Genomic DNA, 54,469 nt, shown 5'->3' on the forward strand with positions numbered 1-54,469 from the left:
ATCCTGTGAGTAATGGGACGCCTATGAAGAAGGGAGTTCTCGAAGTTGATACTCTGAATGCCATATTGGCTCAGAATAAAATATTGACTCAGCAAGTCAATATGATCTCTCAGAGTCTGCATGGAATGCAAGCTGCATCCAACAGTACTCAAGAGGCTTCTCATGAAGAAGAAGCTTATGATCCTGAGAACCCTGCAATAGCAGAGGTGAATTACTTAGGTGAACCTTATGGAAACACCTATAACTCATCATGGAGAAATCATCCAGATTTCTCATGGAAGGATCAAAAGCCTCAACAAGGCTTTAATAATGGTGGAAGAAACAGGTTTAGCAATAGCAAGCCTTTTCCATCATCCACTCAGCAACAGACAGAGAACTCTGAACAGAATACTTCTAATTTAACAAACTTAGTCTCTGATCTATCTAAGGCCACTGTAAGTTTCATGAATGAAACAAGATCTTCCATTAGAAATCTGGAAGCACAAGTGGGCCAGCTGAGTAAAAGGATCACTGAAATCCCTCCTAGTACTCTCCCAAGCAATACAGAAGAGAATCCAAAAGGAGAGTGCAAGGCCATTGACATAAGCACCATGGCCGAACCCAAAGAAGGAGTGGAGGACGTGAATCCCAAAGAGGAGGACCTCCTGGGACATCCAGTGATCAATAAGGAGCTTCCCTCTGAGGAACCAAAGGACTCTGAGGCTCATCTGGAGACCATAGAGATTCCATTGAACCTCCTTATGCCCTTCATGAGCTCTGATGAGTATTCCTCTTCTGAAGAGAATGAGGATGTTACTGAAGAGCAAACTGCCAAGTTTCTTGGTGCAATCATGAAGCTGAATGCCAAATTATTTGGCATTGATATTTGGGAAGTTGAACCTCCCTTGTTCATCAATGAACTAAGTGATCTGGATCAACTGACATTGCCTCAGAAGAGACAGGATCCTGGAAAGTTCATAATACCCCGTACCATAGGCACCATGATCTTTAAGGCTCTATGTGACCTTGGTTCAGGGATAAACCTCATGCCCCTCTCTGTAATAGAAAAACTGGGAATCTATGGGGTGCAAGCTGCTAAAATCTCATTAGAGATGGCAGACAGTTCAAGAAAACAGGCTTATGGACAAGTAGAGGACGTGTTAGTAAAGGTTGAAGGCCTTTACATCCCTGCTGATTTCATAGTCCTGGATACTGGAAAGGAAGAGGATGAATCCATCATCCTAGGAAGACCTTTCTTGGCCACAGCAAGAGCTGTGATTGATGTTGACAGAGGTGAAATAGTCCTCCAATGGAATAAGGACAACCTTGTGTTTACAACTCAAGGATCTCTCTCTGCATCCATGGAGAGGAAGCAGAAAAAGCTTCTCTCAAAGCAGAGTCAACCAGAGCCCCCACAGTCAAACTCTAAGTTTGGTGTTGGGAGGCCACAACCAAACTCTAAGTTTGGTGTTGAACTCCCATATCCAAACTCTAAGTTTGGTGTTGGAGAGTCTCAACAAAGCTCTGCACATCTGTAAGGCTCCATGAGAGCCCACTGTCAAGCTATTGACATTAAAGAAGTGCGTGTTGGGAGGCAACCCAATGTTTATTTATCTAACTCTATTATTATTGTTTTTCATGTTTTCTTAGGTTCATGATCATGTGGAGTCACAAAATAAATATAAAAATTGAAAACGGAGTCAAAAACAGCAGAAGAAAAATCACACCCTGGAGGAGCATCTGTCTGGCGTTCAGCGCCAGAACAGAGCATGGTTCTGGCACTGAACGCCCAAAATGGGCAGCTTCTGGGCGCTGAACGCCAGAACAGGCATGGTTCTGGCGTTCAACGCCAGAAATGGCACACAAATGGGCGTTGAACGCCCAAAATGGCCACCAACCTGGCGCTGAACGCCCAGAGTTGTATGCAAAGGCATTTTTACATGCCTAATGGGTGCAGGGATGTAAATCTTTGAACACCTCAGGATCTGTGGACCCCACAGGATCCACTCAGGATCTGTGGACCCCACAGGATCCACTCAGGATCTGTGGACCCCACAGAATCCCCATCTACCTCCACTCACTTCTTCTCACCACTTTCTTTCACACAACCCCACAAACTCTCTTCCCCATCACCTCGTCACCACTCACATCCATCCACTCTTTCCCATAAACCTACCTCATAAACTCCACCTACCTTCAAAAATTCAAAACCAATTTCCCACCCAAACCCACCCATATGGCCGAAACCTTTCACCCCATCCCTTCCCTATATAAAGCCCTCCATTCTTCATCAAATTCACACAACACACCCCTCTACACTCCTCTTGGCCGAAACCACATCTCCCTCTCCCTCTCTATATTTCTTCTTCTTCTTCTTCTATTCTTTTGTTTATTGCTCGAGGGCGAGCAATATTCTAAGTTTGGTGTGGTAAAAGCATAAGCTTTTTGTTTTTCCATTACCATTGATGGCACCTAAGACCAGAGAATCCTCTAGAAAGGGGAAGGGGAAGACAAAAGCTTCCACATCCGAGTCATGGGAGATGGAAAGGTTCATCTCCAAAGCCCATCAAGACCACTTCTATGATGTTGTGGCCAAGAAGAAGGTGATCCCCGAGGTCCCTTTCAAACTCAAAAGAAATGAGTATCCGGAGATCCGACATGAAATTCAAAGAAGAGGTTGGGAAGTTCTAACAAATCCCATCCAACAAGTCGGCATCCTAATGGTTCAAGAGTTCTATGCCAATGCATGGATCACCAAGAACCATGATCAAAGTAAGAACCCGGATCCAAAGAACTATGTTACAATGGTTCGGGGGAGATACTTAGATTTTAGTCCGGAGAATGTAAGGTTGGCGTTCAACTTGCCAAACATGGAAGAGAACGCACGCCCCTACACTAGAAGAGTCAACTTTGATCAAAGGTTGGACCAAGTCCTTATGTAGAAGGAGCTCAATGGAAGATTGACTCCAAAGGCAAGCCGGTTCAACTAAGAAGATTGGACCTCAAGCCTGTAGCTAGAGGATGGTTGGAGTTCATTCAATGCTCAATCATTCCCACTAGTAACCGGTCTGAAGTTACTATAGACCGGGCCATCATGATCCATAGCATCATGATTAGAGAAGAGGTGGAAGTTTATGAGATCATACCTCAAGAACTCTACAAGGTGGCTGACAAGTCCTCCACCACGGCAAGGTTAGCCTTTCCTCACCTCATTTGCCACCTATGCAATTCGGCTGGGATTGACATAGAGGGAGATATCCTCATTAAAGAGGACAAGCCCATCACTAAGAAAAAGATGGAGCAAGCAAGAGAGCCCACTCATGGAGCTCAAGAGGCGTATGAAGCTCATCACCATGAGATTCCGGAAATGCCTCAAATGCACTTTCCTCCACAAAACTATTGGGAGAAAATCAACACCTCCCTAGGAGAATTGAGTTCCAATATGGGACAACTAAGGGTGGAACATCAAGAGCACTCCATCATGCTTCATGAAATAAGAGAAGATCAAAAAGCAATGAGGGAGGAGCAACAAAGACAAGGAAGAGACATAGAAGAGCTCAAGGACATCATTGGTTCCTCAAGAAGGAAACGCCACCATCACTAAGGTGGATTCATTCCTTGTTCTTATTTCTTCTGTTTTTCGTTTTCTATGTTATGTGCTTATCTATGTTTGTGTCTTCATTACATGATCATTAGTAGTAGTAACTATGTCTTAAAGTTATGAATGTCCTATGAATCCACCACCTCTCTTAAATGAAAAATGTTTTAATTCAAAAGAACAAGAAGTACATGAGTTTCGAATTTATCCTTGAACTTAGCTTAATTATATTGATGTGGTGACAATGCTTCTTGTTTTCTAAATGTATGCTTGAACAGTGCATATGTCTTTTGAAGTTGTTGTTTAAGAATGTTAAATATGTTGGCTCTTGAAAGAATGATGACTAGGAGACATGTTATTTGATAATCTGAAAAATCATAAAAATGATTCTTGAAGCAAGAAAAAGAAGCAAAGAACAAAGCTTGCAGAAAAAAAAAATAGGCGGAAAAAAAATATAGAAAGAAAAGCAAGCAGAAAAAGCCAAAAGCTCTTAAAACCAAGAGGTAAGAGCAAAAAGCTAATAACCCTTAAAACCAAAAGGCAAGGGCAAATAAAAAGGATCCCAAGGCTTTGAGCATCAGTGGATAGGAGGGCCTAAAGGAATAAAATCCTGGTCTAAGCGGCTAACCCTGGACACCTCTAATTGGGGACTTTAGCAAAGCTGAGTCACAATCTGAAAAGGTTCACCCAATTATGTGTCTGTGGCATTTACGTATCCGGTGGTAATATTGGAAAACAAAGTGCTTAGGGCCACGGCCAAGACTCATAAAGAAGTTGTGTTCAAGAATCATCATACTGAACTAGGAGAGTCAATAACACTATCTGAACTCTGAGTTCCTATAGATGCCAATCATTCTGAACCTCAATGGATAAAGTGAGATGCCAAAACTATTCAAGAGGCAAAAAGCTATAAGTCCCGCTCATATGATTGAAGCTCTGTTTCATTGATAGTTTGGAATTTATAGTATATTCTCTTCTTTTTATCCTATTTGATTTTCAGTTGCTTGGGGACAAGCAACAATTTAAGTTTGGTGTTGTGATGAGCGGATAATTTATACGCTTTTTGACATTATTTTTAGTATGTTTTTAGTAGGATCTAGTTACTTTTAGGGGTGTTTTCATTAGTTTTTATGTTAAATTCACATTTCTGGACTTTACTATGAGTTTGTGTGTTTTTCTGTGATTTCAGGTATTTTCTGGCTGAAATTGAGGGACTTGAGCAGAAATCAGATTCAGAGGTTGAAGAAGGACTGCTGATGCTGTTGGATTCTGACCTCCCTACACTCAAAGTGGATTTTCTGGAGCTACAGAACTCAAAATGGTGCGCTTCCAATTGCGTTGGAAAGTAGACATCCAGGGCTTTCCAGCAATATATAATAGTCCATACTTTGGCCAAGAATAGACGACGTAAACTGGTGTTCAACGCCAGCTCTCTGCCCAAATCTGGCGTCCAGCGCCAGAAAAGGAGCCAAAACCAGAGTTGAACGCCCAAACTGGCACAAAAGCTGGCGTTCAACTCCACAATTGGCCTCTGCACGTGTAACACTCAAGCTCAGCCCAAACACACACCAAGTGGGCCCCGGAAGTGGATTTATGCATCAATTACTTACTCATGTAAACCCTAGTAGCTAGTTTATTATAAATAGGACCTCTTACTATTGTATTAGGTATCTTTTGATCAGCTTTTAATCTTGGAACGCATTGTTCTTAGACCATAGGGGCTGGCCATCTCGGCCATGCCTGGACTTTCACTTATGTATTTTTAACGGTAGAGTTTCTACACTCCATAGATTAAGGTGTGGAGCTCTGCTGTTCCTCAAAGATTAATGCAAAGTACTATTGTTTTTCTATTCAATTCATCTTGTTTCGCTTCTAAGATATTCATTCGTACTTCAATCTGAATGTGATGAACGTGGCAATCATCATCATTCCCTATGAATGCGTGCCTGACAACCACTTCCGTTCTACCTTCGACTGAATGAATATCTCTTAGATCTCCTAACCAGAATCTTCATGGCGTAAGCTAGAATGATGGCGGCATTCAAGAGAATCCGGAAGGTCTAAACCTTGTCTGTGGTATTCCGAGTAGGATTCAATGATTGAATGACTGTGACGAGCTCCAAACTCGCGATTGCAGGGCGTTAGTGACAGACGCAAAAGGATAGTAAATCCTATTCCAGCATGATCAAGAACCGACAGATGAATAGCCGTGCCGTGACAGGGTGCGTGAGCATATTATTCACTGAGAGAATAAGATGAAGCCATTGATAAGGGTGATGCCTCCAGACGATTAGCCGTGCCGTGACAGGGCATTGGATCATTTTCCCGAGAGATGACCGAAAGTAGCCATTGACAGTGGTGATGTATCACATAAAGCCAGCCATGGAAAGGAGTAAGACTGACTGGATGAAGATAGCAGGAAAGCAGAGGTTCAGAGGAACGAAAAGCATCTCCATTCGCTTATCTGAAATTCTCACCAATGATTTACATAAGTACCTCTATCCCTATTTTATTAATTATTATTCGAAAACTCCATTATCAATTTATATCTGCCTAACTGAGATTTACAAGGTGACCATAGCTTGCTTCATACCAACAATCTCCGTGGGATTCGACCCTTACTCACGTAAGGTATTACTTGAACGACCCAGTGCACTTGCTGGTTAGTTGTATCGAAGTTGTGAACCATGGTATTGGCACCATGTTCTTGGCGCTATTTCCAGGGAAAGAAAGAGCCATGAATTTTACATAATTAAAGTGTAATCACGATTACGCGTACCAAGTTGCTCACGTTGCCAGGGATTGTTTGAGCCTGGACATCATAATTTCGTGCACCAGCCATCTTTGTCACAATGCATCAAGTAGTGAGGAGGAATAATCCTTTTCACTCTCTGCAAGAACCATCTACATACATAGTAAAATGAACATCTACTTTAGTTGATAATAAACATCTAATAAATTAAGAACTTTTGTTCAATTATTACATTCTTGATTAAAATCCATATATAAGAGGCCAGAACCTGCTTCAACCAATGTCAAGCAGACCAGAACCCCATCTTGTTCCTTGAATTAGCAATTCATTCAAGTTAGTTGTACTGTTTCGAAGGAACTGTGGCTTAGCTGAATCACAAAAAACTGAATTTCGACCATTGCAATTCAGCATGAATCCAGTGTGAACATCTTCACATACAGTACCATACAAGAATCCAATCTGCAATAAGGAATAACCACACTGAAAGGTACTGTGTTAATGAAAAAAAAAACATAGATATTCTTAATCTTTATTACCTCTTGACCCTATTTAGTGTTAGTTTCATAGTTACATGAAGCCAAAAGTAGAGTCTCTTCATCAGGTAAAGCTTTCCCGCCATTCACCAAATCAGGAGTGAAATTATGTTGTTTTAAGGATTTGATTAACTTGTTGGATGTGTCAAATTGTTGTTGGGGTTCAAGTTCAGTGCCTAACATTATTGAAAACATAGAATTATAATATGGGTATGCAGTTATGATACTCGTATCTAAAGCAAAAACAACTGAATAATTTCAATAGAAACCAAACATCCAGGAACATACTAAATTCATTGCAACCATCTATAATAACAATTTATTCTACAAGTTCCAACACAATGACATTGCAACAACAGAGTTCTTCACTATGAACAATCAAACACCTCAGCTAGATTCAGTGCATGTACAGCTAGTAGCAAGAGAAACAGATATCATCACAGCAATAAATCAACCCACTAACCTCCAGTAACTCATCGACCACGGAATGGGTTTGGCCGCTGTAACAGCAACGAGGTCTACCCGTTCGATTTTCACGGCTTCAAGGGGATGACACAGGACGAACGATGCAGGAAGCAAGAGGCGCCCACAATGGTCTCGGTATTTGCGCTGAGGCAAGCCGGGAACCAGGCTCTGCGACGTTCAACTATGGCGACGATGAGTCTCTCCGGCGAAGCCCACGCGAGACCTGCGACGGAAAGCGGAGGGCGAGCGAACTGGCTGTGACCGGCGACGTAGGAGGCGCGCGCTGGAGGGTGAGCAGTAGGGGTCTGGTCGGCGCTGATGGAGGTGCGGGGTCACTCGGCGCCACTGCTATGGGATGGTCAAGAGAGGTCTCAAGGGTTGGGTAAGAGGGTTGTCGTCGGTGCTAAAAAAAGAAAGGGATTGGGAAAAAATTGAATTAGGGACTAGATGGTTATAATTAAAATAAAACTAAGAATAAGTATAGGGAGCCAATGGCCTAAGCGTACAATGTGTACAATGGAGATTTAGGAAGTATTAGAGATATGACCATTAGTGTTACATTGTCCTGTCAGGTTATGCTTTTGGGATGAGTGGTTTCATGATATGATATTAGAGTTCTAGATCCAAAAGGTCAAGAGTTCGATTCTTGGTGAACTCCAAAATCAGCTTAAGGTTTTGGGATGAGTGGTTTTATGACATGAGATGTTTATTATCCCTAGTATCTGGATGGTTATTCTGGATAGTATGGGTGATGTTCATTTTATTCATAGACCAAAGATTTTTAAAATTAAGGTGAAAGATGAGTTGGTTTTCATTTTTTATTGATATTAGGCCAAATAAACAGTCCATTATAGCCATTGTATATATACTTCATTGTCTCCCTAAGAGGACTCTTTTTACTTCAACAAAATCAACACTTATTATTATTGGCTTATTTTTATCCAATAGGGGATGCTTGTAGTTCAATAAATATAAAATAATCAAATCACTGGTCCTCTTAACCAAGGATCAATGTCGATTTCCCTCAGATCGGCACTCCTTGGACAGTAGGACGATGCAGCTGCCATGTTCGATAGAGGGGCGAGAGTGAAGGCTCTGTTAGACATTGATGAGGATTAGGTGACGTGAATCTAAGTTAAGAGAGGCAGGGAGTTGGTGCTTGTCATCACTGTTTGAATCATGTGAATTGGTATGGTTGTATTTGGGTCGGGTCAACTCTGTCCGGATCTACTCAAGTCCAATAAAAAAAACGGATGAGATACTTAAATAAAATATTCAATTCATGTAAAAAGTAAAAAATAAAAAATAAAAACTAAAAAATAAAATATTCAATTTGGCTTCTGCTTAATTTAAATATCAAAATATAAAGTGGTTGGGGCTGTGTACTAATGGCAAAGGTGTTTGTTTTCTAATATGTCACACCAGGCTCGAACCTAGCTGGGGTCTGGGGATGATTGAAGAGCCATATATTATATGTGTGTGTAAGTGACTGAGTGTATTAGTGTGTGACCAAAAATATATATATAAATATATATAAAATAAAGAAAAATATTCAATTCAATAGATAAAGATTATTCTCTTTTATTAATAAAATAAGTAGGCTCCAAAAAAATGTAAGATAAATCTATAGGTTTACGAGAAAAATAAAAGCATCAAATAAGTTTATGAAAAATTTAAATATAAAAAATATAATTTACATATTAAAAGTAGTCACTAAAATAAATTATTATAGATAAATATAAATGTAATTTAATTTATTTTTTATATATATTTTATATTTTAATATATATTTTATACTAATAATTAATTTTAATAGTTAATTTTAATATGCACCTAACATTATTGTTGAAAATTTTATAAAATTTTAAAAAATTGTAATTTGTTATTTTGTCATAGACCTATAAATCTAATACTACAAATTTTCAAGGTCTTCTTTAATATATTTTTCCTTCTAGAAACATATAAATCAACTGCAAAATTTTCTCAAAAAATTATTTAGTATTTTTTATTCTTTACAAATTGATAAAAAAAAAAGTATAAAAAGACAATGAGAATATTAAATAATGTGAACAATGAAGTAAAAAAATTAAAATTAAAATAATAAATCAGATTATTAATTAATTATTTTTAATTTCAGATTTTGCAAAATAGAGATTTTCAATTAAATCGAATCACAATTGACACGATTATTTCCAATACCTCCTAATCTTCCATTCTCCATTTGCGATCTCCGGTCCGCAGAGTTATCCCGGCCCGCTGCACTTCCCTGTTGTTCGATCCAATGCCGCCCAGTCTCCCGCCGACGCCGCCCACCAGCCTCTCCTATCTCATTTTGCGCTCTGTTGTGATGTGAGATTGCGCCGCAGCAGCCCGTGCATCCTCCTTCCCATTGTTCATCCGACGCCGGCCGTGCAGCCCCATCGCAGCCTCACATTGTGTGCGGTAGTGTCGTCAACGTCCAGTGCCATACGTTGCTACATTTTCATACGTGCATAACCATCATATGCACGTAAATGGAGTTCAACTTCGATGAACCGTTTTGTGATGCCCATTGTCATTCACAAACGACAATTCCTCACATTCACACGTAGTCATCAATGAATAATAAGTCAGATGTTCAGTTTACTAAGTATGCGGATAGTTAGTCTAATACTTATGCAGCTGGTTTGATTAAGTAGTTACTAGTAACATATACCGGATGTTCAATTCAATAGGTATGCATATGGTTATGTTGATTCTTAATTAAATGATTATTTCTTTTGATTCGATTTATTCATGCACAATTAACAATGACTGAATGTTCAATTCACTAGGTGTGCGGATGGTTATCCTAATATTAGGGATTAGGGGATAATTTGGAGTAGAGTGTTTTTTTACTTTTATTAGACCAATTCTAAAATTCATTGTTCATATTATTTACAAAGATCATTATCTACCTAACAAAATCGATCTATAAATTCATAAAAAAAAAATTCAAATCCGTTTTATTATTTAATTTTTTGGCCAATTCTATAATAAAAACACCTTTAATTTGTGTATAAATAGAAAAGAGTGTATAATCTATCTTAAAAATTAATAAAAACAAAATAATATATTTAACTAAATAACTATCTAACTATCTATATATCAAAAGAGAATTTTTATTTTCTTCACTACTAGACACAACAAAAACTTTATTTAAAAAGAAGTGTGAAGAATATTTTTGTCCAAATAAAAAAGTAAATCTCTAACATTTATTTAAATGGACAAACGTCACTGTTTTCACTGTTTCCACATATATATATATATATATATATATATATATATATATATATATATGTGTGTGTGTGTGTGTGACTGGTGTGTCCAGTAATCTTGATTTTATATTTTAGGTCTGTTATACATACAAGTCTTTTTGGCTTACAAGGTATACAAGTTGTTCTAAGTCTAAGAAAAAAACACACGCGCCACTCTTTTAGAATCAAGCGTCCAACGCATGCGCCTTAATCACCCTTCCACAACACGTTCACTCTTCCTCTTCTTCCTCAATCAAAACGCAAACCGTCAAGATTCAAGGGACATTCGAAACAAACTACGATTCTGCAGAAACGTTCCAACTCCTCGCGAAGAGTAAAAGAAATCAAGAAGAAAAGATACAAATCTCCATCAAAAATCACCAGAAAAAACGAAGAAACATTATTCAAAGTACTGTTTTACTGTTCTTCTAGGTTTTTCTTCTAGATTGTCTCTGTCATATGCCTCATCCTTAACCAGCAAAACATTAAAAGATTTCAAGAAGAAATATACTGTCTCCCTCTGTTTTGGGTGTATTTCTTAAATCCTTTGGGTGTATTTCTATAACTGTTTGGGTGTATTTCTGTAATCCTTTCTGTAACCGTTTGGGTGTATTTCTGTAATCGTTTGAGTGTATTTATGTAATCGTTTGAGTATATTTCTGAAGTTCCATTATCTTCAAAACGATTTTAAAGCTTGATTTCAGAAACCATGAAAATCGAAAAAAAAAAAAACAAAACAAAGAGAAAACGCACGAAGGAGATCCAACAAATTTGACAAGCAACTCGAAAAAAAGAAACGAAATCTTTTGAAAAATGGAAGTTATATATTTACGCGTTAATTGATTTAAATTAATTTAAAAGTCTGTTAAAAAAGCACGTAACACAAACAACGCGTTTAGTGGATTTTGTTCTCTTCAAACTTGTAAAGCTTATAAACGTAAAACATTTGTATGTAGAGATTTTCTCTTTATATTTTCTCATACAATAATACACCTTTTATAATAATGAGTTGATTCAAGATCTTAGTCCTGATAAACCTTTACAACCGGGAATATTACGCCACTCAATTTCACATTCTATTTCACCGCACTCAACATTTTTCAGTCTTAAAATCATAGGTTGGACTATACTCCCATTGCGCCAAAAGCATGTGCTCTCTTCAGCTAGACAGTTAGTCCTATTTGGTTGAATTTTCTTCACCACACATCCATCTGGCAAACTCTTTAATCCCATCAAATGGCACCCAATATACGGCCTTATGTCTATAAATGCATCGCCCATTTCATCGTCTGCAGTGAATATGTCTTTGTCGAAAACTTGCTGCATAGTCAAACATATATGACAATCATCATAAATGTAAATCACAAAAATGAAAAAGCTTCTGCACTAATTTTCTTGAATGTATAACACGTACCATAGTTATTGGAGTTGCAACATCCTTAACATAAAGAGTCAATTCTTCATTCCATACTGGATTAATATTTTTCCGTATGTACGCGGTTTTCAACTTCTGCATATGTATCAAATTAAATAATCAATTTATCGCATTGCTACAATATTGTATTATTTAAGCATGTATATAAGTATATTCAATGAGAAAAAAAAATAGATTTTTGACCTGTTCTTCCATTTTGACAACAACATAAGGGTCACTAGAATAAGTATCGCGTATTGCGAGATTAATGCCTCTTTTAATCCTAAGTTTGATAGCACCAAGTATATGTTCCACTGACATATTCCTTGTCGTAGACACCAACACTTAAAATCACCAGAGGGATAATAATTACGTTCTTGATGATGATGCTATTGTTTATCTACCAAGAGATAATTTGAATTTGACGTATAGCTATCTTTAATATATATTAACATTAACTAAAATCAAGAAGAAAGTGATAACCACAGACTAAACAAGAATATGTTGCACAGTTACACTAATCTTTTAAATAGAATTGACAGTTCAGCAAAAGAATCTCAAAATACAAACGTTAACAACTGAACCCAACTAAAAGAATATGTAGTTACTAATTAGTGTCATGTATGTGCATACAATGTTTTTGCTTGTCCGATTTTTACTGATCTAAAATATTAACTTTAAAAGTTCCGTTATAGACTGAGCCAAAATGGGTCCGTCGTTCCACAAATGGTTATTCTGGTCGTGCCTTTCCCACAATGGAATACTGTCCATAGTTAGCTTATGCGACAATGTGCATTCTTTTTTACTATTTAATTTGTACTGTATATTGTTGAACACTCATTTAGTTGGTGACCGCAAGAATATTCCTAAATAAATTAAAAAAAGTGCTAATAGATAATTAGGATCTATATTATGAAAAAAAATCATCATCTATTTTAACCTCTTTAATTAATGAGAAAGTGGACCGTGGACGTGGACTCCACTGACCTCACAATGAATTAGATGGAGCCATGGCAATACTACGACGTGAAGAAAGATAATATTCAATAATGTCTGGTGTAATCGGCGACTTGTTTATTAGCTATTTTTTTATATAAATAATGAGTAATACTTTAAGTCATTACTTAACAAATTTAGTGAGAAATTTTAGTTTTTAATAAATTTAATCACTAAATTAATTTATAAATTTTATTTTATTAAATAAATAAATTTTATTATAAAATTATTCGTTTATATTAAGAGATTAATTTTTTTAAAAACAAATTATTATATCTTCTATTAAATAATAATGACAAAATTGATTGTCTAACATTTTATTAAAATTGGATACAAAAAGTAATATATTTAACAAAATAAAGAAAAAAAAATTAATTTGTTAATTAAAATTTATTAAAAATTAAATTAGTCAACATAATTTTTTTTAAAAACATTTGAAAAATTACCCTTTTAATACGAGCAGTCCAACCACCCAAAAAGAAATAGAGCCCTATGAACTGGTGCGCATGTTATCATAGTTTATTGTTTTGGCCTTTGAATAATTAAGTTTAATATAATAACAAATACAACAAATAATCAATTCATTTTTCTGCTGCCATGGATGGAGCTTCTTCTCTGCACATAGTAATGTATCCATGGCTTGCCATGGGGCACCTCACCCCATTTCTTCACCTCTCCAACAAGCTTGCAAACAGAGGCCACAGAATCTCCTTCTTCATACCCAAAAGAACAATATCAAAGCTTCAACATCTAAACCTCCACCCACAACTCATCACCTTCATTCCCATCATTGTTCCTCAATGCCCTGGCCTCCCCCATGAAGCTGAAACCACTTCAGATGTCCCCTTCTCCTCAATCAAACACATCGCTACTGCCATGGACCTCACATACAATGTCATAGAGCTTCTCCTCAAGGATCTAAACCCACAAATCGTTATCTTTGATTTCCAACACTGGCTTCCAAACATTGCAAGAAGTCATGGCATAAAATGTGTCCAATACTTCGTAGTTAACCCTGCAACTATAGCTTACCTTGCATCCCCAGCTAGAATGCGCCAAGGAAGAAACATAACCGAATCAGATCTCAATAACCCACCATCTCCAGATTTCCCTGAAGCTTCAATAATCGATCTTCGTGCCCACGAGCTTCGAAACATGGTTGCATTTAGAAAACGGGAATTCGGAAGCGGTGTTCTCTTCTTTGATAGGCTCAGCACCGGTGCGGATTTATCAGATGCAGTTGCATTCAAAAGTTGCAGAGAAATTGAAGGTCCATACGTGGATTATCTTGAATCCCAATACAAAAAACCCGTTATTCTATCGGGTCCTCTTTTACCTGAACAACCAAACACTGCCTTAGATGAAAAATGGGAATCATGGCTTAGTAAATTTAAATCCGGTTCAGTTATTTACTGTGCACTTGGAACTGAAAGCCCTATGGAGAAAAACCAAGTGCAGGAATTGTTACTTGGACTTGAACTAACAGGTTTTCCGTTCCTTGCGGTAATTAAACCCCCTATGGGATATGATTCCATTGAAGAAGTGTTACCAGAAGGATTCAAAGAAAGGACAAAAGAAAGAAGTGTTGTACACGGAGGATGGGTGCCGCAACAATTGATATTGGGGCACTCTAGTGTTGGATGCTTCATAACACACTGCGGGGCGGGTTCTGTGACGGAGGCACTTGTGAATAAGTGCCAGCTTGTGTTGTTGCCAGGGCCGTACGGAGATCATGTGATAAATGCAAGAATTCTGGGAAGGAAGTTGAGGGTTGGGGTTGAAGTCGAAAAAGGACAAGAAGATGGCTTGTTTAGCAAAGAAAGTGTGTGCAAAGCTGTTAAAACTGTTATGGATGATGAGAATCAAGTTGGAAGAGATGTGAGAGAAAATCATAGCAAAATTAGGAATCTCTTCTTAGCTCCACATTTTGAATCTTCTTGTGTTGATGGTTTCATTCGTCAGCTTCAGGATGTGCTTTAACAGGCTAATGTTTAGCTATTAAAAAATGCATGTGTAAATATATTTATTGTTTAATTTATTTTTAATATATATATTTTATAATTTAATATTTATTTTATATTAATAATTAATTTTAGTGTATATGTAATTTAATATTTATAAAAAAAGTGTTTAAATTTATGTGTGTACTTATTTATACTTTTTTTTATATATATAAATTTTTGTATGTACTATGTAGAGTTTGCATAATTTATATAAAGAGGAGCGCTAGTTAACCAAAAAATAATTACAATATAAAAATATTATATAAAAATTTTTATTCTCTTGATAAGTAAGTGATATACATCTCTTTATTACTTATTCTTTTTATCACCTATCATTTTGCTGCATGTTTGAAGTCATTAATTTTCTTTCCAAAATCAATTTCAGTTTTTTCTAATTCAAATCACTAACATCTCTCAATCACATTATTATCCATTAAAATGCAATAATTCTTTACAAAAATTATAGAAGTTAAATTAAAAATTTTTAACAACTTCTACTATATAATTTATATTTTACATATAGACTATTAAAAAATATAAACAAAAAAAATAAATTTTTAAAAACAATTATGATCTCGTCGTATTAAAATCAATAAATAAGTATACATACAAATATTAAATAAAAATATTAAAATAATTAAAATCATGACATATTAGTACACATATGAGATAATTTGAAGAATACAATAAGACGTATAGTTTAAAATTTAATAATATTGATTATAAAAATTTATTAATTATAGATATCATATGTATGAAATTATGAAAATTATGAGTACAAAATTATGAATGTTATTAATATGAAATTATGGGTGTTACATGTATGAATTTATGGATGTTATGAGTAAATTTATGAATTGAATAAATTAATTTAAGAATTTGACGTTTTTTAAATTCAATTATGATAAAATTTAAAAATAAATATGTTAATTTTATAGTTACTTAAGCAATAACTAAAAAATGATATGTGTATGGATGTAATATCTAATAAACATAAATTTAATTTTTAGATGTTAGTTGTATATAATTATGGATGTTATGTATATAAACGTATGAATGTTATGTGTATGAACTTAGTTAGTACAATATAATTATAAATGCACATAAAAACACACAAAAAAAATTAATCAGTTTATTACCATACCTCATCAAAACTAGTTGAGTTTTTCATATTCTCGAAAATTGATTGACTGACAACAACCTGGTCGAGTGAGTCCATCTGTTGTATGTTCAAATTCTTCAGCACTTTCTACCATAGGTACCGTATTAAGATAGAATTCAAATGACATACTATTTGTAATGACAAATATGATTTCTTGTAAAATTCCTTAACCTATTCTAATTGTGTTTGCAATGGTATTAGAGTTGTGAATTTTGAATGAAAATAATTGAATTAACGGAAACAAAATCATATTAGGGTAGCTTTCAGATTTTGTATCTCTCCATTAAATGATGATAAATGACTTAACAAACACAGAAAATTAATTACAATAATAATAATAATAATAATAATAATAATAATAATAATAATAATAATAATAATAATAATAAAACAAAAAAGTGTTTATGATAATAATCAATTACAATTATTGAATTTATGTGATATTATCGTATCTCCATTAGGCGAAGGAGCAGAGCAAAAATCAATTACAATGATAAATTATAACCGTTATTAATTATTATTATTAATCTTTATTATATTTTTAAATATAAAAATTAAATTATAAAAAGAAATATTAAGTATTGATTACAAAAATGTCTAATAGTAAGAAATATGATATTATAATTAATATCATTAACAAATGGAGTTGATAAGAATATGATAAGTGAAATGATAAGAGAGTGGGCTAAAAAATAAAACTGTTATTAAATGATGTAAATGAAGTATATTATAGAAAATTTTAGCTAATTATGGCTAAAACTTTTTGGTTACCCAACTTTTTCCTTATATAAATTTCAGGCTCAATAATCATAAAAAACCTCTAACTCACATCAAACTGTAACTTTTTTTTACAGCAGTCTCCCAATTTACAAATGCCCACTCATTTTTTTCTGACGCGCTATTACATCATCGCTAACTCTTCTTTTCTGTTGCGCCGTCATCTTCACCGTCAGAGATGCACGTCAACATCGCCTTGTGTCGTTCCCGTCGTGCAGCCATTGTTGCTGTGCCGGACCTTAGCACCGCCACCCTTCATCTAGTCCATATCACCATTTTCCTGAGCTACTGCCCTTCCCATCTGCAGCGCCACCAACTGCATCCCTACCATCGATGGTGCCACCATCGTCGGCCCTTGGAAGGAACCCATCTAGCGTTGTCGCACCGTGAGCCCTAAGCCGTCCCCGACACTTCTGATAATGGTAAGCAAATCATCTGCATGAAAAATAAACATCCGAAACGGTCCTGGGGTCGTGAACCACAACGAAGGCAGGAATACAAGATCGTGAAACAACTACGGTTATGGCTGCACAGAGTGCGGAAGACAACGACACTCTTGGAAGGAGAGGCACCTCGCTACAAAGCTGCCTCCAATGATGACATCGAATTATGGATGTGGACCGGAGAGATTCTGTGTAAGTTGCGCAGCGAACGTCAGAAATTCTGTTACAGTAAAATTGGGAGTAACCGTACATATATATACTGCGAATGTGAATGTATTTATGAATGTTAATCTTAAATTTTTAAACTATAAAATCTGATAAAAATTAATTAATTTTGAATTTGTTAAAATTTAAAATTAATTTAATTTTTTTAATTCGTTGTTTATGTTATTTATTATATATATTGTTCACCTATATTTTTTATTTACATATAAATTTATAAATTTATTTCGGTACTTAGTCTAAACGAGAGACCAATTCAACTACTTAACAGATCTTGAATATCATGCAAAAGAGATTTTGAAGAGAGTAAATCAAAGCAATTATGATGCAAAATTCAAGTGGTACTTCTCTTATTAGATTCTGACTTGTTTTATAAAGTTAATTAATTCCAATAAAAACATAAAGTCGTTAACTTGAAAATTAATTTTATAAAATAAATCAAAATCTAATAAAAAAGGTACATAACTTTTTATGCTCAATACATTTTCAAAAATTATTTACTCATTTAGACATGGAAGCATATTTGCAAGCATCAATTTCAATTTGTGTGAAAAAGATCACGAGGTCCCGAAAAATTCATCCTAGTTAATTCTAGAAATTTTTGTATAACTACATGAATTCATTTAATAAAAGTTTTGTGAAAGTTTATTAAACTTAAAAAAAAAATTGTTTCATTAAGATGATAGATCAATTTGTTTGCAACTTTGCATAATATACAACTATATTTTGGGAATTTTGAAGGCAAAATAAAAATAATTAAGTGAATAATTCTCGCATAGATATTATTTATAAATATTAGAATAATAATTGTTTGAGTGAACACCTAATCCGATTTCTGTCCTTTATTTCAAAGGATATTGTGACAATTGTAAAACAAAAATGACAAATTAGCTCCTGTCCCATATTTTCGTGAGACTGATGCGTGAGCATCTTTTTTATCTTTTCCTAGTGAATTTGTATTTAATTTGTTGAGTTTAATCAAGAATTAATTATCTTTTAGACACTATGGATGTTACTTTGAGTCGTGTGAAATTCTGTTTACTGTAGGTAACATTTGGCTGGATTTAATGGAGTTTCCGCAAAAAAAGAGAAGAAGGCGAATGATTCTGTCAACCCTGACCTATCTGCACTCAAACCTAAATATCTTGAGCTACAGAGGTCCAATGAACATGATTTCAATGGCGTTGGAAAGCTAACTTCCAGAGCTTTCCAACGATGTATAATAGTTTATACTTCTTTTCCACCAGCGCAGCCAAGATTGCGCCTAACTTGAGATTTCTCAAGTTAGGGACAAGGATGAAAGAAGAACACCCAAGAAGCTCTGCCTAGGCTGCGCCTAACTTGAGATTTCTCAAGTTAGGCGCAATGCTCAACAACAACATGCAAGAGAAGTTACTCCTTTCAAGTTAGGCGCATGATATATCCAAGTAAGGCGCAGCTCCGTGCCAAGTTAGGCGTGCCTTCCTACGAAGCAAGTGGTCCCCATTCATCAATTGAAGACGCGCGGATTGCTTTATTTAATTCTGATTTAAACTTTATTTTTTTATTTTAAAATAGAAAAAGATATTATTTAGTTTTAAAAATTATAATTTAAAATTAATTAGGATCAGATATAAAAGGGAAAAGAAACTTATCTTCTGGAGATTATTCCACCTCATTCTATAAATTACAGTTTACCTGAATCCTAGTTTTTCTCTCTGAACCATGAGCAACTAAACCTCCACTGTTAAGGTTAGGAGCTCTGTCTATTGTATGGATTGATTCTATTGTTTTTTCTATCTTAATTCATGCACTGATTTATATTTCAAGAATTATTTTCGTTCTTTATCTTATGAATTTGGGTGGAACGGAAGTATGACACTCTTTCTAATTGAGTTCTTGTATAACTTGGAAAAGCTCTTTACTTGAATAACAGCTTGAAAACATATTCTCCTAAATTTCTAATTATCTGGATTTAACGGAATACGTGACATATAATCCTCTTATATTTGGGTAATTAGGATTTCTGTGGCATATAATTAGAATTAAACTTCACCCTCTAATTGAAATTAATTGACCAAAGAATTGGCGGTTGATGAGAGTTAGAGGAGACTAAAAAGGTCTAAGGAATTAGGGTTTAGTCACATGTAGTTTGCCATGAATTAAGTCTTGCATGATTAAAATAGTTAGTAAGAAAAGTCAATCCGGAAAATAGATAACTCTGAAGCCTTAACTGTTTCTCCATATATTATTCACAACTTGTTTACTGCTTACTTTATTAATTTTCTGAATTTACTGTTTAATGCAATTGAGACCCAAACACTCTTTTCTGTTTGTCTAACAAAGTAATTTAATCAACCATCGTTGCTTAGTCCATCAATTCTCGTGGGATCGACCCTCATTCACTTGAGGTACTACTTGGTACGACCCGGTGCATTTGCCGGTTAGTTTGTGAGTATAAATTCCACACCAAATTTTTGGCGCCGTTGCTAGAGATTGACTATAATTGATAACTATTTGTTGTTTATTAGATAATTTTTCTTTTAATTAGTTTTATTTTAGTATTATTATTTTTTATTTTTCATTTTTCTTTCCTTTTCGTTCTTCTAGCCCCTGTCTTCGTTTCTTTTCTTTTTTTCTTTAACTTCAAATTGTGATTGTTTTCCACCTTCTTTCGTTTCTTTGTTCTATTTTAGTTCATCTTCGTTTTTCCTTCCTTATTTTCCTTTATTATTTTTATTTTTTTTATTTTATTAATTTCATTTAAATTTTAAGCTATAAATTTTTGAAATTTTGCTCAACCATTTTTTTTAATTTTTGAAATTAAGTTTGGTGTTTCCTAGTTAGTCTTATTTTAAACTTTTTTATTTAATTTACCTAATAATTTCAAAATTTTAGTCTTAATTTTTAATAATAATGTTCGAATTTTAGCATTTATTTTATTCAATATTTTTATCTCTTTACATAGGTTACTTCACTTGGAATTCTCTGCACTCTGACATAGAGAGTTCCATCTTTTCTTGTCTCCTGTCTGTTTATGCGCAGGAACAGAGACAAGGAACCTCTCGTAGACTTTGATCCTAAACCTGAAAGAACTTCAGGTGGCGTTTGCAACAAGCAAGACTTTACAAGACTGCAGAATCCACTATGGATCCTAATAATGCTGCTAATGCCAATATGGCAAATCCGAATGGGAATGAACAACCTAGGAGAGTGCTTGGCTCTTACACTGCTCCTACTACATATCTTTATGGAAAAAGCATTGTGGTGCCTCCTATAGCTGCAAACAACTTTGAGTTGAAGCCACAATTGGTCACCCTGGTGCAACAAAACTGCCAGTATCATGGTCTTCCCCAAGAAGACCCAAATCAATTTATTTCTAATTTTCTGCAGATATGTGATACTGTGAAGACAAATGGAGTGAACCCTGAGGTGTAAAAACTCATGCTCTTCCTGTTTGCTTTGAGGGATAGAGCAAAACTATGGCTAGATTCCCAACCCAAGGAGAGTTTGGATACTTGGGAAAAGATTGTCACTGGATTCCTTACTACATTTTTCCCACCAAAGAAGCTGACTAAGCTTAGGGTGGAGGTTCAGACCTTCAGACAGAAGGATGGTGAGACCCTCTATAAAGCTTGGGAGAGGTACAAGTTGCTGATTAGGCAATGCTCTCCGGACACATGTTCTCTAAATGGACCCAACTAGATATCTTTTATGAAGGCTTGGGTGAAATGTCCAAGATGTGCTTAGATATTTCTGCAGGTGGTTCATTGCACATGAAGAAGACACCGGAGGAAACTACTGAGCTTATTGAATTGGTTGCTAGCAACCAATATTTATATTCATCTAACAGGAATCCTGTGAACTTTGAGACCCCTCAAAAGAAAGGCGTTATGGAAGTAGAAGCTCTTGATGCTATCCTTGCTCAGAATAAAATTTTGAGTCAGCAGATGAGTTTAATTTCTCAACAATTGAGTAGGATGCAGGTTTTAGCTGTCAACACTCAGAATGCACCTCAAGAGGTCCCTTATGACATGACAGATAATTTTATGCAAAATGAGAATTATAATTATACTCAATTTTCTTCTGAACAGGTCAATTATATGGGGAATGCTCCTAGAAACCCCAATAATGGTCCATACTCTAAGACCTATAATCAGGGGTGGAGAAACCACCCAAAATTTGGGTGGAGAGAGCAACCTCAGGGATCACAAAATTCTAACAATAATTCTCAGGGCGGTTTTCAGCAGAATAATCATAATAACTGCCAGTTTCAGTTTCATCATCAATAACCACCTCAGCAGGAAAATTCTCAGCCCCAGAAGAACACTGATATGGAAGCAGTAATGAATCATTTTATGCAGAAAACTAGAGCTTTTCTCAGAAACTTGGAGGTACAGGTAGGCCAGTTGAGCAAGCAAATACCTGAGATGCCTCGCTTTGCGTTTCCTGGTGATATAGTGGTGAATCCAAGAGAGGAATGCAAGGCTATCACCTTGATAAGTGAACATGTGGCAAGTATAGAAGCACAAGTTCATGAGGAGCCAGTTGAAAAATAAGCTCCAGAGGAGAAAAAGGAAGAAGTAGAGCACGTCCCTCCAAAGCGTGCAGACAACCCATTCCCAGATTCTCTTGACACTTATCCTACATTGTCAAAGGCTCATGAGTACAAGCCTAAAATGCCATTTCCTAAGAGACTTCAAAAGGAGACCAAGGACAAGCAGTTTTCGAAGTTCTTGAAAGTCTTCAGAAAGTTGCAAATCAATATTCTTTTTGCTGAGGTTTTGGAGCAAATGCCTTTCTATGTCAAATTCATGAAGGAGTTGTTGTCAAAGAAGAAGCCTTTAAAGGGAGATGAGACAGTGGTCCTGACTAAGGAATGTAGTGCCATAATTCAGAATAACTTGCCAAAGAAGATGTCAGATCCAAGGAGCTTTCAAATTTTATGTACCATTGGGAGCACTACTTTTGAGAAAGCCCTATGTGATCTGGGGGCAAGCATAAATTTAATTCCCTTGTCTGTGATGAAGTAGTTGCAAATCCAAGAGGCATAATCCACAAGGATAGCATTACAGATGGCAGACAAATCTATAAAGCCTGCATACGGATTAGTGGATAATATCTTGGTCAAAGTGTGTAAGTTCTTCCTCCCAGCAGATTTTGTGATTCTTGACACAGGAGAGGATGAGAATGCCTCTATAATTCTAGGAAGACCCTTCCTAGCCACTGGGAGAGCTCTAATTGATGTAGAAGTGGGTGAATTAGTGCTTAGAGTGCATGATGAGCAACTAGTCTTTCACGTCTTCAAAGATATACATTCAGTAGGTGAAGAAGAGAGGTGCATGCAAATTGAGCTTATTAATCCAAACCTTCAAGAACCTCTTGATGTTGCACAGCAGAATCTGCAGCTCAAACCTCCTTTGGTGACAATCAATAAAATTCTTCCTAACATCAAACCTAAGTTTGGTGTCAGGAATGCATCATCCACCAAGGAGGAGGGTCCTAAAAAGAAAGTACCCAGAGGATGGAGAAACAAAAAGATCCCCACTGAAGGTTTCTCCCCAAGAATGAAGGTGGTGTTGACTAGCAATCCAGTGTTGACTTATACAGTAAATCGAATCCTCTCTTTGGAGCATATTGAGCTACTTTATGGAGACACAGAAAAGAAGTTCAAAGTGAGGGGTGAAGAGCTGAGCCCCTATGATCCTCCTCCCTAGAGGAGCTGACCGTCAAGCTAGTCACGATAAAGAAGCGCTTGTCGGGAGGCAACCCGATGTTTTTGTATCCTTTAGTTTGATTTCTGTTGGTTTGATTTTGTTATTTATTTAGTTTTAGTTGAGTTTTTACTATTTTTCCTTTGTTTTATGTGTATTTGGATCATGTAGAGTCATTGAAATAGAAACAGGTTCCTGAATACAGAGTTTCAGACACCCGGGAGGATATTGATTCAGATTTGGGTGACGCCTAACTTGAAAATCTCAAGTTAGGTGCCACATGACGCGTACAATGGAGATTATTCTCTGCCTGGTCCGCGCCTAACTTGAGAATTCTCAAGTTAGGCACAAGGGTGAAGGCCAAGGATTCCTGGAGGCTCGGGAGACTCCAAGTAAGGCGCAGTGCAAGCCCAAGTTAGGCACAGGACAGCCCCCTCCTTTCAAGGAGGCGAATTATCTTCACGGAGGAGCACAACCTGAAGAATGAGACGGCCACTAGGATAACTGAGGTGGTTGAGTTCCTTTCGTTCTATATTTTTTCCAGTTCTTATTATGTTATATTCCTGTTTTCTGCTATTTTACTTGGTTTCTGCATGATCCTTTATTATTTAAGTTCCTAGGTTTTAGTTTAAGTCTGTTATTTTTAAAAATTTCTGTTATTTGCTTTAATTCTGGAAAGTGTCTCATGTATTACTCACTGAGCTTGAAATAAAAAAGAATGAAGAAAAAGAGAATGTAATGTGTGAGAAATTGAGTTTATTCTTAATAGTAGTCTCATTTATCCAAATGTGGTGGTATTTTCTGTGACTCTAAATACATGACATGAACAGTGCATATTTGAATTTGAATCAAAAGATGTTGATGTATAAGGAACAGGAATTTAGAAAACTATTATGAATTCTCTGCAATAAGTGAAAGTTTAATCCTTGAAGCAGAAGAAACAGCAAAAGAAAAATAAAAGCAAGGTCCAAGACTCTAAGCATCAATGACTAGGGAGGTTAGACATGATTAAAAGCTCAAAGATTTGTTTTCCTGGTCATATGCTTGTGGTGTGATTGTGTCAAGTAATGCTTGAGACAGAACACTAAGAGTCGAGATCAAATGCATTTGACAAGAGTATGTGACAAACCCCATTTGTAGGGTTTATCTTATGCTTGATTTAGGGGATTTTATAACCTTTTACCCACATTTATTCAATGAAATAGCATGGTTTTGTATATTCTCCTTTAATTGTGCTTAAGAGTGAAAACATGCTTTTTAGGTCTTAAAATAGCTAAATCTAATTCACCTTGATTCCATTAGATGCCTTGATATGTTTGTTAAGTGATTTAAGGTTTAGGAGGCAAAGATTGGATCAAGGGAATGAAGAAAGGAAGCATGAAAAGTTGGAGAACTCATGAAGAAATGAAAGAATCGAAAAGCTGTCAAGCCGACCTCTTTGCACTTAAACGACCATAACTTGAGCTACAGAGGTCCAAATGATGCGGTTCCAGTTGGGTTGGAAAGCTAACATCCGGGGCTTCGAAACGATATAAGATTTGCCATAGTTGCATCGCGCATAGGGGCGCGCACGCGCACGGTACGCGGACGCGCCGATGGTGGCACATGACCCACTTAATGCAACACGTGGCCAGCGATTTTAGAAGCCTTGTGGGCCCAATCCAACTCATTTCTGATGCTATTTAAGCCAAGAATTGAAGAGGAATCAATATACTTTTAATCATTAGTCATAGTTTAGTTTTAGAAGTAGTTAGAGTTAGAGAGAGAAGCTCTCTCTTCTCTCTAGAATTAGGATTAGGATTAGGTTTAGTTCTTAGATCTAGGTTTTAATCTTTGCTTTTCTCCACTTCTATCTCTCAATTCTTTGTTGCTACATTCAATCTCCTTCTATTCCCTTGTTGTAATTTTCTTTATGTTGTTCTTATATTTTGTTGTAGATCTAGTATTGTTCCTTCTACTTTTCTTCCAATTCAATAAGAGGTAATTCATAATAATTGTTCTTCTTTGCTTTTCTATTGTTGATCTCTTGTTTTTGTAGTTGTAGATTCCTTTAATTCTTGCATTTAATAATGTTTACTCCTCTTGCACTTTATGTGTTTGTTGAAATGTCTCTTTTAGTTTTAGTGTAGATTTTGTTCCTCTTGGCCTAGGTAGAGTAATTAGTGACGCTTGAGTTATCTAATTCCTTTGTTGATTGATAATTGAAGAGATTGCTAATTAGTTTGGAGTGCACTAAATCTAGTCTTTCCTTGGGAGTTGGTTAGGACTTGTGGCTCAAGTTAATTCATCCACTTGACTTTCCTTTAATTAGTAAGGGTTAACTAAGTGGTAGCAATGAACAATTCTCATCACAATTGAAAAGGATAACTAGGATAGGACTTCTAGTTCTCACACCTTTCCAAGAGCCTTTTATAGTTTTTAGTTTATTTTCATTGCCATTTACTTTTCATGCTCCTTATCCAAAACCCCAAAATAACTCATAACCAATAACAAGACATTTCATTGTAAGTCCTAGGGAGAACGACCCGAGGTCCAATACTTCGGTTTATAAATTTTAGGGGTTTGTACTAGTGACAAACAACTTTTTGTATGAAAGGATTATTGCTTGGTTTAGAAACTATACTTTACAACGAAGATTCATTTGTGAAATTCTAAACCGTCAACAATCCAATCGTCAGTATGCCAAAGGCTTTGAGCACCACTGTCTGGGAGTAACTGAAAGAAAAATCAGAACTTAAAGAGAGTTCCTCAGTTAAGTGCTTGTGGTGTTTTTGTGTCAAGTGAAGCTTGAGACAAAACATTTAAAGTCACGGCTAGGCTCAAGGTGCAAAGCACCAAAGAAAAGAAAATCAAAGGAAATTTACTGTGTTCAAGGATTAAATTGAAGTACAAAAGATTAGAGAATTCAAAATATTATCTGGATTCTAATTCCGAATGACAGTGACATTCTTCTGATTCAAAGGAGGGTGAGATGCCAAAACTATTCAGGATTGCAGTTGTAAACCCCACTATAAGAAGAGACATGAGCTTAATCAAACTCTCATTCTCATGCAAATTCACATCCTAAGCCTATATTAGTTTGGTTGCTTGAGGATAAGCAACAATTCAAGTTTGGTGTTGTGATGCGTGAGCATCTTTCCTATCTTTTCCTAGTGAATTTGCATTTAATTTATTGAGTTTAATCAAGAATTAATTATCTTTTAGCCACTATGGATGTTACTTTGAGTCGTGTGAAATTCTGTTTACTTTAGATAGCATTTGGCTGGATTTGATGGAGTTTCCGCAGAAAAAGAGAAGGCGAATGATGCTGTCAACCCTGACCTCTCTGCACTCAAACCTAAATATCTCGAGCTACAGAGGTCCAATGAACATGATTTTAGTGGTGTTGGAAAGCTAACTTTCAGAGCTTTCCAACAATGTATAATATTTCATACTTCTTCTCCACCAGCGCAGCCAAGGTTGCGCCTAACTTGAGAAATCTTGAGATTTCTCAAGTTAGGCGCAAGGATGAAAGAAGAACGCCTAAGAAGCTCTTCCTAGGCTGCGCCTAACTTGAGATTTCTCAAGTTAGGCGCAATGCTCAACAACAACATGCAAGAGAAGTTACTCCTTTCAAGTTAGACGCATGATATATCCAAGTAAGGCGCAGCTCCATGCCAAGTTAGGCGTGCCTTCCTACGAAGCAAGTGGTCCACATTCATCAATTGAAGACGCACGAATTGCTTTAATTAATTCTGATTTAAACATTATTTTTTATTTTAAAATAGGAAAAGATATTATTTAGTTTTAAAAATAAAAATAATTAAGTGAATAATTCTCGCATAGATATTATTTATAAATATTAGAATAATAATTTTTTGAGTGAACACCTAATCCGATTTCTGTCCTTTATTTCAAAGGACATTGTGACAATTGTAAAACAAAAATGACAAATTAGCTCCTGTCCCATATTTCCGTGAGACTGATGCGTGAGCATCTTTCTTATCTTTTCCTAGTGAATTTGCATTTAATTTGTTGAGTTTAATCAAGAATTAATTATCTTTTAGACACTATAGATGTTACTTTGAGTCGTGTGAAATTCTGTTTACTTTAGGTAGCATTTGGCTGGATTTGATGGAGTTTCCGCAGAAAAAGAGAAGAAGGTGAATGATTCTGTCAACCCTGACCTCTCTGCACTCAAACCTAAATATCTTGAGCTAAAGAAGTCCAATGAACGTGATTCCAATAGCGTTGGAAAGCTAACTTCCAGAGCTTTCCAATGATGTATAATAGTTTATACTTCTTTTCCACCAGCGCAGCCAAGGTTGCGCCTAACTTGAGATTTCTCAAGTTAGGGGCAAGGATGAAAGAAGAATGCCCAAGAAGCTCTGCCTAGGCTGCGCCTAACTTGAGATTTCTCAAGTTAGGCGCAATGCTCAACAACAACACGCAAGAGAAGTTACTCCTTTCAAGTTAGGCGCATGATATATCCAAGTAAGGCGCAGCTCCGTGCCAAGTTAGGCGTGCCTTCCTACGAAGCAAGTGGTCCCCATTCATTAATTGAAGACGCGCGGATTGCTTTAATTAATTCTGATTTAAACTTTATTTTTTTATTTTAAAATAGAAAAGATATTATTTAGTTTTAAAAATTATAATTTAAAATTAATTAGGATTAGATATAAAAGGGAAAAGAAACTTCTCTTCTGGGGATTATTCCACCTCATTCTGTAAATTACAGTTTACCTGAATCCTAGTTTTTCTCTCTGAACCATGAGCAACTAAACCTCCACTATTAAGGTTAGGAGCTCTGTCTATTGTATAGATTGATTCTATTATTTTTTCTATTTTAATTCATGCACTGATTTATATTTCAAGAATTATTTTCGTTCTTTATCTTATGAATTTGAGTGGAACGGAAGTATGACCCTCTTTCTAATTGATTTCTTGTATAACTTAGAAAAGCTCTTTACTTGAATAACATCTTGAAAACATATTCTCCTAAATTTCTAATTATCTGGATTTAACGGGATACGTGACATATAGTCCTCTTATATTTGGGTAATTAGGATTTCTGTGGCATATAACTAGAATTAAACTTCACCCTCTAATTGGAATTAATTGACCAAGGAATTGGCGGTTGATGCGAGTTAGAGGAGACTAAAAAGGTCTAAGAAATTAGGGTTTAGTCACATGTAGTTTGCCATGAATTAAGTCTTGCATGATTAAAATAGTTAGTAAGAAAAGTCAATCCGTAAAATAGATAACTCTGAAGTCTTAACTGTTTCTCCATATATTATTCACAACTTGTATATTGCTTACTTTATTAATTTTCTGAATTTACTGTTTAATGCAATTGAGACCCAAACGCTCTTTTCTGTTTGTCTAACTAAGTAATTTAATCAACCATTGTTGCTTAGTCCATCAATCCTCGTGGGATCGACCCTCATTCACTTGAGGTACTACTTGGTACGACCTGGTGCACTTCCGGTTAGTTTGTGGTTATAAATTCCGCACCAAAGACGTCGTGGTCTTTCCATCATCTCCTCTAACCAAAACAAACAAAAATAACTTATGTGTCAGTTAACATTGATAATGTGGAGGTTAAGACTTTATTAAGTTCCATGTTGGCCACTAAAAAATGGATAAGAGCCAATCTATCCCACTTTAGAAAGCAAAAACGGCGTCATTTAAAATAATGAGATGTTGCATTTCGATTGAATAAGAGAACGTCACATTGAGATTTCCATATAAGCTCCTATGTTGCTCACATAATTACAAGAAAATTCTAGTAGAGCAAAAGTCATCCTTTTGTAGTGCTCGTTGACCTCTCAAAGTTGGAGCGATGTGCTGACAATATTGCTAACAAAGTTGCTGACTGACCTCCACATATTATTGTTAAGGTGGTTGGATAGTACGGTTGACGAAACTTGGTTGAAGCTTGGATGGAGATTGCACCGCGTTTGCAACGTGCCAAGTTAGTGTGGTTTTCCCCTTTCTTTTTCAAAAGTGTGTTGTCATTTTCAATAATTCTAACATGCTTTGCTATGTACATTGTGTGTATGGTCTAAGAAGAAGAGAAATAATAAACAATGTGATTTTGGGATAATAAATATCTAAAAATCTAGGTATTGTTGTATTTTTTGATACTGTAAATAGTTATTTAATATTGGAATGCACATATTGTGAGAAGAAAGACAGATTCCACAATTTTTTACGAATAAAAAAAACTTGGATTTCTAATTTAGAATTGATATTGAAATAGAGTCAAATTAAATTGGTATGCTAGTTGTTAATATATATATATATATATATATATATATATATATATATATTAATTATATTGCAGATGTCTGAATATCTTGTTGTTCCCGTGTTTCATCATGAGAAAAAGTTTGTGAAAGACAGTGAAGGATATATGAGTTATGTATATGGTAAAGTGAAGAGGTTTCCACCAATAGATATGGATTATATGAATTTTTTTTAATTTGGTTGTTTTATTTAAGGAGTTGGAATATGTTGAGTATAAGAAAATGTATTGGTATGATATATTGACCCCTGATATAGAGTCTGGGCTTCATTCCATTAAGAATTTGGTTTGGCATACTTTTTTGGGTACGCAGTCCCATTAACTCCAAGATGATGGAAACCTTAATTGTTCTTATTCCTAAGGTAGAAGTGCCATCTTCGATAAATGATTTTAGGTCTATTAGTCTTTATAATATGGTGTATAAATTATCATAAAAGTTTTTGTTAATGGACTTTGTCCTTTTCTTGTTGATATTGTTGGCCCGTTTCAAGGTGATTTTATTCCAGGGAGAGGATCTCCAGATAATATCATTATTGCACAAGTCCTTCATTTCATGAAGCATACTAAGTGAAAGAAATGCACTCTAACTTTTAAAATAGATCTTGAAAAGGCTTATGATAAGGTGGATTAGAAATTCTTTGAACAAACTCTTTAGTGTTTTTGGTTCCCTAACTCTATTATTAGACTGATTATGAATTGTGTATCATCTTTTTTTTTTGTCTATTTTTTGGAATGACAGCAAATTGGATAGTTTCTCTCCAAGGCGCGGTCTCAGACAAAGTGACCCAATGTCACCTTATCTTTTTGTTTTGTATATGGAGCGACTAGCATGTTATATCAATCACCAAGTGGATAAGAATAGTTGGGAGCTGATTGCTGTGCCCAAAGGAGATGTTAAAATTTCTCACTTAATGTTTGCTGATGAGTTGTTATTTTTTTTTTTTTTTGTAAAGTTAGAAAGAGTCAGGTGCAAATGGTAATGGAGGTTATGACTAAGTTTTGCAAGGTCTCATGTATGAAAATTAATGTTGATAAATCTAAAGCGCTTTGCTAAAAAAAATTTCTGTTAGATGGAAATATATCTTTACGGGAGTTTCTTCCATTATGTTTGTTCATGACTTAGACAAGTATTCGGGAGTTAATCTTAGTCATTCACAGGTGACTCAAGCATTTTTTCATCACGTCTTTGACAAAATTCGTGAAAGAATAGCCAATTGGAAGGGTAGGATGCTTAACAGGGCAGGAAGACTCTGTCTTATTAATTCGGTGTTTGCGTCTATACTCTCATACCGCATGCAGATCTCTCTTTTTTTCAAAACAATAACTGATAAAATTTCTTCCATGATGAAGAATTTTCTCTAGAAAAGTCAAGCAGATAGCAAGGACTTAAATCTTACTAGCCGGAAGGTTTTGGCTACTCCCAAAAAATATGGAGGACTGGACACAAGAGGCACATCTTGTGCTAACATCTCCTTGACGGAAAAACTATTGTGGCAATTTATTAAATAACCTGATAAAGTCTGGGTCATAATGTTGACAATGAAGTACATCTCTTCTCACAGAAATCAGTGTAGTTTTAATTATGTTAAAGGCTCCCATATTTGGAAGGATTTATGCAAAGTCTTTGACTATTTGAAATAGGTTTTGATTAGTACATCTCTTACTCGAACCTTTGCATTTCAGATTTATGGTTTAATGAAAATTGAAATTTTGATGGTATTTATTCTCTATTAAATCAGAATTTGAAAGCTAGCATCCTCTCTTATAATCCAACGACTCAATCTGGCTTAGAAGCAGGTTGGTTTTAGTTTAGGGCAGAATCTAAGATGTACAGTGCTAGTAGTGGTTATTTGTGGTTGATTAAAAGGAGGTTTGATCGGCAAGATTAGGAAAATTGGTTGTGACTTTGACGTTAGTAGGTTCCTGAAAAGCATAAGTTATTGACTTGGCTCTGTTTCAGGAATGTTCTTCCTACGACTGCGTATAGGTACAAGAGAAGTATGGCGAATTCTAATCTTTATCCACGGGTGCCTTGCCTTCCCAAAAAATGTCTTACATTGTGTTAGAGATCGTGTGAAAGTTCAAATTGTTTGGCAAAATCTACAAATTGATCTTCAGCCTCAACATATGTATTCTAGGTTCTTGGAAAATAGTAAGAAGCAAGCTTTCAAATTTTTTGCGGGTCTTTGGTGAATTTGGCGAGTAAGGAATAATGATATTTTCAATCTAGATATACGATGGTCACCAAATAAAATCATAGGTCTAGCTCTAACTTCATCACAGGAACTTAGGTCTTTTTTTTAGATGAATCGTATTTCTTTATCCCCTTCTATTATAGTTTGATATTACATTCTCATTGTACATATAAGACTAATTGTGATGCTAGTTTTTGTAGTGGTGTAGACAAAATTGGCTTTGCTTGTGTGAGTAGGGATTAGAGTGGTAATTAACAACGAGACTGCATGAGAGTTTTAACTAGTAATAATGTTCTTTATAGAGAATTATTTGTCATTTGAAAAGGTTTTGTTCTCGCTTAGAATGATGGTCATAGAGATATCATATGTAAAACTGATTGTGTGAAAGCTTACACTCTTAATAAAAAAAAAAGTGTGGAGTTCTGAACACTTCTTGATTCAAAAAATTTACGATATCATACATTAGAGTTGAAAGACAAATTTGAGACTAATTCAAAAAGAGACAAATAAGATGACAGACATCATAGCAAAACACCTTGAGAAAAATTCAAAGAGTACATGATTAGAAACCTTTCTACTACTAACTATTCTTAGGCTTTAATTCTTTCTTTCTTTTTTTTGTTCTTCTCAAGACACCAAAAAAAATCTCAACATCAATAAATTTAAATCTTTTTTCTCAACATAACCGCATCTTAAGAATATAGCGTCGCAGCAGAGGTCTAATACGGATGGCATACTTATATGTCTCTTGTAATGTTTAGAATTGGGGGTTGTCCAATCCACTTGACAAAAAAAAAGAATATAGCTTCAAACTCAATCTTTTTTCCACGTGAATAGTCTGTAAAGAGAGAATTTGATAACTGAATAAGATATAGAAAAGAAAGATGTTTACGTATGTTATTGTACTTGCTTAGAATATGATATTTCAACTTTTATAATCATCTAGATTTATATTAAATAATACATGTGATCAAGATTTATTGAATAAAAATACGGTGTACATTAATCATAGAAAGTCCACAAAAAATCTGCAACGGATTCTTCTCTTTTTCAGTTTGAAATGGATGAAAATGTCTAATTTACCCAACTTAAATTGTTGCATCGTATACAATGACATCTGTCAACTATCAAGCCATGTTTTCTCTCACAACAAATAAAAGCTTTTTTTTTCCGGTCCTCAGCTGAACTTAGTTCATAGTGGGATGATTTTGCTTTTAATTGAGTGAAGGGATAATTAATTTCTAAATATTTTAATTTTACGTTAATTATTTTTTTAAAAATATTAATTTAGTTTTTTAGGATCATAAATAATAGACACATTGTATTCTTCTATTAATTCATTAATTAAAATTTAATGATAATATTTATATATACTGTTAATTATTTTGATACGTTTATCTATGAAAGATATAGTCAATGTTGATAATAATTTTGGAGCGAAATTTTATTTATTTTAATAAAATTTATGATAAATAGACATGAGTTGATAAAAAAAATATAAAAACTCAAAAAATAATAAATATTTCACTGTTCAAAATTACATCGTTTTTATGTTCATGTCATAGTAACGAGACATACACTGTAAATGACGAAATACATAGAGAATTCTATTTTATTTTGTATTATTCATTGACAAAATGACATATATATCCACCATTTGTTATCTTAGGGGACCTAATTAGTATTTTTTTTTCTTTAAAAACTAATTAGTTCAAGGTTAACATTTTGGAGAATCTAATTGTCACTATATTCTTTTTAATTTTTAATTATTTTTAAATTAACCTTTTAAATGCATGTGTTATAATGGATTTTATGAGATTGAAAGCTTATTAAAAATATACAAAATAATGTTAAAATTCTTAATTTTGGTTTATTTTTTATTTTATCTAAATTTATTTAATTTGTGTAAAATTTTAAAATTTATTATTTTATATATAATGTTCATATTTCATTGACAAAATAACGAAATATATATATATATATATTTAAAATTTGAGTCATATTTTGCAACTTTATGTATGAAAAAGGTAAATAATTTACTTAAATATTTCATTTCTATATACCTGAAATATCACAAACTGAATCAAACTAAATAAAATCGAAAGAAAGAAAAAATCATTTCGGTTCTCATTACAAAAAATTGCATTCATGTGTTAAATGTGTTTTTTTATTTTTTATTTTCAACTGAGTCATTTCTTAAACATTACATCAAATAGCTTAAATTGATTATTTTATCTTTTAAGATTAAATTAATTGAGTCATCCATTTTATCTTACAAATCTCGGCCCTTTCTTATAACTTTTATTTATTATTAAAACCTTTTCATAAGCTTATTAAAACTATTTCCAATATATCATGTGTTTAATACATGTTTTTTATTTTCATTTTTAGGATATCTATTTTTCTTTTTACGAATAACAGATCTATCTTAATTAAAGTGTGTATTTAAGATTAATAATTAAGAAATATTCTTTCTATATAGAATTTGTTGATTTATTAATTTCTTTTATGTATTATAATTTATATATATGTGTATACACGTGTGTGTGTAAATAAAGATTATAGAAAGTAAAATTAAACTCTCAAGTTAATTCTTAAATACTTACTTACAAATTTATGAATTTATATAAATAAAACAAGTAAACTTAATTTGAATAAACTCGAGTCAGTTCGAGTAATTTTAGTTTTTAACATTACATATTTGTGATTTATTCAAAGATTTCAGATAGAAAAAATATTTAATAAAGTAAGATGAAATTTTATTATTATGTTTGCTTAATTGATACGAAAAAAGTAAAATTAAAAAAAAACTTAAAATTGTTTTATAGAAAAAAAAAATATATATATATATATATATATATATATATATATATATATAAGAATTTGCATGCTTCAAGTGATCTTAAAAATAAATTCAAATTATTTAAGATACGAAATTTCAATTTATACCTATAAATAGAATTAAAAAAAGTATAAATAGGAGATTTTAATTCTTCTTTTTATCTAATTCATTTAAGATTATTAAAAAAGAAAATCACAAAATAATTACCACATATTGATAACATGTATTAAAAATAATAAAATAATTTATAATGATTTTTTTTATATATTTAATTTTATTCAAATAAAATAGATTAGATATAATACTTGAGAGACTTTTTTTTGGGTCATAATACTTGAGAGACTGTAATTATTAGAACTAAAAACATGTTGTCTTCCTATTATACAAAAATACTATCATAGCGAGGCCCAAATTTGCTATTAATATCCTGATCGATGAATTTTTTAGTTAAACGAATTTTAAGACAGAATTCGAATCACCGATACTTATTTAAGTAGATGATTGAGTTAATCACTCAATCAATTTAAGTTAGTTATTATGATTCTAAGACTAAAATTTATTGTTGATAGTTAATTAATTTTTTATTGACTAACAAAAATTTAAATTGGGTTAATACTCAAATTCATTCCTGAAAGAGCACGCAATTTTCATTTTTGTTCCCGAATGATTTTTTTAATCAAATTAGTCCCTGAAAGAATTATTTTAAATCAAGTTCGTCCTTCCGTTAACCAGGTGACGTCGCCGTTAAAAATCTGCTAACGTGGAATGTGAGCTGGCAATATGAGTAACACCTGGCATGGTGTGTGTTGCTGACGAGATATGTTTAGGGTATTGCATCAATTTGGTCCCTAAGTGTCAACTTTCTAAACTGCTTGATGCATTGCTTCAAGCTCGTCGTGACTGACAGAAAGGTTCCTACACCCTTCTCACTTATGATCTTACCGCCGGTGGCAGTGTACCTAAGAGTCGGATAAACAACTCTCCTACACAACACATGGTCAAGAAACATTATACCTTTAGTTATATGTTCTATGGGAAGGCTCTCATTGTCGAGCTTGAGCATGTACTTCTGATCACAAAACTCAATCAACTGCTTCCTCAGCGAGGCTGCATCAGCCCTAGGCCCTCTAACACCAACCAAGATATGACCACCATATCTTATATAATCCATCTTCCTTGTCTTATCCGGTCCACTCGTAGGCACAAACTCCGGCCAAGACATGTTACCCTGCTCCGCCTCCCCTTCGGGGCTATTCCATATAACATCACTCTTAGAAGGAACATAAAACTCCTTAATCTTCCTTTCCATCCACTTATCCAATTCATCCAAACAAACGTTAACCAGAAGCGGGCTAAGAATCCCACAATGCCCCCCAATTAGGAACCTTCTCAGCCTCCTCGGGCGCAAACCCGAAGAATGTATCCAACCAATAAGGATCAGGCTTAGGCTCATCCTCAGCCAACACCCTCTTCTCTGGTACTTCCTCTTCTTCTTCTTCTGGGGCTTCTCAACCTCGATCTTCACCACCGGAGTAACTAATGCGTCCTTTATCAAATTAACCACAAGCTTATCCCTCACATCCCTCATCACAGCACCGACCACCATTCCAACCTTCATTCTATCCAAAAGGGTACTCAAATCACCTTTCATATACCATAAATACGCTGCAAAACTCCTCCTAATAACCCTCAACACAGTGTGAGGAGTCCTACCGGGGGAAAGGCAAAACTCTTGCTCGAAAATCGAGCCTCAAAAATTGGCTCCAAGATCATCAGCAACACCTCCTGAACAATCTTATCCTGAAAAGGGGTCGGTTGTGTGGTGGTTAATATGGCTTTGATTTTTCTCTTCAGTAGGGATTCATAATCGGTGGTGTCTTTGGGGGACTTGATGAAGAACTTGAGGCACTGGCCCCATCGGAATTGGCAGTCAAGGACGGCGTTACGGAGGGAGAAGAGGTCGTTGAGGGCGGAGGAGGGGACGGAGGAGCAGGGAAGGTAGGAGACGGTGTCGTCGGCGACGACCTTCTGGTAGGCGAGGAGCCAGAGGTCGAGGCGGCGGAAGGAAGGGGAGAGGTTGGTGACGGTGGCGTTGGGATGGCGGAAGTTGTCGACCCAAGAGTTGGAGAGGAATGCGATTGGGTCGTCCTTGAAGAGGGAGGGGTGGGATTAGGTGGATGCCGGTGCAGCGGAGAAAATGAAAGGGCGCGGTGGTGTTGGTGCAGGTGCAGGTGCAGGGAAGGGGTTATAGTGGGCAGTGTCCGCAGGGGAGTATTGGTGCAAAAGAGGTTGAAGAAGTGGGTGATGCGTCGGTGATGATGCATATAGTTGTATACATGCTATATCATTTATACAAGATAAGAATGATAATGCAGCAGTTGGGTCTGTGACAACGCTCAAGCAAGGGAATCGTGTTCTTCGGAGGTTGGGATTAGGGTTTATTTATTTGACACTTAGGGACCAAATTGATGCAATATCCTAAACATATCTCGTCAGCAACACACACACCATGCCAGGTGTTACTCGTATTGCCAGCTCACATTCCATGTCAGCAGATTTCTAACGGCGACGTCACCTGGTTAACGGAAAGACGAATGTGATTTAAAATAATTCTTTCAGGGACTAATTTGATTAAAAAAATCATTCGGGGACGAAAATGAAGATCGCGTGATCTTTCAGGGACGAATTTGAGTATTAACCCAATTTAAATTATACTCAATATCTATTTTACTAAACCCCAAGGACTTAGGTGCTCAAAAATCAATAGTAAATATTTAGGTTAAGTATTGTTTTCGTCCCTAACGTCTTGGGTCAAAATCAAAATCGTCCCTGACCTTTTTTCATTATTTAAATCATCCTCAACGTTCAAAAACACTTTAAAATCATCTTTTCTCGAATTTTTGGACCAAAATACCCTTATCATCATCATTCTCCTCTTCACCTTTCTCACCCCACCACCTCCACTGCCACCAACATTACCACCACAACCACCACCAGCACCAGCACCACCAACACCAACACCAATACCAACACAAACACTACCACCAACACCAACAAACACCAACACCAAGAACACCAAACAATAGCAACAACACCAAATAACACCAACCAAAAAGCAGAAACAGAAAACAAGAAAGCAGAAGCAAAAAAGCAGAAGCAAGATGCAGAAGTAGAAAGCGATGCAGATGAGGCGGCGAGGCGGGGGCGGCGAGGCGGCGGCAGTGGCAGTGGCTCGCGTCGCCTCTCTCCCTCGCGATCCCCAACGGCGACGGCGGCTCCAAGCTTCGCCGCCGCCGTCCCCCTCCCCCCTTCCCCCTCCCCCTCCCCCACATCCCTTCCCCCCACCCCCACCCCGCATCCTTTCCCCTTCCCCCCACCCCCACCCCGCGTCCTTTCCCCTTTTTCCTTTCGTTGGCGCCGTCCCCCCTCCCCCCTTCCCCTCTCCCTTTTCCCTTCTCCCCTGCCCCCTCGCCCTTCCCCTTTTCCCTTCTTCCCTCTCCCCTGCCCCCTCCCGTGTTTTCTTTTTTTTTTTTTTTATGATGATGAGGGTATTTTGGTCCAAGAATTTGGGAAAGAATGATTTGAAAGCGTTTTTGAATGTTGAGGATGATTTTAATAACGAAAAAAGGTCGGGGATGATTTTGATTTTGACCCAAAACGTTAGAGACGAAAATAATACTTAACCCTAAATATTTTATTAATTACCATAATATATACTTACACATCAAAAAAAATTCTAATACTGGATTTTTCATAAAAATATTTTATTGACAATATATGATAATTATAACCATAAATAGTTATTGTTATGAATCAAGTTAATGTTGATATCTCTTTATATATATAATTTAATAAATAAGATATATTAATTTTTGTTCAACAAAATTATTTATATATATGTAGAGATTTGTATTATTAATATCTTTTTTAATAATTTTATATTTAAGAATAATTTATATTACATTATAAAATATTTATCTTTCAAAAATATTATTATATTAATTCATTCGTTGAATGATACATATAATAATAACAATAAATTGGTTAACACATAATAGATTAAATTATGGTCATATTATTAATAATGAAATTTACATTGTTAATATTATTAATAAAAAATATTTATTAAAAATTAATAAAATATTAAATTAAGAAAGACATTAATATTTATTAAAATATTTTTAATTAATATTTTTGAGCGAAAGACATGCAGTTAAATTAAGAAAGATATATTTATGTCTAAATAAATAAATGTAAAAAGAATTGATTCGTAAATAGATGATAAAAACCCATCAAGTAAAAAAAAATTATGATGACAATAAGATATTTTAAAATTTCATCTTACAATTAGGGAGAAATTGTCCAACATACTTAAAAACGACAACGTTTCTTAGTCACATTATATTATTATTGTAATGACTTTCAAGTTCTAATTCAACTACCCAAATTTAACTTTTCAATGCTACTTTAGAAGTGATTTTAGTAATTTTAAGCCTCACTTTAAGACAAATTGCAACTCACACCTTATCCATACTAAGTAACATCATATTCTATTATGGTACACAGTATACGGGATAATTTTCCTATAGAAAATTTAAGAGTCAGAGTTACATATAACAAACCAAAACTGTTAAGAGTAGTCTTAAATAGAACTATTCCTCGTTTAAGCAGTTTTTTTATTTTATTTGTTTTGTTTTTTTTTGTTTAGTTTATTTCAGTCAAAATAAAAAAACCAAAACCGTTAGTAAAACCCAACCATTAAAATTCTCCACAAAAACACTCACAAGAGTGCTGAGATAGAGAACCATACCCCATAAAATTGGTGGAGAATGGACAATAGATAAGACCCTTTTTTTTCTTTATCTTTCAAACTAAACTTATATATTTTTGGACACCTTCCCATCTTTTGCATGCTTTTTTTACGGAAAAAATATTTTATTGATAGAAAAAGTCATACGGCACTACTTACAGATAATAGAAATAGATTATATCTAAATCTAGAGAGAAAATGATTAGATATATTCTATTAAACTAAAAAGTAAGTCTAAAGATTGATTCCAAAGAATTTTAAAATATAAAAATATAGACAAATTTAAATTTTTATAAATTTTAAATCAACACAAAAAATATTTTAATTTTTTTTTTGTTTAATACTAAATTTTCTTCTAGTCTAAAGATATTTCTATGAAAAAAAACTGAACTTTAGTGTATTCTCTAATATTAAAATACGCACATCATTCATAAAAGAAGAACAATAAAATAGCACAAAAAAAATATCACATGAGATATTAAAAAAATAAAAATAATCAAATTAAATTGGTCTAGTAATTAACTTACTAATTCATTTAAGTAAATATCAAAAAATTTGAATTAGACTTTATACATGTAATAATTTATTAGTTAATAGAGTTCCGAAAATTAGAGAGAGGAGAACCAACAAGAAAGACAAGAAAAAGAGAGAGAAAGTTGAAAATCTAATGCTTGGTAGTGAAGCAACTATTAATTCAATTCAACTAGGTATTTTTTAAAAGTTGTATAATATTCAGTCTTTTATTATAATAATTTAAAAAAAATTAAAACAAATACATCTAAAAATTATAAATAGATTTAGTATCCTCTTAAAATTAAATATACATTCAAAATACAAACTGAATATATTTAGATTTCTGTTTTAAATTTCTGTTTCAGATTTAATATATTTAATTATTAATATATTACAATTTAAATATATATCCAAATCAAAATTTTGAATTTAAAATTCTAAAATAAATCTTAAACCATCTTAAATCACTAGTAAAATCTTCGCTCCGTAAATATTCAGAGCTGCAGCTCCCCCCCCTCCTCATCTGTGGCCCTTTCGTCTTCTCCCGCGTTGCGCACTCCTCTGCGACAATCTCCTCCTTCGGCGACGCTCTCCTCCTCGCGACGCGCACGCACTTCCCCTGCGCACACCCCATCTTCTCCATCGATGGGCTCCTCCCCATCCCTGGTCTCCTTCCTCGCGCCACGCACAACCGCCCCCTTCTCCCGCGCCTCCCCCGGTCTCCTCCCACGTCGCACTTCTTCTGTCTCTGGTAGTTCTGCTTGTAAAATTCTAAAAAATTTTGGTTGAGTTCATTCATGAAAATATGTTATTCCTTTTTTTTCTGCTTAATAAAAAGTTCTATTTTTTTAAATTTATGTATAATAATATTGGAAGTGTCTGTATTTTTTTTTCTTTTTTTTTAAAAATGTATTTGTGATTATAATTTTTTTTGCACTCATATATTTGATTTGGGAGTTATAATATTAACCTAATTTAGATGTGTCAATACTTAATTTTGGATGTGTTTATGTTGTTTATTATGTTCTTATGTACATATATAAGTTTTTTTACATAAATTTTGGATGTGTTGATAAAATATTTAGAATGCATTCTTATAATTTTAGATGTGTATTTGAGTTTAATTTTTTCTGTGTTCAATATGTAATTTAGAACTACAATAATAATAATTTAGATGTGTTAATACATAATTTTAAATGTGTTTATGTTGTTTATTTAATTTTAGATGTGTTTTTGACATGAGTTTTGAATGTTTTGAATAAAAAAAATAATTAAAGTGAGTTTAATTGATTTTAAAAATTTCACTGATTTTTTAAAAATTAGTGCACAAAAACTTGTTACGAGTTCTATAATTTGATTTGCAAAAAATTAATGTATTATAAGTGGTTATAAATTTTACAGTGATAAGTATTTAAAATAAAAATAATTTCTTAAAAATAGAAAATATAATTAATTAAAAAATTAAAATAATAAAATATTAAATTTAAAGGCTGAATAAAGGTTTAATTTTGTTATACAAGTAACATTTTTCATTAGTTTTTACCATCTCATGCTTGCATGTTATGGTCGGCTACGAACTCCAATTTCACATGGATATCTGGATCCATTTCCACATGTGCTATACTTAATGTTTTGAAAATTAGACTCATTTTCATGAACCAAAAAAATATTGGATTTATTATTTACGTTAACTTCTATGAAATAAAATATTTTTTAAGTGATTTTTTTAAAAAGAAATTTAAAATATAAAAATAATTTTATATTTAAATATTTAATATTAAAATTTTTTATTTAATAATTATGTTTAATATAATAATATAAAAATATTTTTTTATTTATAATATTACTAACACCCAAATAAATCTTAATGTATAGAATTAGAAATTAAAAAATTAAAACATTTAATTAAAGTTTAATTGATTATGATAGAGTTAAAAAAAAAATCAAATTAAAATATAATAAAAATTTATTTTTAATAAATTTTATATTAGATTTATTTGACAATTTATACAGTTTCCTCAATTACAAAATGTACACGCACATGACACATATTTACATGTATATATATACAATCTTGATTTCATAAAACAATACACCTTTCCTAACAATGAATTGATTCAAGATTTTATCAGCTCTGCTAAACCATTACAGCCAGGAATATCACGCCACTCAATTTCACACTCTATTTCGCCACACTCAACATTTTTCAATCTTAGCATCATACGTTGGACTATACTCCCATTGCGCCAAAAGCATGTGCTCTCTTCAGCAAGACAGTTAGTTCTATTTGGTTGAATTCTCTTCACCACACATCCATCTGGCATACTCTCCATTCCAATCAAATGACACTCAATATACGGCCTTAAATCTATAACTGCATCACCCATTTCATCGTCTTTAGTGAATGTGTCTTTGTCAAAAACTTGCTGCATGCCCAAACATATATAAACAAGGATCATTCATCATTATAATATTCTTCTTCATCATATATATATACCACAAAAATAAAAGCGTCTACACTAATTTTATGGAATGTAACACATACCAGATATATTGGAGTTGCAACATCCTTAACGTATAGAGTCAATTCTTCATTCCACACCGGATTAATATTTTTACGTATGAACGCAGTTTTCAGCTTCTGAGTGTATCAAATATTTTCAATTAATGTATATCCAATGCGAAGAAAATAAACAATTGCAATTATAATTGACGAAATCCTATAATGTCTAACCTGTTCACCCATTTTGACAACAACATAAGGGTCGCTTGAATAAGCATCGCGTTTTGCAAGATTAATGCCTCTGTTAATCCTAAGTTTGATAAAACCAAGTATAGTTTCCATTAAAATATTCCTTCTTGTTGTTGACACTGATAAAATCAACAGAGGGACAATGATTAAGATCTTGATGATGATGTTGATGTTGCTCTTGTTGTCTAGCAAGAGATAATTTGAATTTGACGTATGTCTATCTCTAATATATATTAAAATTAAACTGAAGATAAATGTGATAATTAGATAAGATAACCAAAAACTACTCAACAAAAATATGTTGTACAGTTATAACTTCCTATCTATATAAAACAGAAATGACAATTCAGCAAAAGAATATCAAAATACAAAATAACAACTGGACCGAACTAAAAGAATATGTAATTATTGTCAAGTATATACAATGTTGTTACTTGTCCCACTTTTTTTACCGATGTAAAATTGATGTATATCCTTTGTCATTGAACTTAAAAGTTTCGTTCCAGAGATGAGCTAAGATGGGTCCATCGTTCTCCACAAATGGTTATTCTGGTCACCGTGACGCTTCACACACAATGGAATACTGTTCATAGTTAGCTTTTTTTTTTTCTTTTTTTTTCCAACAATGTGCATTGCAGTTTGGTATTTGTACTATATAGTATTGTTGAATATTCTTTTTTGGTAATGAGTGAGTCAAGAATTTTCTTAACATATATTTTAATACTTCACGTGAAATTGATAGCCGAGAGCCGTTAGATGTAAATTTAGTCAAATCAGTCAAATCATATGACGATTCTCAATTATCAATTTCACGTGAATCCGACTGTACTTGAGTTTCCACCTTTAATAAATTAGTATCCTTGAAATATATTCTACTAAAATCATTTGTTACTCTCTATTTTAATATATCCTACTGAAATATATCCTTTTATTTTTAACCTATTCTTCTTCATTTATCAAAATGAATAATTTACCTCTTGTCTATGAACAAATTTAGAATAACCTTTTAACAGCTCAGTATTTGATAACTACTTAAACATGGTCACTTTTTTTTTTTTTTGGTAGTTAACATGGTCACATATTTATTTTCCTTTAAATAAATATGCTTCGCTTGATTTTTTTTTTCAGTTGTTATGTTTTTCTCCACATTTAAATGCGGATTAACATGATTCAAAAAACATAAAAGCCTTTTTGGAAATTACCATGAAACTCAAACAAAGAACAGACTTTCAAGTTTCAACACTAAAACAAACACTACGCAGCAAAAAGCTTCCCCGGAGATCCAATAATGAAGTCCAGAGAAAATAAGGGGCTCTGGCCTAAATTTCATGTAGGACAAAAACAGAGGGAACAAGCGTCCTCCACAAGCAGCGCCACCTAATGTCATAACGTGTTGACATTTTTTAGTGTAAGCACCGTATACAAATCACATATAAATGAGAGAGGGAAGGAGAAATAACATATTTCATAACCAGAAAGCACAGCACAACTAATATCACAAAACTCTGCCATGGATGCTTCTTCTCCTTTGCACATAGCAATGTTTCCATGGTTTGCAATGGGACACCTAATCCCATATCTTCACCTCTCCAACAAGCTTGCAAAGAGAGGCCATAGAATCTCCTTCTTCACCCCCAAAAGAACACAATCAAAGCTTCAACACCAAAATCTTCTCCCACATCTCATCACCTTCATCCCCATCACTGTTCCTCACGTGGACACCCTTCCCCTCCATGCAGAGACCACTTCAGACGTTCCCTTCTCTTCCTACAAACACATCGCCACCGCCATGGACCTTACTGAGAAAGACATAGAGCTTCTCCTCCAGAATCTAAAGCCGCAAATTGTTCTCTTCGATTTCCAACATTGGCTTCCAAACTTGGCGCGAAGCCTCGGCATTAAGAGTGTCCAATACATAATCGGTAACCCAGCCACTTTTGCATACCTTTCAGGCCACACAAGAGGAATTCATTTTACTGCAGAAAACCTTATGAAACCGCCCCAGGGGTTTCCAGATTCATCTATCAGGCTTCGTGCACATGAAGCTCAACGCGTTGTAACCGCCAGCAAGTTTGAATTTGGTAGTGGTATCACTCTCTATGATCGTTTCAACACTGGTACAAAATTCGCGGACGCAATGGCCTACAAAGGTTGCAGAGAAATCGACGGTGATCATATAAACTACATGAAATCCCAGCTCGAGAGGAAACCAATTATGCTCTCGGGTCCTCTTTTACCAGAACCAACCAACTCAACCTTGGACGAAAAATGGGATTCATGGCTCTCAGGCTTCACTACTAAACATGTAATTTACTGCGCATTGGGAAGTGAATGTTCTTTAAACAAATCTCAATTAGAAGAATTAGTGCTCGGTCTTGAACTAACCGGTTTTCCGTTTCTTGCGGCGCTTAAGCCACCGGTTGAGTTTGATTCGATTGAACAGGTGTTACCGGAAGGGTTTAAAGAAAGAGTTGAAGGAAGCGGAGTTGTGTATGATGGATGGGTTCAGCAACAATTGATTTTGGAGCACCCTTCTGTTGGGTGCTTCATAACACATTGTGGAGCAGCTTCCATAACCGAAGCGCTCGTGACTTCGTGTCAGCTCGTGTTGCTGCCTGGGCCTTATAGTGATCATGCAATTGCTGCGAGGAATTTGGGGAGTAGGATGAAGGTTGGGATTGAAGTTGAAAAAGGTGAAGAGAATGGGTTGTTTAGCAAAGAGAATGTGTGCATAGCTGTTAAGACTGTGATGGATGATGAGAATCAAGTTGGAAAAGAAATAAGAGAAAATCATAGCAAAATTAGGAATCTTTTGTTAAGCAATGATTTTGAGTCTTCTTGTATTGATGGTTTTGTTTGTGAGCTTCAGTCTTTGCTTTGAATTTGTAATAGTTGTTTATGAATAATATATCATGTTTAATTTCTTGATCTCCTGAACGGATAGTGTATTAATTATACAAGTCTGTTAAACTTTGGCCAACTCTTTTTCATTCTATATAGTTTATATCCTGTATGAAAATCAAATAAATTAAAACATCTTGATTATGGTATACTATTTAACTGAACACTACTAGCTTTTATTCGTGAGATACTTTTATTTCAACTCATTCAATGAATTATTTTATCTAGCTATCTAGAGAGGGGAACGAAGCCATGGAAGAAGATCGAGGGTTTGAAAGTTTTCAAATTTAATTGAAATTTTACCAAAATATTAAGTGGATGCAACTTTATATATCAAATTTCAGTAGACACGTATACATAGGAGATGCCACTGTCAACTGAGTCTCAATATATAATAAAACAAAACAAAAATCCATGCATGTAATTTCATTGGAATCGTTCAGAACAAGCATACACCACGTTGTTTCCTCTTGCTAACTGCATGTAATTTCGTTGGAGCTTGGTCAGACGAATTTACACGTCATATTATTTCCGAGCATGCTAAGTTTACGCCAAAAATTTAGCTACTAAAATTATATCGATATAAAATATATATTAAAATATAAAATACATACACATTTGATGGATCTAGTTGAACTTGAGAAGGGGTTGAATCAAGTTAGTTTAAAACTTAGAGTTTCAAACTCTGTTGTTTTTACTGTAGCTCGAGTTGCAGGAGATTATTTGAAATTATCTCATACGCAGAACATTTAAAAGTGCAGAGAAGAGGAGAAATAGGCCAGCATGTATCTTGGTTCGGATTCTCAGTGCCATGAATCCTACTTCCAGTCTCCACCACAAACCATGGTGAAATTTTCGCTATAATTCTCAGGTTACATACACCAATACTATTGAATTACTCCCTAATTCAACTAGTATCTACCCCTAAGCTTTCTTCACCAAAGCTTAGCAACCCCAAAGTGCTATCCCAACTTGGAAGGGGAATCTACACAGATTCAATTCTCACCAAATGCTAACCCAACTTGGCAAGGGGAACTAATCCTAATTCATAAACTCAAATTACATCAGAAAAACAGTGGCTATTTTGCATCACTCTTGCCTTTTCTCTCTTGGCTTTTAATCCTCACATAATTGCCTTTTTCAAAACAGAAAATAACGCAAGACAGCCATAACAAAAAATCAGAATTAAGCTTGAGTAGAAGAAAGAGATTTCAACTCTGTGTTAGAGAAGGTGCTCTAAAAGTGTGTGCTCTCTTCCTTGACTTGAAATGATGGATTGAGACTTCTTATATATCTTCAGCTTGCCTAGAATTTCTGCCTCTTCCATTTCCTTGTGCTAGCTGCTCGTTGGAGCTATCCTTGCTAGCATGCAGTCCTTTCTTCATCTTGCTCCACCACCTCTGTGGTTCTTTTTCTTGCTTTCTTCCTTGGCATGTTCTTCTTTTTCATTTTGCTCCATTTCCTTGTTGTTGCTGCTCTATGCAAGTTTGTGTTTTGCATAACCACGATCCTAGTATTGCTCAGCTGATGTCCTTGGGTTAGTGGTTGTGCCCTTGTGTCCTATCTTGCTTTTGCATAGCCACACCTGTCCTTGCTGTGTTGTTGCTTCCTTTGTTTTCCAGCTGTCTTGTTTTGCTTGTGATGTAGACAGCTGCCCTTTTTCTTTTGTCAAATGCATAGCCTTTCATTTTTTGCTGAACGGTGTAACAAGGATGAAGTATTGGGCTTGTGCATTTGCTTGGAACACCAAAAGAATAAACAAGTAGCACTGTTTGTCTGTAAGAACTAATGGGCCTGCCACAATAAAACACACATTAAACAATATTGGGCTTTCAACCCAAAAACAATGTTTGTCATCATAACTTAACCCAAAATCAAACTAGGCTCAACAATCTTCCCCTTGATGACAAACATGATAAAATAGAGAAATTAAAAAAAATAATTGAATGAGTTAAGAATACTTCCCTTTGATGATCTTTGGATTGTGAGTTGCTCCCCCTCAATGCTAGCATTATTCCCCCTTGATCATGGCTCACAATTTAACCTGGGCAAAACTTAAAAACACCCAAGACCAATATTTCCAAGCAGTATATCACAGTAATGAAAGCACAGAGCAATTAACACTAATCACAACACAAGGCAAATTATAGCACCACAAAGCATCATAGTTCTTAATTATCACTAATATCCCCTAAGCCAAAGCTAACATTCTCTTTCTTTTCTCCCCCTTTTGTCATCAAGGGAGGAATGGAGAAACCTGCACAAAATTTGTTAAAGGATGAGGCATATAGTTTAAGTAGCAGAGTAGTTAAGGTATTTACAGTCATCTAAAATATTTAACAAGTTCAAAAGGAAACTAAGTCATAGTCGCAGATGAGATAACAAGAGCTAGGCATCAGAGTCGGATTCATCAAAGGTTCCATCGTCCTCTCCCTCATTGTCAGATGTGGTGAGGCCAACCTCAACATCCTCCACAAAGTCCCCCAGAATGCGAATCCTTCCTTTGGTCTTCTTGAGAGCGTTTTCCTCCAAAACTTGGTTCCTTTTGCGCTCAGCACCATGATGGAGAAGAAGGTCTGTCAGATTGATAAATTCTTCAAGCACATTCTTCAAAATGTGGGTCATGACTTTGATCGTAGTGGAGGTGGAAGGGGAAATCAGAGGATCCTCATCAACAGAGGGAATATCAGTGCTGTCATCAGTTTGGCGACGCTTGGGAGCTGTTTTCTTTACTGCACCACCCCCTTTGATATATGAGTTACAATCTTTTGCAATTTCAGCCCCAAAATCAACATTGTAATATTGAAAAATTTTTGTAAGAAGCATGCCATATGGTAACGCATTTTTGGTACTGACACAAGCATACATATGCCTTACAAGTAAGTAAGCAAAAGAGATGGGAATTTTTGAAAGCAGTGCATACAAAACCAGTGTATCACAAAAGAGACGCGTTGAAAAGAGCCGCTCTGAGGCAAGATGACGTGATTTACAATTCTGTGCAGTTGGGCACGGACTGGACCAAGAGACTTATGAGTAGGAGTGTTACCTTCTAAGAGAGGAATATTGATGCAGACAGTGCTTAGGGCATCAAAGTATGAAACATTGAGCGTTTCGTCCCACTTACCAGAGGTGTAGACATCAGGGCCTCGGTCCTGGTAATCTAGGGCTTTGCCTAGGTGATATTTGTCAAGAATAATCACTTTTCCTTTAACAGAAGAGGTGATTCTCCCTTCTTTGTAGGACATGTTGCTATAGAACTGTTTTACCAAATCAGGTAAATTTTCTCTTTGATGGACAGTATGGATGTCCAACCTTGATATGCAAACAATGGAGTAAAGTTCAGACCTTTCCTACGGAGTTTGTCTAGATTGACAAGCTTAGAGGGACAGAGAGTACGCTTGTAAATATCTTTGCAGAAAAACAGGTAGTTCATGAGAGATTGAAAACGGCGACGATCAAACGACTCATCAGAAAAATCAGCATAAAAGGACTTGTAAGCAATAGGATTGGAGAGTCTAGGTTCAGCAACGGGACGAAGATGAAAGTCAATGACTGTACCGCGAGTATGGCGAGTCTGAGTGGGGCGAGTCTCTTCGTCTTCGTGAAGAGGCCTTTTTCCTCTGGAGGAACTGGGTTTGGAAGAACTAGGCTGAGAGGTGTTTGGAGGAGGAGGAGGAGAAGGGCGAGGCACAACGCCAGGACGGCGAGCAGTGGTCTTAGTGCGGGCCATGTCAGGAGAAGGGTTTGGTGGTGATGGAGGTGAAGAATGAGTAGGTGATAGAGAGGGAGAAGAGTGTGTATGATCAGAACGGTGGTGGCCACTATGTGAACCTCTGCGAACTGCTCTTTTCTATCGTGCCATTTTATAAAGCACTGGTGGGAAGAAGATGAAAGAGTGGAGAGTGTGGTGTGAATGGATGCATGCAGTGGGAAGTTATTATAAGCTTAGAGAAGTGTAAAGGTTGCACCTTGAAAAGATAAAAATCCCAACTTTAAAAACGTTTTAAAAGTAACAGCTGTAACCTTCGTACGTTTGAAATAAGGACAAAAAGCAAACAAAGGTGGAAATTAATAAAAGGATGCAAATGAAGTGAAGCCCAATTAAAACACAGAGCAAATGACAAAAAATTGAAACTGATGAAAAATAATGAAGTGAGTCCAGTAGTCTCAAAAAATTAGAAATTGAATTTAAGCCCAAAAATTTTGAAATCCTACTTTTCATAAAGACTTAAAAAAAATTTCAAATCCCAAAAAATTGAAAAAGCCCCAACGTTTTCAATAAAGAAAAGCCCATAGTTCCAGAGACTGCTTCAGCACTCGATGCCCATCATTCATTATGGTCAGAATTGAATCCATTAGCTTCAGGGTGACTTAATGAGGTTTACTCATCATCTGCCAAAAAAATCTCACCACGATTTATGAGATAAAACATAAAAAATCTCATGATCAGAATCATTAAGAAAACAAAGATGAAGTAAGAATGCCCAGTTCAGTTCGTAACTTGCAGAACCTATCCTCTATCAATGGTTTGGTGAAAATATCAGCCAACTGACCCTCAGAATTAACAAACTGAATATCTAAATTTCCATTTTGCACATGTTCTCTTATAGAGTGAAAATGAACTTCAATGTGCTTTGTTCTTGAGTGCAAAACAGGGTTTTTGGAAATATTAATAGCACTCATGTTGTCACAAAATAATGGAATATTAGAGACATTCAGTTTATAGTCAGCTAGTTAAGTTTTCAGCCATAATAATTGAGAACAACAAGAGGAGGCTGCAATATACTCAGCTTCGGCTGTTGAAAGAGCCACTGTGGCTTGTTTTTTGCTAGACCAAACAATGAGGGATTTCCCAAGAAAACAGCACATGCCACTTGTGCTTCTTCTATCGATCCTATCCCCAGCAAAATCTGCATCACAGAAATCCACTAATTGAAATGAATCAGTCTTAAGAAACCATAAGCCATAATCAGTGGTACCAAGCACATATCGGATGATCCTCTTAACAGTTGAGAGGTGGGACTCCTTAGGCTTTGATTGAAACCTTGAGCAAACTCCAACACTTTGGATGATATTAGGCCTTGAGAAGGTTAGATACATCAAAGATCCAATCATCCCTCGATAGTGTGTTTCATCAACATCTCTACCATGTTCATCCTTATCAAGCTTGATGTTAGGATGCATGGGAGTTCCCATTGGCTTGGCACATTCAAGCCCAAACTTCTTGACAAGTTCCTTTGCATATTTCTCTTGATGGATGAATATGCCTTCAGCAGTTTATTTTATTTGCAAGCCTAGAAAGAAGTTGAGCTCTCCCATCATGCTCATATCAAATTCATTGGTCATAAGCTTAGCAAAATCTGCACACAAATCCTCATTAGCCGAACCAAATATAATATCATCAACATAAACTTACACAAGAAAAAAATGATCATGATAGTTCCTAATAAATAAAGTGGTGTCAGTGGCTCCTCTTTGAAAATCGTTTTTCAACAAAAATGAGCTAAGCCTCTCATACCAAGCTCTAGGAGCTTGTCTCAAACCATATAAGGCCTTAGCTAGTTTGAAAACATGGTTAGAAAAGGATTTGTTTTCAAACCCAGGTGGTTGAGCCACATAAACCTCTCTATCTATTATGCCATTGAGAAAAGCACACTTTACATCCATTTGGAATAGCTTGAAGCCAAATGAGCTGCATAAGCAAGTAGCAATCTGATGGCTTCCATTCTAGCTACAGGCGCAAAGGATTCATCGAAGTCAATCCCTTCCTCTTGATCATATCCTTGAGCAACCAATCTAGCTTTGTTTCGGACTATGGATCCATCTTCACTCAGTTTGTTTCTAAAAATCCATTTAGTGCCAGTAACTTTCTTTCCATTTGGGTAAGGCACCAATGACCAGACCTGATTTTTCTCAAACTGCTGCAATTCCTCCTTCATAGCTAACACCCAAGATGAATCAGCAAGAGCTTCTTGGATGTTTTGAGGTTCAATCTTTGATAAAAGAGCTAAGTTGTTAGATTCAACTCTTTTCAAAGATGACCTAGTAGAAATACTTTTGGAGGGATCACCAATTATGAATTTCTCAGGATAATTTTTCAGAAACTTCCATTCCCTGGGCCTTCTGATTTGTGTTGAAGATCCAGGTTCCTCTTGATCAATAATAGCTTCTGCATCAGTGTTTTCTGCTATGACAGGAAATAATTCCAAATTGTCTCCTGCAGAATTGGAATTTTCGCAGCTAACAGGTGTAACTTCATGAGAACTTGGATTTTGTGGACCTGGTTCAGTGTTCTTTGGTAATTCGTCTTCAAAACCTGGACTATCATCAATGCAAACACTGGGAACATTGTTAGATTCACAGAATGTGACATGCATGGTTTCCTCAACAGTTTTGGAGTTCTTGTTATAAACTCTATAGGCCTTGCTATTTGTGGAATAACCAAGAAAGATCCCTTCATGTGTTTTAGGATCAAATTTTCCTAAATTTTCTTTGATATTCAGAATGAAACACTTGCAGCCAAACACATGAAAATAACTAAGATTAGGAGGATGCCCTTTCCAAAGTTCATATGGGGTTTTCTTCAAAAACTTCCTAATGATGGTTCTATTTAAAACATACCAAGCTGTATTCACAGCTTCAGCCCATAAGAACTTGGGGATTTCATATTCACACAACATAGCTCTAGTCATTTCTTGTAAACTTCTATTTCTTCTTTCAACAACACCATTTTGTTGAGGTGTTCTTGGACAAGAGAAGTTATGTGATATGCCTTGTTCATCACAAAAAGATTCAAAGTATTGATTTTCAAATTCTTTGCCATGATCACTTCTAATTGAAACAATTTTCAAACCTTTTTCATTTTGAATCTTTTTGCTGAATTTCTCAAACACAGAAAAAGCCTCATGTTTATGAGCAAGAAAGAACACCCAGCCAAATCTAGTATAGTCATCCACAATTACCATGCCATAATTCTTTCCTCCAAGACTTTGAGTCCTAGTTGGTCCAAACAGATCAAGATGCAACAACTCCAATGGTTTCTTAGTAGAGACATCTTTTTTGGGTTTGAAAGAGGTTTTAATTTGTTTACCCATTTGACAAGCATCACAAATGATGTCCTTACCAAATTTTATATTAGGAAGGCCTCTAACTAAGCCTCTCTTTATAAGCTTAGAGAGTTGGAACATGCTAGCATGTCCTAATCTCTTATGCCACATCCATTTTTCAGATTCTATTGAAGAGAAACAAGTTACATTTTGAACTTTTAGATCATCTAGAGTGATACCATAAACATTGTCACTTCTCTTGGCAACAAATAAAACAGCCCCTGTTTTCTCATTTATGACTCTACAATCAGATTTTCTAAAGGTTACAGCATATCCAAGATCACACAATTGACTTATGCTCAATAGATTATGCTTTAACCCATCAACTAAAAAGACACTATCAACGCAAGTTGAAAAATCTTTGCCAACCTTACCAATGGCAATTATTTTACCTTTACTATTATCTCCAAAAGTGACAAATCCTCCATTATACTTGTTGAGTTTAATGAAGAAAGTATCTCTTCCGGTCATATGCCTTGAACATCCACTATCAAGATACCACATGTCCATTTTCTTCTTGGATGCAAGGCAAACCTGCATGTTCTTCAACTAACCTTAGGTATCCAAATCCATTTGGATCCTTTGATGTGAAATCTTCTTGGTTGCCCAAGAGCATTATAATCATAAACAACTTTATATAATTTACTATCATTACCAAAAGACTTAAGAAAGATGAAACATTGAGGAGGATCATGACCATTTCTATTGCACTTATAGCAATGATTCTTGCTTACTGATTTTTTAGGTTTGCTGAATCCTTTTGGTTTGAAAAGCTTGGAAGAGGAGGCTTCAGATTTTTTAAAGTTTTGTTTGAAAATAGCCTTGTTTTCCTCTATGAATCCAAGTTCAGATTTTTCATATCCAAACCTTTGACTAGCAAGTAGTTTGTTCAGATTTTGAGAACCTTGAACAAACTTTGCTAAGTCTTTATTCAAATTTTTTATTTGTTCATTCAACTTTTTGTTTTTAGAAATTAAATCAGTGGAAGCAGTAACTTCATGCTTGAGTTTGAATTTTTCTAATTCAGCTCGCAAGGCAATGTTTTCTTCTTTTAAAAACTTTTCATTGCTTGTTTCATTTTCCTTAACCTTTTTCAATAGAAGATCATTTTCTGTCCTCAAAGCCTCATTTTCTTTCTTACATTTAGCATACTTATCCAAGAGTTTCTTAGAGTTCACAAAAATGTCTTTGATAATGTAGTGCAGTTCATCAATAGATAAGTCAGAGAGATCTATCTCATCTTCATCATTATGATCTGCCATCAGACATAGTTGAGCTTCTTGATCTGAGCTCTCTGAGCTGGTGTCGTTCTCCAAGTCCTCCCATGTTGCCATCATCACCTTCTTTTTGTCTTTCTTGGATTTTTCGCCTTTCTTAAGTTGAGGGCAATCTGACTTGAAGTGACCAGGCTCCTTGCAGTGATGGCATGTGAACTTGACTTGATCTTTCTTGACATCTTTGGATGAAGAGCTTTCTTTGCCTTTGTTTTTGTATCTCAGTAGTCTTCTCATTTTTCTTGCAAAGAGCACCATTTCTTCATCTGAGAAACTGTCATCAGATTCTTCTCCTTAGGCTGTCATTCTTGATTTTAGTGCTATACTTTTCTTTTTGTCATCTTTGTCTTGAGACATGTGAGTGGTTTCATAAGCCAGCAGCTTGCCTCTCAGCTCATCATAGGTGATTTTGATCAAATTATTTCTTTCAGAGATGGCTGTGCTTTTCACTTCCCATTTCTTAGTAAGACTTCTCAGA

The 54,469-nt window shown here is 34.9% G+C and overlaps 3 protein-coding genes and 3 pseudogenes across 3 annotated transcripts; 2 read left to right on the forward strand and 4 right to left on the reverse strand.

Annotated features, from left to right (window-relative positions):
* Nucleotides 1–11,616: 11,616 nt before the first annotated feature.
* LOC107610564 (protein C2-DOMAIN ABA-RELATED 7-like) lies at nt 11,617–12,337 on the reverse strand. The gene is made up of 3 exons (XM_016312601.1): nt 12,221–12,337; nt 12,017–12,112; nt 11,617–11,922 (listed from the first exon to the last, which is right to left on the reverse strand). Exons 1-3 carry the CDS (start codon nt 12,335–12,337, stop codon nt 11,617–11,619), a joined length of 519 nt encoding a protein of 172 aa, XP_016168087.1.
* A 1,188-nt stretch (nt 12,338–13,525) lies between these two features.
* LOC107614329 (cyanidin 3-O-galactoside 2''-O-xylosyltransferase FGGT1-like) lies at nt 13,526–15,007 on the forward strand. Its single transcript, XM_016316543.3, has one exon. It carries the CDS (start codon nt 13,610–13,612, stop codon nt 14,990–14,992), a length of 1,383 nt encoding a protein of 460 aa, XP_016172029.1. The 5' UTR covers nt 13,526–13,609; the 3' UTR covers nt 14,993–15,007.
* A 20,451-nt stretch (nt 15,008–35,458) lies between these two features.
* LOC107610565 (nuclear intron maturase 2, mitochondrial pseudogene) lies at nt 35,459–37,182 on the reverse strand (annotated as a pseudogene).
* A 4,893-nt stretch (nt 37,183–42,075) lies between these two features.
* LOC107610566 (protein C2-DOMAIN ABA-RELATED 7 pseudogene) lies at nt 42,076–42,803 on the reverse strand (annotated as a pseudogene).
* Nucleotides 42,804–44,172: 1,369 nt separating this feature from the next.
* Nucleotides 44,173–45,640, forward strand: LOC107614535 (cyanidin 3-O-galactoside 2''-O-xylosyltransferase FGGT1-like). Its single transcript, XM_016316727.3, has one exon. The coding sequence runs from the start codon at nt 44,221–44,223 to the stop codon at nt 45,589–45,591; it is 1,371 nt and encodes a 456-aa protein (XP_016172213.1). The 5' UTR covers nt 44,173–44,220; the 3' UTR covers nt 45,592–45,640.
* Nucleotides 45,641–50,345: 4,705 nt separating this feature from the next.
* On the reverse strand, nt 50,346–50,807 carry LOC107610567 (secreted RxLR effector protein 161 pseudogene; annotated as a pseudogene).
* Nucleotides 50,808–54,469: the final 3,662 nt, after the last annotated feature.

Source organism: Arachis ipaensis, chromosome B8, assembly GCF_059453495.1.
Source record: "Arachis ipaensis isolate K30076 ecotype BB chromosome B8, ASM5945349v1, whole genome shotgun sequence".
Classification (NCBI taxonomy): domain Eukaryota; kingdom Viridiplantae; phylum Streptophyta; class Magnoliopsida; order Fabales; family Fabaceae; genus Arachis; species Arachis ipaensis.

Excerpts from the sequence above, each read along its gene's own strand:
- LOC107610564 (XM_016312601.1), bottom strand. The coding sequence starts at position 12,337 with ATGTCAGTGGAACATATACTTGGTGCTATCAAACTTAGGATTAAAAGA. Across the intron at positions 12,113-12,220 it reads TTGTCAAAATGGAAGAACAG|AAGTTGAAAACCGCGTACAT; the intron begins GTCAAAAATCTA and ends ATACATATGCAG. Across the intron at positions 11,923-12,016 it reads TTGCAACTCCAATAACTATG|CAAGTTTTCGACAAAGACAT; the intron begins GTACGTGTTATA and ends TTGACTATGCAG.
- LOC107614329 (XM_016316543.3), top strand. The coding sequence starts at position 13,610 with ATGGATGGAGCTTCTTCTCTGCACATAGTAATGTATCCATGGCTTGCC.
- LOC107614535 (XM_016316727.3), top strand. The coding sequence starts at position 44,221 with ATGGATGCTTCTTCTCCTTTGCACATAGCAATGTTTCCATGGTTTGCA.